The sequence below is a fragment of the Phocoena phocoena genome, chromosome 10 (assembly GCF_963924675.1).
Source record: "Phocoena phocoena chromosome 10, mPhoPho1.1, whole genome shotgun sequence".
NCBI lineage: Eukaryota > Metazoa > Chordata > Mammalia > Artiodactyla > Phocoenidae > Phocoena > Phocoena phocoena.
In genome coordinates, this window is record NC_089228.1 from 96,399,509 (window position 1) to 96,471,597 (window position 72,089).

At 40.1% G+C, this 72,089-nt stretch overlaps 1 protein-coding gene across 1 annotated transcript; it reads right to left on the bottom strand.

Annotated features, from left to right (window-relative positions):
* Positions 1 to 12,822: 12,822 nt before the first annotated feature.
* HIVEP1 (HIVEP zinc finger 1) lies at positions 12,823 to 57,492 on the bottom strand. Its single transcript, XM_065886010.1, has 9 exons — positions 57,427 to 57,492; positions 56,900 to 57,140; positions 55,404 to 55,454; positions 43,699 to 49,670; positions 40,334 to 40,467; positions 39,444 to 39,619; positions 34,791 to 34,892; positions 15,574 to 16,085; positions 12,823 to 13,983 (listed from the first exon to the last, which is right to left on the bottom strand). Exons 1-9 carry the CDS (start codon positions 57,490 to 57,492, stop codon positions 12,823 to 12,825), a joined length of 8,415 nt encoding a protein of 2,804 aa, XP_065742082.1.
* Positions 57,493 to 72,089: the final 14,597 nt, after the last annotated feature.

The following is a 72,089-nucleotide window of genomic DNA, read 5'->3' on the forward strand; positions in this document are numbered from 1 at the left end:
TGGATCAGGTTCATAAGCCAAGCTAAACATACATACAATCAGAGGTATAAATAGTCTCCACATTCGGAGTATCAGCTCTTACCTTGAATCTGACCCAGCTGCCAGCATTACTATACTATACTTACTATTACTAAGGAAATCATATGTTGTTTATACCTGTACTTGATATAACCTTTCAAGCCTATTCAATGTTAAACAGCATTTACAGTTTAAAAAAAAATCCTTTGCTGCAAATGAAAACAAAGATATGTTCATGTATTTAAATATAAATCTGTGTAAATTTCTGACATTGCAGAGAAGATCTGTAGTAATCTAGAAGGAAAAGAATCTGTGGCAGCTTCCAGGATAGATTGGGCCCCTGGCGCGGCCTAACACTATTGCATATCAAAAATGGAAATTGTGGTGAATGGAAATTATGTGGTGTTTATGACATACAGGAAACACTGAATATCTTTTCTCGTTTTTCATACCCAAACATCTATTTATAATTACTCTTTAAGAAATTTGGAAAACAATAGTAACTTGGGAGAAGCTGACAATTAGGGCAAATCTGTAGGTGCTTATTAAACACCTAGTATAAACAGATACATTTTTCCCTCTAAAAATATTGAATGCTTATAATTATAGTTTATAAGAATAAAGGGCTCTTTCTTCTCAGTAGATGAAGATTCAAGTTTGTGAATCATTGCAAAAGTATATAAGAAAACAATTGAACTTACTTGAATTTAATATGCATATATTCAGCTTACCCAGTGTTGGCCTGGCAGCTGGAAGAGTATATGGGTGAAGAAAAGGGAAGACAAATACACAGTTGAAATGGGCTTACCTTTTCTAGAACGTTCGGCCAATATTTATCCATCCCAAGTCTCAGTTTCCTTAACGGAAGAGGACTGCTCACCTCATAGTGCTACTAAAAGGATTAAACAAACAAACAAACAATGTAAAGTGAATAACAGAACAACTGGCATACAGTAACTGCTCATATATTTTAATAATTATTATTTTTATTATTTCACAAATGCTGCTCAATTCTTGAATGTATATTGATGTTGCTGTAAAGCTTATTGAAATTCTACACGTTAAATTTCATAGAAATAATTTCTAGTCTTTTCAAAGAAAATTCATGTCATAGCTCATTAGCCTCCCATTCTGTTTTCTATCTTAATTTTTATTTTATTACATGAATGTAACATGAATACATTTTCCATTTTGGAAGCCTTAAAACAACACCTATAAGTGACTACTGTTGGGAGAAAAGCCTAAAGTCCATTGTAGAATTCTACTCAAATTTTGGTTTTGTTCACTTGTGCTACAAGAACACATTCCTTTCTAAACACATTACTTTTTAGTAATACTGTTAGAACAAACACCCACCATCCTCATGGAACAATAGGAAAAGTAACAATAAAAGCAGCAATCACGGGCTTCCCTGGTGGCGCAGTGGTTGAGAGTCCGCCTGCCGATGCACGGGACACGGGTTCGTGCCCCGGTCCGGGAGGATCCCACATGCCGCGGAGCGGCTGGGCCCGTGAGCCATGGCCGCCGAGCCTGCGCGTCCGGAGCCTGTGCTCCACAACAGGAGAGGCCACAACAGTGAGAGGCCGGTGTACGGCAAAAAAAAAAAAAAAAAAAAAAGCAGCAATCACAAGAGGGATCTTGGTTTCACACCCTTCCTGCTTCCTCCCTTCCATCCTCACCTCTCCAGAGGATGACAAGAAGTAAGCTTGGTGGCGACAGTGTTGGTCTGTATTTTTTAAGTAAGGTGGGGCTCATCTATTAAAAGGCAATGAGACTGGGGAATCAGTCTCTTCACTTTCCCCTCTGGCTCTGACCAAGATGAAATTATGCAGAGCTAAAGTCCCCTTCTCGTGGACTGTCCCAAAGCCTGGCCTGGCGGGGGGACGGGACAGGCAGGGCAGGTGAAGGTGATGGGAGGTGAGGGAGCAAGACGCCTGCAAGCCCATTTGGTTGTGGACCTAAGCCACCTGCTCTACCCCAGCCTTTATAAGTCATAGAGTTGACACTTTTGTGTCCATCCACCTGAAAACCTTCCCCACAACCCTCAGCTCCTCTCCAGTGATGCCCAGTATCATTCCATGCCTTTTCCTGTGCTTTTACATAAAGAGCTATGACTCCAAAAATCTATACTTCGTTTGTTTATGTCTCTCTATACGTATTTTTAAAATAGATTTATTTATTTTATTTATTTATATTTGGCTGCGTTGGGTCTCCTTTGCCGCGCGGGCTTTCTCTAGTTGCTGCGAGCAGGGGCTACTCTTCGTTGCGGTGCACGGGCTTCTCACTGTGGTGGCTTCTCTTGTTGCGGAGCACGGGCTCTAGGCGCACGGACTTCAGTAGTTGTGGCACACGGGCTTAGTTGCTCCACGGCATGTGGGACCTTCCCGGACCAGGGATCAAACCCATATCCCCTGCATTGGCAGGCGGATTCTTAACCACCGCGTCACCAGAGAACTCCCACAAGCATAACTTTTATATCTCTTCTCTCAAGTACTTTGCTGACTTGGGAGACATACAAATTAAAAACAAAACCAAATACTCCTAAGCATAAAAATTCTCCTTATCATGTAGCCAGCTCATTAGAGGTTTAGAGTGAAGGGATGTTGGATTGTCCGTCATTGTCTACTGGTGTCTAACTTTCATTTCCCCCAAATAATACCAATAAGTATAATAGTAATAATAGTAAGAGGTAACTGTGATGGAATGCTTATTACAGGCTAGGTAGGCGCTTTCCCAAACACCCATATGAGATCTCATTTAATCCTCACGCTGACTTCTGAGGCTGGTGTTCTTGTACCCATTTTACAGATCAGGAAATTGAGATACAGGAGGGCTCAGTGACCTCACATTTAGAAAGCTCATAGGTGGAGGGGGACAACTATAATCTCAGGCACCGTCTCTCCAGATCCCATGCTGGCAGCCAGTGCGACTGTGGCCACTTTGTACTTTTCTTAAAGGATGTATTTTTCCTCTTTGGACATTATTCTCCGCATTTATTAAATGAGGAGATTGAAGGAGGTAGATTGAGTTTGCTTTTTACACCTAAAATTCTGTGATTCTTAAAAACACACCCAAGACTTAAAAAAAAAAAAAAATTACCTAGAATTGAACCATAGTGCTCTCTGACTATTCAGCTGTTTTCAATCCCCACTTAAGCATCTAATTGGAATCTTCTCCTATCCCACTCTGCAGTAAGCTGCCAGGTAATGAAAAACGACCCCAATTCCAGAATAACTAGAGATGCTGAGAGACACCAGCCAAGCCTCCGGGAGGTTTACTCTTTATCCTACGCTGGTCTCCGGGCAGGTCTGGGGACGCCTGGGCCCAGCTGTCATGTCTGCAAAGAAAACTCTTGGTGCCCACTTCCTGCTAGGCCCTACCAAGGATAAAGGCGACCACAGGACAGCCCGGGGAAATGGGTACCTTCCCTTTGGGAGTGTGCTCCATCATCTGCAAATGTCACACACACCTTTTTTGCCGGCTGACAGCCCCTCTTCTCCTTGAAAATGAACAGGGATAACTTCCCCTTTTTGAACGTTTAGACAGAAGAGTTCATGTAAGCTGCTAGAAATCACCTATTTGGTTTATTCATTTTACTTCGGCTTTGTCTGGTTTTCCTGCAAAGCAAAATGTTAGAAAACATTTTTAGCATAACGCAGCATTTTAAAAAGGGTATCAGTGGTTTTCAACATAGTCACAGATAAAGATCTGACCATGGTCTTGCATGTGGTAAGTGCTTCATAAGTATTTGTTGGATGACTATCAGTATCTGTCCTATTGCAAAGCATTCAAAATCATTGAAAAACTCTAATAATCAGAGCTAACATTTATTCAGATAATGTTATGCACCAGGAATTAACCGTTTTCCATACTGTCTGCTTTAATCTTCCCCCAGACCCTGTGTGGGGGCTACTCACTTTTGCCCTAAATGTCAGATGAAAACCTTGGGGCACAGAAAATAAATAATTTGACAATTAGCTGATAAGTCATTGACCTGGAATTTAAATTTAGGCAATTTGTTCTTAAGATTGTTTGTTTCCGTATGCAATGTTACTTGTTTCCATATGTAATATTTAAAAATAAGAACAGAAAATTAAGCTTATGTTTTGATTGACAAACAAACTATAGGACATCAGTACTATCTGTGCTATAACATTGTTGCAATGTGTAGATCATGAACCTGAGATATGTTTTGCAAATCCCTTCTCCCTTGTCCATACCCCATGTGATCATAAATTTGTAAGATGATTTACAACAATAAGGATACAATCTTATGGCCACTGAAATAAGCCTTGAGCAGAGACTGAACCAAAATTCAAACACACTTCAGCCAACAGATCTAAGTGTTCCCTAACTCTGGACTGAATTAATGAGATGTGGAGGTTTTACAAAATCATTTATTTACAAATCTTTCACATTACAAATCATTTACAAATACTTTCAGCATGTATTCTACATGCCGCAGAGAGAGTTATTTAAATAGCAACATAAAAACGACAGCAACGAAAGCTTTAAGTGCCTCTGAGAGACATTAATGAAAGTCTGTTATGAAATATTTAATCTATTTTAGCTGAAATTCTAAAGAATATATGTCCTTACCTACCTATAGCAGAAAGTTTAAATGTTTTGATGCCTGAATCTGTTTTGTCTTCCAAACCCCTCTTTTTTTGAAGGATTTAGAAAAATGACAACAAAGAGTTCGCAGGAATTTGTTTAGCTACAAAACAAAACAAACAAAACATTTTCCAGGATAGGCCCCTGGGGTCCCTGTGTCAGTTCTGATCTTTATCTCCATTTAAAGGACCTTCCGAGCATTGACCTGAAGGCATTCAGGGCTGCTTAAGCATCAAAGAGGACTAATGCACCATGTACTGAACGTTTTACAACTATTTCCAACAGAGGCTGAGACAAAAAAAAATATATTTTATTAAACATTTAACTTCATGGCCATTAACAAAAAAAAGTCATTAATAATTTGGATCTGAAATTCATCTTTAAAAAAGTAAGTTTAAAAAATTATTTTTCTCCTCATAGATTAATTTTTGGAATTCAGTTTCTTATCATCAAAATGATGAATTCAAAAGGTTGGAGCCCCTTTCTTACTATAAAGTGATGTCAGTTATTTTATTAGAATAGTTAATATATTCTTAATGAAGACTGGACCTTTCAATTAATAATGATTACGATTATACATGGCTGGTTATAAAAGCAGACTCTGCTTGAAATCTTAAACTACTTCTAAGGAACTACTTTTAAGGAATATAAGTGTCAAAGTAACAAAAAATGTCTCACTGTATAAGGTATAAAGATGTTCTGAAATAACTATATTCAAATGTATCAAAGGATACAACTGTTGAATCAAACCCAGTCTTAACATTTGACCCTTTGGGGGGAAAAATAAGCCTTGCTATTAGCAAAGAAAACTAGGCATGCCTGGCTAATTGACTGATCCCAAAGCTGGCTTTTCTTTCCATGACTGACCTTCAGGAATGTGAAGTCTTCTAGTCTTTCACCTACAAGGTTTCCTTAGATCCCATTTGGCAACATTCATAGGTAAATAACTAAACACGCTGGCTTTCAAGTAACTGAAAACAATGAATGCAAGATGTCTTGTCTCAAGCAAAACCAACTTCCAACAAGTGTCTATTGGTCTTTATATCTTTATAAAACCCACGAATATCTGAACATCATAAAAGGTATCTAATTATTCACTTCTATATTCCAGATACCAAACTTAAGAAAAAAAGTTAAATTTTATATAGTTAACCTCTATTGGTTTATCCTGAGATATGGAATCATTTGCTAAATAGATCAATTATTTTCCTCACGGCTTTTGTAAAAAGAATTTATAAATGTCTTCATTTCCTTTTAAATTCCTATCTTTGCTTTCTTTACATTATTTTTAAATCGGTACCTTGGAAAAATAGTACAATTTGATGTCCCCTCTCATAAGAGAAATATGTTTAAATAATTTTCCTTTCTATCAAAAGTAATGGAATATTGTTCTATTTCTTTCTGGAAATATTTCTGAAAGGATCAAGTTCAGAGACTTAATAACATTATGTTATGCTGTGCTCAGACCTTGTCTACACCCTAAACAATGTGAATCCACACTCAACTCTCCTCCTTTCAATTTAACTTTTATCATCACAATATGATATGTAACAGACTTTTTTCTCAATAATGAGTAATAATTGAAACCTAATACACTTTGGAGATTTACATATTTTATGCTTGATTAGAATTGTCACTTTAGATTGCCATTTTATCTCCTGCTATTTAAACTAAATATTTCCTCACTAAATATTTTTATGACTCCTATTATATCAATTATGAGAAAGGGTATATAGAAAAGGGTTATACAATCTATTAGCTATACAAATATGCCTGGCACTGGACATGTTCATTTCAGTAAGAAATTTAAATGGGATGATTTATGAATACTAAGTAGACTTTCACCTAGAAATGAATACAATACAACCCAATTACTATAAATCATTACTGAAAGCAGCATGGTAGAGTGGAAAAAACAGACCTAGTTTTAAATCACAGCATCACTACTTAACTAGCTTTGTAACCCTGAGACATTTTCTCAAACATAAAATGCTGATAACATAATATGGTATTCGTTGTAATTGTTAAAATTAGAAATACTGTGTTATATATAATGCGATTTACCCATAAAATACCATTATGGTGTCAATGGAGCATAACTGTGTATAATCTCAAAACTTAAATCTATACGAATACCTTTAAAGAAAATTTACCTAATTTTGAAAACTAATTTATCATATCCTGTTAAACCAGGAGATTTTCACATTTCATTTGAGGTTTCATCATAATTACCTGAATTCATTACGTCTTCTCAGAATTAGGTGTATCACCTGAGTGTGGGAGGGGGGAATAAAATTTTAAACTTCCTAGATCTTTAACTTCCATTCTTCCATCATTTCCCCAACATGCACTCCCCACCTCTGCCACAATCAAGTGCCTCAAGAGAATAATTCTTCAGTGCCCTGAAATAAATCCTTATTTTCTAATGTAACCCTCAAGCATTATGGAATAAGAGAGCCCTAACTTCTCAGACAACAAAAGCAAGTCAATAAGAAAACTTTTGTTATTTTTCAGGGGGACTTTTAATTTAGAAAAGACTCAAACTACAAACTAAGCCACACTCGATCCATGACTTTGACAGAAACATCGGCTTGGTCTTTCTCCCTGATGTTAAAATGCGGGCGGATCACTGACCGGTCAGACTCCTGGGCTCTTCTTAGCTGCCTCTGTGCTTTGCCAGAGTACATCTGGTACCCAGCACCCGAGCTCTTGGAAGTCATGCTCTTTCAGAACTGGCTTCAGAATAAACTGGAGGGAAGAACACTTACACGTTTCCTCCCTGGTCGATCCTGATATATCTTAAAGGATTGGTGTGAATAATACTAGAATTTTTAATCTTGCAGTCTCCCTTGAAGATAACTATATTCCTAATATTTATTCCTGGTTCTTATGCCAATGAGTTTTAGTTTGTGAGCCCTGAATGCCCACTAGCTGCTTGCTGTGAGGTTAATCCTGGTTTTACACAAAAATTAATGGAGACACAGGATTTCCCTAGTAGTCTGACTTCTTTTTTGATAATCCCCAAACTCTCTCCCTTACTGAAAGAAAAGGTAACTTTCTTATTATTATTTACTACAATTATTCCTTATATTTCTGCTGCTGGGACTCTCTTGATGTGACTTCTTAGCTGAACCATCAGGATGAACCATCTGGGCTGTTCTGCCTCCAGGGCTTGGTGGCCTGGAAATGCGCTCATTTGTCGCTATCTTGTTCAAGCTTGGAGTCCAGAAATCCCCGTCAGAAAGGATACTCCCATGATGATCTGTTCATGAGGGTATAGAGTGTGGATACTTTTTACCTGGGTCTAAATATTGTATTTCTAATATCTCCAAAATGATGCTTTGGGGAGGGGGTGAGGATGGCACATGCTGAACTTTGTATAAAGGAAACGGCAACATTTTAAGATACAGTTTAATTTTTCAACACAAGTGGCAGAGCATCTGCTCATGTCATCTCTCCAGTAAGTCCAGTCTTCTTGGATGCTGGTCCTTATTTATTTGGATCATCAACAAATGTCTCCTATAGTATACTGAGTTCACCAATTAAAGAGATACTGTGGCCAGCGTGGCAATGGATAACGTATTTGCTTTTCACGGTCGCTGCATTACTCCCCTTTCCTCTTCACTTTTGCTGTCCTATTTCCCCGCCCCCCATAAATTATCAGCACATTAATGATATGGCACTCCCTTCCCACCAACTCTGACCCGCTGAGTGTCCTTTTCACATGAAGAGCCCCTGCCGTTCTAATCATCTTTAAATTCAGCCCTTGTTCTCTATAGTGTTATCATGGCTTAGTTACGTGTTTTGCTAAGCCCCAATAATGTTGTCTATTCCCTTTGTCTCCATACTCCTTTAAGCTTCTTGCACCTTTACTTGTGTGTAATGCTGTTGTGTGTGCAATCCTGGATTCGAGTACCGGCTCCGGCACCTGCAAGACCAAGTTTCATAACATTGTGAGATGCAGCCTCCTTGTCTCTAAAATGGGAGAATAACACCTGCCTGGAGCATTGATGACATTACAAATGACACATTGGTCCCCTTCCACAACCTTTCTGTCTGGAATCCCCTTCCCTTCTATTTTTCACCTTAGCAAAGTCACTTCAAGGTCAAGAGTAATGTCCCCTGTTCCATAAGCATCCCCCGGATCTACTCAGCCCCGAGCTCTCCCCTCTGTGCTCACCTCCTGCTCTTGGTTGTAGCACTTTTATGCCCCTTATGATATGGTACTTTGTGCCTGGTTGTGCTCTTCCACTAGAACATAAGCTTCCTGAGGGTAAACACCATTTAACTTGCATTAAATTAGCATCTCCAAAGTGCTTTCTACCTCGTTGGTGCTAAATAAATATTTGTTGAAAGTCTGAATGGATCCTCTCTCTTCCACTTAGACCGGTTCCCTGGCATCATTTTAAATAACATATTCACCTCCACCTTCATTGCTCTACTGTTGTTCTGCTGCTTGGCCTCGTCTCTGTTCTAGAGTCCCAAATCCTACATCATCTCCTTCAAAAATACAGCCATCCCCAACATACACAGCTCATTCTTTAATTATTAAGGCAATAACTTTTCTACCTTTTGAAATGTTTATAGTCTGTGGTTTCTGAGATGTATGTGGTCTAGTATTATTCTCCAGTTTCTACGGCTTAAATCTTAAGAAGGCCTGCTCCTCTAGGGTAGAAAGTGTGCCTTCTAATTCCTTTTGTATCTTGCGTAGTAATGGAGTTGGTTTATACTTAAACTATTCCTGGGTTTTGGATGCCTGAGAGTCTTCTTCAAATCCACTCCTGATTCAGAGAAAAGGGAACACCTGAGGGCAGGTACCTCTGCTTTAACTCATGCCTACACTGCCTCGCACAGAATCTTATGTATGCACAGTTCTAGATGAAACCAATATACGTAAGAGTCTCATGATTTCAGATGATACAATCTGTAGAGAAAAATATTTTACTATTCTTGCTTAAATTTATTCCCTGCATATTTTTGGGGCGTTATGACAGCAAGGAGTTACTGTCATTAAAATACATATTCATATTATATATTAAATATATTATATATATATACACAATAACCTTTATTGAATATTAAATAGATAATTCTCCTAAGTCGTGGGAAGTCAGTTTGGGAGAAGATTCTTATTTTAGGGACATTTAATATCCCATGTTTCGAATGTATAGATGGTTTGGAAACAAAACTACTCCAACGAAAGTCACCTTTCTGGTGTTGCTTGATCTCAAAATGATCTCAAGTCGATCTCAAACTTCACCCTAAAACGTAACGCTAAAAACAGAGAAGTTAAGAAGAGCATGTACTTTGCCCTGAGCACGCATCATGAAAGAAATGTTACCTATCTTGACAGTCTTCCAAGGAAAATAATGATCCCTAATCTTTGTTAAGCCCCACCATTTAAAATTCAGGTCAGAGATCAACTAATAAGGAAAGTGTTGTTTATACCTTTTCCGTGAAAGGAAAATCATGCCTATATTATGAAAAAAGATGAGAAACAAAATCTCTATATAAATATTATCAGTTGATCATCTCATTCTGAAATAATTATTGCTGTAGCCTAAAACTTACAGAATAAAAATAAGCTACTTTAGTGCCATTGATTTATGTTAACTCATAGCAAACATTCATAAAACAGATGTACTAATCTTTAAAAACTAGACAAATGAACTTTTGTTCTTTTGCTATTTCCGACACTTCTGGTGGTTTCAGTGGATTCATACAAGAAGATATTGAAGTTGTTTCACATTATGGTTTTCACCTGTTTTGATAATAATTTAAAGAGATTTGCTGGGTCCTTGCATTTCTAGTTCTCTACTGACCTGGGTCTTTCATGAGAGTACAACAAAATAAGAGTCAAATGTAGTTTCCCAGCTCTCTGGATTACTTGCAAGTAATTTATTCAAGTCATTATTTGTAAGTCATTAATATCTGAGAATGATTTGCTCCTTGGGAAAAGAAGACTCTGGAGAAACAGTTCAAAATTATCCCCTTATATTTTGTTCACGGGACTATTTCAAAATATAATGGCACAAACTTTGATAATGTTTCTGAGTTAGCTGCATATTTCAAATGCTAGCAAAATATTTGAAAGCCACATGAAGGCATTATAGCCAGTGATACTAAAGATATGTGTACAATGTAATGAATCTTAAAAAGTCAAGAGTACAAAATAAGCCTATGGTATGTTACAGCATTATGAAATTTTCAAGGGAGGATCCAAGCATATCACAACATTTAGTATTTGGTTAAATACAGGAATTCTTCAAATTAAGAAAATTCTACTTATATAAACTAAAACACAAACAAAAAAACCCCTCAATGCCAAAATTCTTAGCATTACTTTTGAATTTAGATAAGTCATATGTACCTAAAATGTGATTGGGAAACAAAAATATGTTTATTATTCTGCTTTAGAATTTTAGGCAACAAAATTGTAATAAGAGGTGTGACACAAAGTTAAAACTTATTTTGAGAAATCTGGCAGATAATGGACCTCATTTTCAACAACTCTATTGTTAGAGCAATACAATTCCTATGACAGAGTGTCCAGAATTCTTTTCAAATACATCTTGGAATATAAAACGTAGTTTTATTGTTTTTGAGAATTTTGTTACTATCTGTGGAAAAGTATAAATGTAAATGGAAGCATGCATCAAAAGCATCACTGATCTATCACAGCCTACTGGGGCTGGGGCACATTTTAGAGATCATAATTTAGATTAGAGCCCGCAGGCCCAGATGACAGGCACTTTTTCCCAAAGTCCCAGATTTGAAGCAGGGGCTGGCTAAAAGGAGGACTCCAAATTCCTCAGAGTATTTCCCTCATGCACTGTTGTCTCACCAACTTCGTATTGCTGAAATCTTCACAGCGTAGGCCTTTAAAAACATGAACACATTGCCTTAATGATGTGCTAAGTATTCAAATTCCAACATTAAAATACTTTTTTCACAAATGAAGCATCTACAATGCTCAGGTAATAATGCAAACCACTGCAGTGGTAATTGTGGGTACCCTCCCCATTTTTCTGAATAAGTTAAGCCTCTCAGGACAGGGAGTAATCATTTCTAAAGAGTCAACTGAAGTAATTTTGAAGTCTGAATTTGGTTCTTCTGTAAATCCCGGACCCCCTGTAGTTTCGTACTGGACAGAGGTCTCCGGGTATAACGATCAGGGCTGAGGGAAAGAAGAGGCCAGGCTCAAGCCCAGACCTGGGGTGATACCTGAGGTACGGGGTTTCATGCACCTCACCCAAGCCGAGCTCTCCAGACGACTGTTTTGTAACTTAATTTACAATTCCCAGAAGCTGTCATATTCACCCTTAGGAACTTTGCCCATTTCTGTCCGTATGCTATGTATACTTACAGAAAGTGTTCTCAAGTACTGAATCTCCTCATAAGTTAATAGCTACAGAATTATTCCTCACAAGTTGGAAAAATCGGTCACTTGGCTAAATGGATTTCAGTGAGTTTCACACAGCAGTAACACCACTATAAAGCCCCCATTTCTCAAAAATACGGGCGGAGGGGGGCGAGTGTGGAAGGAATGTTAACCTAGGGCTATCTTCCGAATGTAGGTTGCTGGCCCCTACATGACATAAAGAAAGCACAACTAAAGCGATTGTAAAGTCAGTAAACGATATTTTACTGAAACAATAACACAGAAACTCTGTCTGAAGTGTAAAGTTACTGTCTTACGCAAGAAGGACAGACCCATTTTCAAAGACTAATATGAATACAATAAATATGGAGCTCACGTACTAATTTATACACAGAAACTCTGTCCCACAGCCATAAAAATTTATATTTAACAGTACAACATATAATTTAATCATTGGATTTATTTGACAGGTTTTTTTGCTAAACACAAATAACTACCTGGTTTTCATATACATATATAATATATATTTTATGTATATAGATATTCAACAATCTGTACAGTCTCTAAACATAAAACTCCTAAAAGGCACAATTGTCTATACAACATGTACAAAAATGGCTGGAGCTGACACAAAACAACGATTATTGGTCAAAAGTTCATGATTGCACAAAGATTAGTCATGAGTTTATATCAGAAAAATGTGCTTTAAGGAAAGGAGGGTTTTCAAAGAAACCTGTAAGTGTTCTATAAAAAAAAAAAAAAAAATTCCAGAAAACCAAAACCCAAACAAAACCCCAAATAAAACGTCCCTAGGTTGCGATCACGAGCCTGTCCTCGTCCTCGTCGCTGCTCACATCGCTGAACTGCGCGGCCTGCCTCCGGGCCGGGGTCGGGGGCGTGGCCGGAGGCCGGGCCGCGGGTCCCTCCCGGTCCAGGGGGCGAGGCTGCCGGCCGGACGGCGGGGGCCCGGATGCTGGTTTGCCCGGAGCGGCAGGGAGTTCGTGCCGGGGCTTCGGGTGATTCCCGGAGGCGGCCGTCCCCGCGTCCAGGCGACTGGAGCCGTCCCGCCCGGCGTGGTCTCTGGCCGGGGCAGGTGGGTCTAGCCCCTTCGGTGCGTTTTCCCGAGGAACTCGGGGCGAGCCCTGCGGCGACGCGCTCCCACCGCCCGGGTGCGCACCGGCGGCCGAGGGCTGCTTGGGCGGCGCCTCCCGGGCTCTGTTTGGGGGAGCGGGCCTCTCGGGGGCTCCCTGGGCGTCCACGGTGACCTGGCCGACGGAGGGGATCAGCGTGGGCAAGGCGATGTTCAGGATCTGGAGGCCCGGGATGGGGGTCGGGGGGGCGGAGCCGCTCTGGGAGGAAGGGTTGGCGGTCACCACCTGCAGCCCCACTGCGGCGTTCAGAGCGAGCCCGGGCGGGCGCACCTGCGGGCCGAGGTTCGCGCTGGCCAGGCCTAAAATGTTGACGGTCTCCATGCTCAGTGCCGGCAGGGGCTGCAGGGCCGGCGGACTCGGGTTCTGCAGGCCCGGCACGCGGATTTGGCCGATGGGAATACAGGGCACCACGCTGCTCAATTCAGCAACTCCGGAGGGGCTGGTAGCGCTGGACACTTCGGCGGTCAAGTCCCCGGGGGTGCCCACAGTTCTGTGAATGACGTTGACAGCGGGGATCGTGAGTTGCACTGGCCCAGCTTGGATGGGTACGAACGTGGAGTATGTGAGGCCGGCAGGGACCGCCTGGATCCCCCCGACCGGAAGCATATTATACGGTGTCCTTGACTGCAGCTGGGAATGCAGAGGAAGGTGGCTGAACAGATGCGTCTGGGGAGAAGGCAGGCCTGGAGGCGGATGGAGAGTGACTTGCTGCTTCGTCTCCTGAGCGCCGGGCCGAGGCGAGGTCGTGCAAGGAGGTGCCCCTCCCGGCTGAGGGCTGCGCTCAATGCCCCGAGGAGGAAGGCTCACGGATGATGGGCCCTAAAAGACAAGACGGAACGGTCCTTGATGGCAGAGCTTCCTTATTAGTCACTGAGCTAAAATGTTTAGCTCCTGTAAAGTCTATTCCTCCTGAGGTAAGAGTATGTACACTTGTATTTTATAAAAATGATAAGCTTGCTAAAAGTTGTATTTTGATTTAAACAATAAATTTCCAACTTAAAACCTATTACGCTCTTCATCTCTTTACAAAGGTCAGCAACAAGTTTTGCAGAGTACTTCACATTTTTCCAACAAATTTCCTGGATATCATCTCAGTTATACTGAAATTAACCCTGAGAGGGGGCCATAATTCTTCTTCCATTGTTGTTGTTTTTATTATTGCTGGCACCACCGGCTCCACCCTATTTTAGAGATTAGGAGTTACTGAGAAATTCTGAGATATTAGTTGGCTATGAGTATCGACTCGGGGGGGGGGGAAATTAACTGGAGGACTCTCCATTTATGAAAGAAAGAGCTGCCATTAACGGAAAGGTCTGCAGTTTTCATTTGTTCATTTATTCTAAGTGTATGAAATGTCTACTGAAAACCAGATTTCCAGCCATTGGCAGGTGTGTGAGAGATTCGGGGATAGAGAAGGTTAGAGCACAGGTGACTAATGTGAGAGTAATGAAATGTTAGTAGAAGGGATAAATCTCACCAATCCTCCCTTCCACCCAAGATTATCATATAAATATTAGCTTTTTCTTGATATATCCGTGTTATGGAACTACATTAATGTACATACTAATTTACTTAGTTACTTAAATAGGAACGTAACTTAAATTATATTAATGTAGGATAGGCTACAGAAATCCAATCTTTTCACAGTCTTTTTAGTTTTCTCCAGTGATACCCAGCAATCCAAAATCTGCCGCATTTAGAAATAAATCCTATTACAATTATCAATCCATACCAGAGGTAAGAGAACTGTCAATGAGAGAGAAGAACGGATTCCTCACAAGCCCACCAGGGTTTGTAAAAGCAGGAAATCATTCACAGCACACATGGAGGGTGACTTTCCCGAGGCCTGAGTCTGGCCCTGAGCTAGTTCTTGGGCAGGAAGCTTTCCTAAGCTGTCACAGCAATTTGATCATTCAAGCAAAGTGAACTTCTTAATACGTTTTTTGGGTCACATTAACTTTGCCATGGAAACTGGTGGCTGCCTGCTAACAGGGGCAAAATGCAAAATGTTCAGATAATTTAGTGCAAATCCATCACATCGATGCCAGTGGAAGATCATCTCAGAGGAAGCCGTGGAATACGTAGGTCCCAAGACTCACATTCTCTGTTGGCACACACATATTTTTTATTCCAAGATTTTTTTTTAAAAAAACCAAATAATAACAAATGAGTATACTGTAAATATACTGGCTCTTTCACAGACTTATAATACAATATACGAACTCTGACTAAAATACCTAACAAGAATCCAAAGGACATAAATGTCCTTTGGCCTTAAATCAAACAAAAAAATAAGGTTAAAGAAACTGACTTAGCTGTAAATGAGTAATTTAAGTGCACTGATTTCTTAAGTCATTAGGTTCCCCATATTCAGTAGGTTAAACGAAAAGAAAACCACCAAGTTATTACCTGTGTTAAAGCAACAGCCTTTCCTGCCACAGAACTTCCCAGGATCTCTTCGGATTCGGGGTAGTCCACAGACATCTGGTGACACGGGGACCTGGGCGCAGCCTCGGGTGAGCTGGCAGAGTGTCCAGGAGCGGCTGCCTCACCCTCGTCCCCCGCAGCCCGCTGCCTGGTCCTAACCGGAGACCCCGGCTTCCCGCCGTAGTCCGACTGCACTGTGCTAAGCACGGTCATCTTGGTGGGCAACGCTCTCGGGAGAACATCCATCGGGTCCGTGTGTCCCCCAGAGAAGCAATCAGGAATCCTGACGTCTTCGTCAGCACCCCGACAGTCCTGGAGGCCGCTTCTAGCCGGAAGGCGCTGCGGGCTGGCCGTGGCCGAGGGGGCTGCCGACAGGACCGACTCGGCCTGGCTGTCTTCATCCTCGTCTTCGTTCTCGTTCTCGTCCTCATCTGGGCCATCGGATTCTTCAAGATCATATCCAGACCGCTCGTAACTGCATCTTTGTTTTTCATCTGATAAAAACAACCGGGAGGGTATGTTACAGAATGTTTTGCAAGTGGTCGAATGCAACCTTTTCTTTTTTATAAGCTTGGCAATAGTGTGAGGAATGTTCAAGGCAAGGGCTCTACCCATAAAAAGGCTACAGTTTAGTCGAGGAGAATGACATGGGGAGGTCAGTCTGTGCAGCAGGAATCAGAGGAGTGAGGCGCCGACAGAGTGGGGCGTGGCCAGGGAGGCTTGTTAAGGATGCAGAACGTGAAATGAACCTCGCGGGAGCAGACAGGCAGAGGGTGATACACAACGAAAACCAGAAATAAAGGCCTCAAATATTATACTCGTAAAACCTGCAAAAGAAAACTGAACTATATAACGAAAATTAACAGAGTTCACTGCAGCTCTTTTTCTGAGCTCTTTTTCTCTATCTACTTGTTTGTATCTCCCTTTTATTGAACAAATGAAAACAAAACCAAAAAAATGATGGTATTTCATATTTGCAAACAGAATAATTTTCCTTTATATTTGAATAGTAGTTTAGGTATATTTCCACTGTCCTCTGAGTAGTAATATTCTGTAATATTTAATCCTTGTACATTTTTTTTTTTTAACTGAGAAAGGTACTAAATTTTCCCATCATTTTTTTCTATAATGACTCAACCCACTTCTCACAGGAAGGGGAACATTAATTAAAAGTCATTAATATCAGCCTTATAATGTCATGTGAGACTATGTTTAACAAGGAACATTCAAGATAATCTAGGGAATAGTTTCAGATATCTCATAAGCTCATGTGAAATTGGATTTAAAAACTTATCTATTCAAAATCTTGCAAAATTAGAGGTACTTTCCCTTAGAAAGCTATTAAAGTTTAAAAAGTTGAATGGAGGAGGAGTGCAAAATCTCTACCCCAATTCATTGTCACTGAGCTATAATAAAGAAGGCATCAGACCACGTTCAAATTAGCTGTGATACAGTCTGCATTTATATGTCCTTTTTGAAGAGAAAAAAACGTAAACAGAATTAATTGGTATATTTCCTGGGTTTTCCAAATGGTTTGCATATTAATTTACTACTCTTTCTATATTACAAAGATAAGTTCTTAGAGAAAAGTCTTGAAGCATCAACACCAACACATTTGAGGATGATTATTTCTAGGAGATAGAACAGACTAGAACTTTTATGTTTTTTTTAATCTCAAGCATATGTTACTTTTATAATTAAAACATTCAAACAGAAAACATATACATTTAGATTTCTTTAATATGTGATTTCATGTCTTTTGATTTATGGGTTCTACTATTTTGCTGTAAAATCATACATAAAATAACACCAATCTATTGGATCCCACCAGATGCCCATGCTGGACATGGAATGGGTGATTTCCGGGTAGATGCCCTGCCTCCTGCCTCACAGATCCCTCTCTGATACCTTGTCTGATGTTTGAAATGCTAAAATTAGAGAGTCATCCCCCATATATTTTGAATTTGCCACATGAATGCCGAATCAGATGTATTTTTAGAGATTTTAATATGAGAAAAAATTTTTCTTTCAAAGGAGAAAGTAAAAAAAATCAAAACAAAACAGAAGAACCCGGATGACTGACAAGAGGGAACAGGTTACTGGAGAGGGAGGCTGATTTCATCAGAGGCCAACCCTGCCACAAAGCCTGACTAGGGTGAGACTTGCTTTATCGTAAAAGCTATCACTTCTTTTCTTTTCTTTTTTAAATAACAGGCCTAACTTTAAATTTATGACTTTCCTTAAACCCATTATAAGGTTGAACTCCCAGGCAATCAAACAGCCCAAACTCTAGAGACAGTGTCTGTAGGAAGAGAGGAGACACATGCTTGTGTCATCTGGGGCAGATGCAGCAGGACACGGGTCGGGGGAGGTCAGCTAAATGGTTGACAGACTGGTTAGAGCCAAGCGTGGGCTGGAAGGGCTGTGTGACTCCTCTGGGGCTACATTCTCTTGCAGGCTCTATGTCATGAACACCATTCAAGCACTCACAGAAAAGAGCACTAAGTATCCATTGTGGTCCAGATCCGGGGGAGAGCAGCAGCATTTAGGAGGGGCAAGGAACTCCCCCTAGGTCCCTCTCCCCTCTCTCCACTAGGGAACAAACACTTTGTCCTGTGAAGAGGAGGGCAACAAGCATTGCTGCCCTTGGGAACTTTGGTGAAAACTTACTGCAGTAGGGAAAGGGAGTGAATAACAGAAAAAACACAACTCTACTCCTTAAGGAGGGACAAGGTTGCCAGCCGTGTCCACCACAACAGCTGAGCTAGGGAAGGAGAACAAGAGGGCCACAGTCCAGAAATCTGAGAACATGGTGCACGTAGAAGGCTGAGGCTGCATCAGAACAGAGGTGGCATCCCATCCTCCCCTTCACCCCCTAATGCCAAGTTAAGGAGCTTGAAATGAGAGGTAACAGCAAAATACTGCTGGAAGAGGACCAGGAGAAGAATAGAATGTGTAGAGCACCCTCTCTGAGGCATAGCACAAAGGAAACACCTAAAACTGGAAAGGAACAAGCATTTCTCTTATAACCCAACCCCCACCCCAAACAAGAAGTGGCTCTATAGGAATCTGAAGGCTTTGGTGCTCTGATGGTAGCCTTAACAACAACAAATCTCTCCAACCCAGTCCAACTCTTGACTAGAAAGGCTCTAACTCCCACACAAAGGGCCTTGCTAGGCATAAAAACCATTTACATTAGTCTCTACTGTCTTATGCAAGATGTCTAGCTTTCAACAAAAATTACAAGGCATACAAAAAGGCAAGAAAAAACATACGCAGAAGAGGAAAAGCAATCAGAGCCAGTCAGATATGATATAGATGTTAGAACTTTCAGAGAATTTAAAATAATTGACCAATATGTTAAAGGCTCTAACGAGAAAGGTGAACAATATATATTACCAAGTGGGAATTTCATCTGTGAGATGAAACTATGGAAAAAAAAAAAAAAAAAGAAATGCTAGCAATGAAAAACACAGTAACAATGATAAGAAAAGAAAAGGGGAAAAAAAAAAGCAAAACCAAAACCAAAAAACCCCAGAATTCTATGTTCTATGCTCATTGAAAATAATTTTCAAAGATAAAAGAGAAGTACAGACTTTCTTAGAAAACAAAAACTGAGGAGATCCACTGCCAGCAGACCTACTTGACAATAAATGTTAAAGGGAGCTCTTTAGGCACAGAGAATATGGTATCAGATGGGAACTCATATTTACCCCCAAAAAAGAAAAGCAATGGAAATACAATAAATGAAGATAAAATTAAAAAAAATTTTTAAATGCTTGTTCTAAAAGATAATTTAATGTCTACAGTAGTAAAAATGTGCTATATGTTTAGAGCATGTGTAAATGTAAATGGTATGACAATAATAGCACAAAGGATGAAAAGGAGGAATTGTGAATACACTGCTATATAAAGTCTTTACACTACATGTAAAGTAATGGAATATTATTTGAAGGCAGATGACTAAATTTTCTTAAAAGACACAAATAAGTCAACAGAGGAGAAAAACAGAACCATAAAAATGCTTAATTAAGGCATAAAAAGAAGGAAAAAATGAAGCAAATAGGAAACAGCTGGCATGATGATAGATTTTATTCCAACTACATGAAAAATAAAAATAAAAGGAAGGGTCTAACACATGAATTTAAAGAGAGAGACTGGGTAAAAAAGCAAGTCCCAAGTATATATTATGGATGAGAAATCCATTTTAAATATGAAGACATAATAGATTGAAAGTAAAGTTTGTAGAAAGATCTACCTTTAAAAATTAACTAAAATACAGCTGAAAAAACTATATGCTAATATCAGACAAAGCAGACATCAAAACAAGGAATATTATCAAGGATGAACAGGAACATTACATAATGATAAAAGGGTTACCTTTCCACAAACATACAACAATCCTAAATGTGTAGCAATGAAACCAGAGCTTCAAAATAAATGAGGCTAAAACAAAAAAGTAATAAACAAATCCACAATTGCAGCTGAAGACTTCAACCCTCTACTCTCAGTAACTGATGAAACAAGTATACAGAAAATCAGTAGGAACACAGAAGACTTGAAAAATACTGTCAACCATCTAGACCTAGTTAACAGTTATGTTCCACCCAAAGAGCAGAATATGCTTTCCTTCTAAGTGTACGTGGAACATTCACCAATGTGTATATTCTGAGCTACAAAGCCAACCTCGACAAATTTCAATGAATAGAAATCATACTTACGTTTTTTGCTTGAATACAGAATAACCTAGAAATCAGTTACTGGAAGATATATCAACAATCCCCCAATATTTCAGAATTAAATAACACATTTCTAAACAATCCATGAGTCAGAAGTGAAAGTCTCAAAGAAAAGTTAGAAATATTTTGAACTGGATCAAAACCAAAATATAACATTCAAAATTCGTGGGATGCAGCTAAAGCAGTGGTTAGTGGGAAATTTATTGTATCCAACACTTCTATTAGAAAAGAAGAAAGGTCTCAGATAAATAATCTAAGTTCTCAGCCTTAGAAATTAGAAAAAGACAATCAAACTAAACGGAAAGCAAGGAGCAGGAAGGAAATAATAGAGGTATCTTTCAAGTGGCCAGTGGCTACGAAGCTATGGCACATCAATACGACGGAATACTACTCAGAAATAGAGAGGAATGAACTACTGACGCCCACAAAAACATGGGCAAATTCACATGTATCCTGCTAAGTGAAAGAAGCCAGACCCCCAAAGCTCCTTATTCTGATTCCTTTCATATGACACTCTGGAAAACGTACGAATACAGGGAGGAAAAGAGATCAGTGGCTGCTAGGGGCTGTTGGATGCAGGGGGGAGGTGTCTATACAGAAGTGGCGCAGAGGAATTTTGGGGCGATGGAACTGTTCTCTGTGGAACTGTGGGGCTGGACACACGATTGTACACATTTGTCGAAAACCACAGAACTGTGCACCCTAAGGTGAACTGTAGGGTGTGTAAATACAAACACAACTAACCAGGATGTGGTGGAAATCTGAGATGAAATGCAAGCTGAGACAGATGGCTGAGTACAAATGAACTCCACAACCATGACCTAGGTAACCCTGGCAAAGGGGGTTCTGACCAGACAATGTGAAGGCTAAAGACAAAAAGAGCTGCATACAAACACTATGCTGTGATTGTAAACCTGTTTTTCACAGGTGGGTCAGCATTTCTGGAACTAGTTTATTGGTATGCTAGAGTTGAACAAATAAGTGAACATACTGTAGATGAGAAGGTTTCTCACTGTTGGTGAAAGGAAATGGAGCAGGCTAAAATAAACTCTGTGGGACTGGACTGGAACTGGAATGATCAGTATGGACTCATGTTCTCGTTTGTGTGTGTGTGTGTGTGTGTGTGTGTGTGTGTGTGCGCGTGTGTGCATGCGTACACATACACAGATACAGAAATAAACACAGATGTACGTATATGTACGAGTTAGCATAAATATGCATATTTCCCAGCTCTATCCAGCAAGAGGGGCTAGAAGCAGTGACAGGTTAGTAGCCAGAAACACATCACCTAGCGGCTAGATCTTGGTTCCTAAATACCATTCTCCAGTAAAGTGAACCAGGGGTCCCTGAGGAAATGGTGAACTCCATGGCTGGAACATCTTGGGTGTCAAAAAGTAAGGAACTGGGATTCCCTGGTGGCACAGTGGTTAAGAATCTGCCTGCCAATGCAGGGGACATGGGTTCGAGCCCTGGTCCAGGAAGATCCCACATGCCTAGGAGCAACTAAGCCCATACGCCACAACTACTGAGCCTGTGCTCTAGAGCATACAAGCCACAACTACTGAGCCCACATGCTACAACTACTGGAGCCCACACGCCTAGAGCCCGTGCTCCACAACAAGAGAAGCCACTGCAATGAGAAGCCTGCGCACTGCAACGAAGAGTAGCCCCCGCTCACCACAACTAGAGCAAGCCCGGGCGCAGCAACAAAGACCCAACACAGCCAAAAATAAATGAATAAATAAAATAAAAATTAAAAAAAAAAGTAAGGAACCACTTAAAGAAAAAAAAGAAGCAGCATGTTGAAAGGGCATAGGAACAGACCTCAAAGAGCTCTCAATGGTCAATGAGAACTTGAGCCAAACAATAAATAACTGGATTATAACCCAAAGAATAAAATATATAACCTTGAGTCCATACTGATGTAAATGAATGAATGGATGAATGAACTAATGGAGAAATGGTAACTTTTCCTTGCAGAAAAATTCTAATTGATAAATTAGAACACCACAGCAATACTTACCACAGGCAAGATCCATCAATGCATAAATAGGATATCTGCATAGTTTTAAAGTATCTCCGCAAATATTTATAAAGGGAACAACAGTAAGTTTACAGTAGCTAGTCCTGGCAGACATCACCGTAGCCAAGTAAAGAAGGTTAACATGACCAATAATACATACTGACATACTGTACCCCCGATATGATGCACTAAGAAAAGCATAACCACCCTATGGCGCCTCCCCAATAATGTATAACCTCAATCCAGCTGTGAGCATATATCAGAAAACCCCAAATTGAGAACATTCTACAGAATAACTGATCAGGACTCTCTATAAATGTCAAGGTCATGAAAGACAGGAAAGACTGAGGGACATGCTGGAGGAGCCACGACGACTAAGTGTGATGTGGGATCCTGAAGGGGAGCCTGGGACAGGAAAAGGACATCAGGGGAAAAACTGGTAAGTCCTATGCTTTAGTTAGCAATCCTGAGCTGACAAATGTTCTTGGTTATGTAAGATGCTAGCACAGGGGAGGCTGGGTAAAGAATATACAAGAACTCTCTCTACTAGTTTTTCGACTTTCTACAAAGACCAAAATAATCTTTTAAGAAATGACATTAAGGAAAAACCCATTTGCCAATGCTCCAGGACCTTTATTTTACTTTACTGACACCAATATTCTGTCTCATTCGGATAAGCCTGCACAATCTCCATCGCCCTGCTGTTCTTATTATACCCATCAAGACTTCTCTTTCTGACAAGCAATTTTTTTCTTTCCATTTAATAGGAAACTATTAATTGAAACAAATTCCAACACTTCTCTTGTTTAATTTAAAGGCACAGGTAATTTCTCCAAAATACATCCTAACACACACACACACACACACACACACGCACACACACACACGCACACTCTTTAAATATCTGGCACCTAACACTATTCTTACCTCGTATCTTGTACCTATTTTTGCAGTTCTTATTCGGTTGTACGTATGATGCCTGAATGCCTCTACTCTGGTTCTAGCCATCGAGACTGCGAGAGAACCCAGCTTAGAACTACAGACAGACCAGTGCTATCTGATCATAACTAAAACAAGGACTAATTAAGGACCTGACTTTTTATCAGACAATGATTTAAAAAAATTTAAAAAGCAGTTAATTATTTTAAAGTGTGAAGCCCACAGCTCAGAAGTGTCAGAGCCAAGATTTAAACCCAGGTCTCCACATTCAGATGTCATATTATAAAAACCTAACCACAGAATGATCTGAAAGAAGGTCAACGATGAACTACAGTCAATAACCTAGCTTATAAATATGCATGAGTGAGTTGAATATTTACAGGTACAGACATTAAAAGCTTCGAGTAATTATTTCATTATGAAGAGTAGAACATATAAAATACAATCCCCAAGGAAAATGTAAACTAATAACCTTTTTCATTTCACAACAAATACACTGTATTTTACAGTAAGTATGGAAGTTTAAGAATAATTAGTTATACTATAAATCTTTAAAGTTTTTAGTTTTACATGTAGATATAAAATTCCAGTGTGTGCAATGTATGAGGAGGATTTATAAAGAATACCATAAGCTTTTTAATGGGGAAGGGGGTAAAACTACTTGGCTCCATTTTAATGTTCTTTGGCCTTGATCGTCCTATACTTCAGATCAAGGTTTGAAGTATTATGGGTGGGAAGACGTACAGGCTGGTGTCCCTGGACCTTTCTTTCTCCCTGGACAGAGCCACATGCCTACAGCTCACAGAGGACTTGAGAAGAGCTGGGATTTCTTTCTGTAGTTTTCCTTCCCCAAGATAAGGATTGAATAATATTTATCTCTCTACATGCACTGGGTCGTAAAACTCCTGAAGGGGAAGACCCCTGTCAAGGTTTGGGAACCTAAAAATGAATTTGGGGTCATTACATATTTGTTAAACAGGGTGGATATTCTAGAGTGACCGGAACAAGATACAATGGATAACGTAAATGAACCTAAGACAATGGCATCCTTTTAAATATCCACAGCACCAAAACAAAGCCCAGACACCTCTGCTCTCTGGAGGCATGCTAAGAAAAGTCCTTTCGTATTACTGCCCTGTCCCCTTAACCCCTACCCCCAACGAAGACTGTTGCTATCCGGTCAGAAGTTGTGCAGAGTAGAAGACCCAGAAAGGAAAAGTGACCTGCCCATGACAAGTCAGCAAGGTCAAGAACACAGACGTCTTAACTCCTCCAGAACTTGCCATTTTGCACTTTGTGATACTGCTCGTTTTGCTACAGCCTGTTACTGAGCATAGCAACTACGACGGCATACTACACTGAGCTCCTATCGTACGTATCAGGGGCTGCCAAACCATAGTTGCTGGCCTCACGCGGCTCCCGCCTGTTCTTTTAAATAAAGTTTTACTGGAACACAGCCAGGCCCATCATTTACATACTGTCTATGGCAGCTTTCCTGCCACACTCACAAAGTTTAGTTGTCATGCCAGAGACTGTGCGGCCCACAAAGCCTAAAATACTGATTATCAGGCCCTTTACAGAAAAGGTTTGCCAACATTTTACTCGTTATGTTTAAACCTAACAGCCACTCGTGACAGAGCTGATACCAAACTCATTTTACACAGGAAGTTAAGAGACTTAAATACAGCTGGAAAGCATCAAAGTCAGAATTTGGAAACAGGTTTTTTTTTTTTGTATTTAGGAGTCTCGTCATTACTCCAGTAAGATATACTCTATGACAACTGTTCCTTCTTTGGTTTGTACAATGTAGACTGTACCATTCCAGCAGGGTGAAGGCTGTAGCTCACCCCTCTGCATCCCCCAAGGACCCTAGAACAGGTATAAGGAACCCATACTTACAGAACAAATTCATAGATAAATGGCCTATAAAATTTCTATTTAATTTCTGCCCTCCTAGATACATTCCCAACTCATTATAAATAAAAATTTCTACTACTCAGTACAATTTTACGTATGTGTAAAATTAATTCTTCTATTTTCTGTGAATTTAAATTCATGAGGGAAAAAGAAGGTAAACAATGCAGCAATATTGTTTTTCAAAAGTAATTTATGTCAAACCACTTCCCTAAAGATGTGTTTCAAAATCTGATTTCAGTCGGATGAACCCCAGGCTGCCCTCCCATCGCTGCCCGACAGTGACCCCTGCTGGCTGAGCCAGGCGGGGCCTCCCTCAGACAGGCTCCCCTGGGAGGTCCGCAGCACCTCCCTCTTCAACATTCTGCTACTGCTGTAATTGGTCTGCTTTTGTTTTCCTCATGTTTAGAAAAATCACTCTGAAATCCAGACAAACAAGGGAAACCTGGGGGAAAAGTCTTTTAAAGCATGCAACTACTGCAGTAATGGGTTTTTGTTTGGGTTTTTTAAATTAAACTATGTTTTCATCTTAACAACATAATGAGCCAGGGTTTAACGTTTGTTAACTTTAGGCAGTAAACCAAAAGGCAGTGCATCTGCACGGTTCATTAACGACATACACACTTCTTTAACTGTAAGTCCCAAGACCTATCATGGTTTCTTATTGTGCATGAAAGTTTCTCTTAAAAGAACTAATAATGTTTTCTGTAAACATCCCAGTGACAAAGACATATTCTACAGGTGTCATTTTGAAAGCACTTCATTTAGAAAAATTCATTAAATTTATTTTAAGGGTAAACGTGATACAGGTTTTAAATCCTGTGATCTAATGCCATCCTCTTACACGCATCACCCTAAGTACTTGACCTTCAGCGGGAACAGTGTTTCCAGTTGCACCTTGCCACACTGAATGGTTCTCCCAGTCTGGCAGTGGAGGGCACATGTTAACATTCCAAGCAGTCTGTTGACAAAAACATTCTTCGGATCAAGGACATGAAAAACAAACAGCCAGCAGCATGGTTTTTGACACAAAAGGTGAAAACGAAAAAGTACTTACTAATACCCCAAGAACACAGGGACGCAATTCCTGAGACTATCGTTTTGCACGGCAAGAATACAGGGACACGTGCAGCTGGCTGGAGGGATTAGACTTTTCAGGAACACCTACTATAACTACAGCTTGAGTTCCTAGTTTTAAACTACACGGAAACTCCTGTGAGATGTCAAATGTCCAAATTTTAATGGCTGCCTTAGATAAATTTATAGTCCCCTCTGCTTAATTCAAAATAAATGTTTCCCAACATCTCTAAATTTACTCCATTTGAAAATTGGAACAAGAATTCATCTGCTGAAGGATAAAATGGGCAGGGCTTCCCTGGTGGCGCAGTGGTTGAGAGTCCACCTGCCGATGCAGGGGGACGCGGGTTCGTGCCCCGGTCCGGGAAGATCCCACATGCCGTGGAGCGGCTGGGCCCGTGAGCCATGGGCGCTGAGCCTGCGCGTCCGGAGCCTGTGCTCCGCAACGGGAGAGGCCACAACAGTGAGAGGCCGGTGTACCGCAAAAAAAAAAAAAAAAAAAAAGGGCAGCCATACACCCCACTGTTTTAAGGGCAGTAAAGAATAAAACAAATCAGGGGTCTTTGCTCCTGCATCCCAGCTTCTTCACGCTGACCTTTAATAAGCACTCTGTCAACCAGGGAACATGCACATTCTGCTGGTGAATGACATTCAGACTATCAAGTTGGGAGAGAGCAGAAAACAGGTTTAGGACATTCAAAAGAAGAAAAAGATTGACGATAATACCAGGAAAAGAAATACCGTAGATAAGTAGAAATAAATCTACAGTAAACCTTTGATGAAAATAAACAAAACAAGGTAGATATTAAGGAAAAATTAAATATGAACATAGAACAAAAAGACTTGGACTTTTCCCAGAAAACCAGAAGCTGACCAAGACATTACCGAATGGTAATGAGTTTTCAAAAATAAATATGGTGGGATACTCTGTAGTAACACTGGCCTTTGGAGAGCCTTTAACAAATTTTGTTGAATAAGTGAAAGCTCAGAGGTGATATTTCTTGATGATTATGTATGTGCTACAGACAAGATCAAACGACCAAGCCCCCTAATCTTTCCTATAAACCTTAGAAACACTATCCTTAGGTTTCTGGTTGCTATTCTGGAAAGCCTGGCATTTAGAATCAGGGCGCCCAAATAATATCCTTGTGGGGTTCTTTTCTTTAAAATGTTTACCCCATTTCCCAGATGTCTGAGATAATCAAGGTGTAAATATCTGGAACAAGTTCTTGCATATCCTGTTAGCACTGGCTGTTCAGGTATATGTGACCTTCATACAAGTGTGCTGAATTGTATAGTCCTTCCTAAGGTGCTGTAGGACTCCACTTCTGACAGAAATGCCCTGCTGTCAACGTGAAATATGAAGGTGGCTATCAAAACTACTTAAGAATTTTATTCAGTATCCAGAGAAGACTTAATGTCACAAATTTTCGTATTGATCAAGACGATGTGTCAGTGTACTGGTTTCCCAAGAGACACGTGGCTCCTGAACTTGGCTACTTATTTTTCTTTAATCACCGTTATTTGGTAGCCATCTGTAATCTAGTTGCATAATTAAGTGAGAAACTTCGACTGTGTTTAGGAAAGCCTAGGTGACAAAGGAGATTCCGCTGATAGGAGTTTACTCAGTAATTTCATACTTGCGTATTTCATATAGTAGATCAGTCACGTCCCTGGATAAATGCAGCCGTGAGGGCAAAATGAAAGGCATCGGAAGAGCCACTGGAATCACTACCTTTTGGGACACAGGTAAGAAACTGCTGTGACACCTAACTGCTGGCCAAACCTTAGCATTTTCCTGAAATTTTACGTAGACACGCAGCAAATGGAATCTCAGTGCGGTTTCCAGCAGTGCACTGGCAGTGGGCTTCACACCAGAGTTACATTAGATTAAGAGTATGAGAAATGATGGTACGGCCCCAGGATGCCACAAAAGCACTTGATAAAACTGTTCATCATTAAAGGGAAAAGACAGCAAGTTATGTGTGGAAAGACCCTACATTACACGATGCAATTTCGTCACTTGTTTTCATTTGTTGGGCCAGGAAAATGGGGGACACACTGTCAGGCAGCCATCTCGAGCCGGCGGCTGAAGCCTCAGAAGGAACCGCTGTCATGAGCCTGATCCCTGAGAAGGGGGAGGCTTCCAGGTGTGATCAGGGAGGTGGGAAACTCCTACGGGCAGGGAGGAAGCAGGGGGAGAGAGAACCCAGCATGTCAGATCACTCGGCACCGACCAGCTTCTGGACCCCAAGCTTCCTTCTACGAGCAGATGTACACCTCAAAGATTAAAACTAATGATAGTTGAAAATATTCTCCCTCCTATTTTTTTTTGAAGTTAGTCACTACTTCTACTACTACTATATGGCTAATAATTTGTAATTTTCCTTGGAAAATTAAATTGATAGTAAAATGAAACACTTCATAACACACGCCACTACTTCGTGCAACACCCTTATGGAGTTGATAAGGGCACGGTTTTAAAACATACACGGAAACACTAAGGTAGGAAAAAATCAAGTCCTTATGTTTTATGATAGTCTAGTCTGTGGGGAAAGTTCTACACCTTGGTGCTGCTCAGTAGAAATGAATTCCAGGAGGAATAATGCTCCCTAATTTAATAAATGAAGAGCAAGATTTCTAAATGAGTCATTATACATATATACATACAAAATTGGGTGTCACAAGGGAAAAAATTGTACCAGACTTTCCACCCAAACCTGTAAACTCCATCTGGTAGAGAATGAGGGATGCTGAAACCTTGAGGTACTTTGTTTATAAAAACACCCTTTCAGAAAAAGATTTTTAAAAATTCTTTATTTAGCTGAACTGGGTCTTAGTTGCAGCACACGGGATCTTTAGTTGCGGCATGCGAACTCTTAGCTGTGGCATGTGGGATCTAGTTCCCCGACCAGGGATCAAACCCGGGCCCCCTGCACTGGGAGCGTGGAGTCTTAGCCGCTGGACCACCAGGGAAGTCCCCCCCCCAAAAGATTTTTGCTCTATGGTATTATTTATTATTGTTGCTGTTGCATGGGACTAACCACTTAAAGAAATCATGCTTCTTTTAGTCATTATTGTCTAAATTCCCACTACAAAATAAGACAGCAGCGGCAGAAAGAAAAAACAAACAAAAGCGCAATGAAGATTCCTGGGGCGCAAATTAAAAGCCTACTATTTGTTGTTTGCTTGTTTAAAAAACATTTGAGAAAATAATCCAGATTAAAAGTCAGATGTATATGGGACTAAAGAGGTAGTGGCTTTAAATTACTTTAGATGATACAAGAAAAAAAAAAAAAAATCCCTCAGACTTTCTTAAAGGAAGGTGCTAAAACTCCCCTGCCTAGTAGGACCTGTCCCCAGCGCCCTGCCCAACTCTCTCATCCTGCCCCATTTATACTCCTGATGCCCTATTCCCCTCTCCCAACCTCTGGGCTTTTGCTCAACAACTCCCTCGGTCCAGAATGCTTGCCCTCCTCTACCCCACCCCCTCATCAATACTTTTTCAAACAAAGCAATATATGGATAATTATATTTTGATATATTTCCTTTCTTTTCGTTCTCCTAGGATACCCTTAGTCATCCTTCTGTTCCAGACGAGGCCGTCACTGTCCTTCCCAGATCCCAGCCTTGAGGAGTGGACCCTGCCAAGTCTGAGCTCACTCCAACGTCCCAACATCACAGCCACAGGCGAGGAGCTCCTGAGGGCAGTGACTGTGGACATACTAGACAGTTGCTGCAGTGCTAAATAGATAATAAATCACAAAGAGAATAAACTCTTCTTCTCTGGAACCGCTGAAAAATGGAACAGATATTTAGCAGTCTGCACAGATCATTACTGAGGAAGAAGAAATGGAATCGTCAGGATAACTTAAAATATCTTCTAGTCTTCTGATCTAATAACCAATAAATTAACAAATGAATGGCCATCGTCACCTTGAAAATTCCTATATCGACCACGGCCAAATCATGTAAACACTATTCATAGGTAAAGGCATTAAATACTGTATTACAGCTACCACCAAATTGTAGTGTAGGAATTTAATGGAAAACTAGCATGTCGTATTCTAAAAACAACAATATTGAACGATTTCCTGACAGATTGTAGGTCATTTTTCTCCACTCATCCATTCAATCTACAACTAGTTACTACCGATGATTTGCGGCTAGCCACAACCCCAGCAAGTGCTGGCGATACAGCAGTGACCACAGGGAGATCGCCGTCCTTATGTTCCATTTCCTAGTTGAAAGGAACAGATAATAAATACACACACTCTCACGTGTAAGTTGTTGTAAGTGCTATACGGAAAAAGAAAGCAGGTCGGGGGCGTGAGTAATGCTGGCAGTAAGAGGGTGAGGTGCTCTTTTCTCTAGGGAGCTTCAAGAAGGCCTCACTGATAAGGTGACATCTGAGCAGAAGAGCACTGAGAGATGATGGCGTGTCTTGCAGCACCTGGTGGAGGGCAGTCCAAAGGGAAGAAAACAGAAAAGGCCCTGGAAAGGGGCCAGCTGGGTGTGCTTGCCACCGAGGCAGGCGATCAGGGTGGCTGCGGCTGAGGGGCAGGGGAGGCGGGAGTGGAGCTGAGTTTCAGAGGCGTGGTGCTCGCAGGGGACACAGACCACGGCTCCGAACGAGACAGGAAACTGATGGAGGGTTTTAAGCAAAGCAATGACGTAACTTGTAGAAACCACTTTGGCTGCTGTGTTGAAAGCAGGCTGTAAAGAGGCAGGGGCTGGACCACGGAGACCAGTGAGGGGCTACTGCAAGCAACTTAGAAGACGTGATGATAGCTCTGACCAGGGCTGGGAGGAACAGGTGGTTCAAAGCGGTACGTTGCCGAATACGTTTTGAAGGAAGAGCCAAAGGTTTTACTGGTGGATTGGAGCCAAAGGACACCAAGTACGACTTCAAGGTTTTTGGTCCAGCAGCTGGAAGGATGGGAGAAGGACTTCAGGGAAGCGTGCTTCTTAGAGTCACATAAGGGGGAAACCAGGAGTTTGGGGCACGTCACACTCTAGATGCCTATCAGACATCCAAGTGGATGGAGATGGTGAGTGGAAAGATGGACATGCAAGTCTGGAGCGGATACTGGAATCATCAGCATATAGATGGTATTTAAAGTCGGAAGACTGCACGAGGCTACCTGGGGAGGGAGCACAGACAGAAGAGATGAGAGATTAGAAACCGCAGCCCTGGGCACTGCATTCAGAGGCTGGGGAGATGAGGAGGATCCAGTAGAGGAGAGTGAAAAAAGAATGCCTAGAATATTCTAGGCTGGTGTTGGACTAGAAAACAGTACACCCTGCGGACACGCAGCATCACACTGTGGGCTTCTGCGCTTTCCTCTCTAAAAACATAGACATCTAAAGAATTGCTAAGCAAGATCCCATCTCTTAACTACCATCAGTTTAATAGAGTGAAACTTCTTCCCAAAGAATAATAAGATCCAAACTTAGGACAGCAGTCAAGAAAATATAAGCAAAGACAGCAGACTAGCATCCATCAAGGTGGCCCCAAACTAAAAGGCACGTAGCATCAGGTATAGTTAAGGATGTGCAGAAATAGAAATTATCCTAGACAACAATTTAAAATTATAGAGCAAAATTAATTTTCCAGGTATCTACGTACAAGGTGGTACTGTTCATGCAAATTTGGAATACAAACTTAAACAAAACCACACGCTATGTGTGGATATACACACGTATGTTAAATGAATTGAAAGAAAACCCCTAAGTGCAGTTAGTGTTTGCCTCTGGGAGGGAGTGTGACGGGCAAGGGCGAGTTAGGGATACTGCACCTAACGTGTAGTGCCTTACTTAGCTTGTTTTTTTCCAAAAATACAAATTTATGAAAATACAATTTTCAAAAACACAATTTATGAAAAAGACTTGAAGCAAATGTGAGAAAATATTTATAATCCCCAACTCTGGTGTGCATACATGAGTGCATGTAGTAAAACTCTCTGTAGTCTTTCTGTATTTTTAAAAAACATCTCAAAATATTTTTAAAAGCACAAAAGACAACAATAAAGGGAAAACCAGACCATTTGTTTGAAACAGCGTTTGCCACATTTATACCTACATTCCAAGCCTATAATAAAGCAAAAGTGGAGGAATATATTTTGTTGGCATATTATAAAGAACTACGAGGTATGACATAGCACTTGGCAAAATCCACCTATGTGCTATAATTTACTATTCAATTAAAACCGTGAAAAAACTTTGAGTATACTACTGATAAGTACAGTAATTAAAAAAAAAAAAACAGGTTAAAACTACCTAGAGTTTTATCAGAGGATCTCATCTGAATTGGGAATTAGGCTATCAAGTTTGAGTTATAGTCTAAGACCTGCTTCAAGTGTTTCTGGAATCAGGTGAGAAATAATAAAAATGAACGGATAGATATGTAAGTCCATCAGTCAGCTGGCCAATCTAAACGACGCATGATAATTAATGGAAACTACACTTAATTCTCCTATGTAAATTTGGGATATAAATACTACCTTCCCTTGGCAGTTTAGAAGATTCTACATTTTACTTAATTTTTATAAGACTCATCTTCTTAAAGAAGTAAAACACCTAAGAGTATATATTATAATAATAATGCCTTTAACGTTTATGCATTTTTCAGAAATTAGCATTTCATATTGTAACCTCTACTTTGTGCCTCTTCTAGTCTCCGGGTAACAGACATACCCGCTGAAAGCGTCACTCATTTCCCTAGCTTTTAAATTCTGAATCGCTCAGCGTAATAGCAATAAAGCAAATAGATAATAAAGAGGGATTTTTTTTTTCACTTAAATAGTTATGGTAGTTAATTTACTGCATGACTACTAAGAGAAGAAAATAAATCAAACAGACTATTTACATTAGAAGTAAATTAATTAATTTTATTAAATGTGTGTCTTTATACAAAGACATCAACACAGAATTCAATTCCTAGCCATTCAAAAATCAGTTTTTAATACGTATGTTCCTAGGACAAAAAGTTACACATGTTAATTTGATATATACTTTTAAATCCTGATACTGCCATCCCCAATATATATCAGAGCATCAAAGTGTCTATAAAGCACTAAAAACCTCCTTACTGTCCTAAGTTTGTTATGATTATATTTTCCTTCTACTGATAATACATCCACTTATTTCCCAAAATTCAAGTTAAAGGCAATCCTCTCCTTGTGCTTAAAATACGAAATCATATCAACTGTAGCACTTAAGATGTGAGTCACTTCTCTTGCATATTTAGAAACAAATTCAGGCTGATTCATTCAGTGTGTTACTGGTTGTCCGGTGGAATGAAAAGCATTTGCTTTTTTTTAACCTGCATTTTCAAAGATGTCCTCACCATTTTCTCTTTGGAAATTTTTTCTACATCAAACTAGTACATACTAACTGAAACATAGCAAGCAGGTAAATCTTTAATTTAGGGTGTTTTTCAAAACAGCAATGGGACAACTTTTTTTTTTAAAACTTATCTCTTGTTGATAAATCCTTGGGTTAAAACAAAAAGTCTTACCAAAAAATAATTCTATTGTCTGACTAGTCAGAACAGATGGACAGCTTAATTTCCCCTCAAAACTGGTTAGAGATAAATACTTCTACTTGTTGGCTTAACATCGTTAGGGAAACAACCAGTTAACCTTTTTCAAATTAATAAACAATTTGGGGAAGCAAACAAATGTTTTATTCCCCAAATATTTCCAGAGCAGCTGCCATGAGCAGGGCACTGCGCTGGGCTGCGGGCGCAGCGATTATCACTCAGGCATCAGTTCTACTCATGACACGCTTGAGAATCAGCGAAGAGGTAAGGGAGGAAGCATGTAAATAATAAAAAAAAGTTATGGCAGAAAGGGATTCAATACTCTCAGAGAGTGAACTCTAAAATATTACAGGCGTTGAGAAAAGGGAAAAATTGCTTCCCGCAAGTGGTGTGGGAAGGGAAAATCAGAGAAGGCTTCATGACGGCAGTGGATTTGAGCTAGATCTTGAAGGAAAATAAGATTTTGACCAATGCAGACGGGGAGCCACGTTTGTGTGGGGATTGAGGGTGAGGGCTTTATAGGCAGAGAGCCGGATCAGTGTCATGTAAGCAGGAAATTCAAGCATTAGGGCAGGTGAAAGAGAGAGAGAGATGAGGGATAAAGGTGAAGAAGTAGGCAGGCATCAGATTATAAAGGATTCTGAGGAATTACTTGAGGTCAAGTAGCTCATATTCTATTTGGTAGGCAAATGGAAACCAATGGAAGACCTGGAGCAGGGGAACAGTATGGTCAGACACATGCTTCAGGAAGATTAACTTAACGTCAGTGGGGATAGATGCAAAGGAAGGAAGACAAAGGGAAGGTGAAAAAACTGATTAGGAGGCTATCACATAGTATAAATAAGAGGTAATGAAAGTAGGAACTGAGCAGTATCAGTGGGAATGGAAAGAAGAGTATGGATGCAAAGAAAAAAAAGAGTACATTGTAAATAGCATTTATGAAAAATATGGAATAAAGCCTTACCTGATTCTTCTGTATCTTGTTCATCTATTAAACCTACTGAGACGCCTAAATCCACACATTTCTTGCTATGTGTCTTGGACTTCATGTGTTTTGTCAGATTTCCTTAAGGGAAAAGAATGTTTACTAAGCTTACATAGTATTATTTTGCTATTGCATTTGTCAACACTGGCAAATTCCATTCCTATTTCAAGTGAAAGTACAGATTGTGGTTATACAATTCCAGTGACTAAAATTCGCTCAAAAAAGTAATACTGGTATCTATAGGCTGTAATAACCTTGTTATTAGTAATAATCTCTCTCTCTTTCAAATCTGCCTCCTCAACTTTGATTATGTCTACTTTTGCCTATGGTTACTATTCTCTAGTCCCTATTTATTCCTTAGAACATCTTAAAGTCCCTTTCAGATTGCACTATGATCTGTGGTTTCTGAATTCTCCACCAGTTGTGTGCGCTGGCTTTCCCTCATAGTACTTTATTTCCTTGCACATTTTAAAATTTTTATTGTAAACTTATCTTCAGCAAGATTGGTTTCCATGGAGTCTTAAGTACCCTGGGTTGTAGACACATCTCTATGGGTCAGCCTTCCAATTGCTTCTGCCTGGGACCTTAACAGTTTCATTACACTAATCCTGGATCCGTCTGTGAGGTTCTTTTGGCATGGCACAGGTATAGGGTTTTGCTTTTTAGCAGGTAGCTTTTCCCCCACATGGTCCAAAGTCACTGGACAGGAGAGCCATGCTTATTTCAGAGGTCGCAGATGCCATTCCAGGACCAGCATTAAACCCCAGGCCCGTGGGCATATATCTGGCAGCATTAAATCCCAGGCCTGTGGGCGTATATCTGGCTTGATGTCCCTATGGACTTCTTTTTTTTTAATATCTGTTCACCATGCTAGTTTGGAGTTTCCTTATTTTTGGTGGCTGGGAGTCTTTCTTTCTAAATTTCAAGCTTGGCCATCTATTTAAAACTACAGTTGGTTGTTGTACTATAAATAGTATTTCTGTGTGTTTGGAACAAGAGAAAGAATTTCCTACATTAATTTTACTTCACCATACTGACTACAAGTCTCATAATAGTATCCCTAGAGGTGTGTTTCCTCTGGCAGCTGGTGTACACCTCTGGAAGTATCGCCAGATTAACTGGGAACCACTGGGTGTGCTGGCCCCAAGTGATCATTAACGCAGGGGGAGAGCTCAAATTCTCTTGAGGATACCAAGCAGCTTGAGTAGATAAGGCCACACACACAAAATTGCCAAGAACGGAAAATTGTCTCTTTCGAAAATAAAATCTAAACTCTGAGTTTGGCGAGCAGGGCAAGCTAGTATTTCAGAATAAACCTTCAGCAGAGCTAACAATGTTTGAATCATTGGTCCAGATTTGAGTCTGCAGTAGCTGAAAGACCTGCAAAATCGCACTATTTATAGAGCCTCACCTTCACTAAAATTGCACTAAGCCCGTGGGACTGGTCACGCCCGTTTAGGCCAATTCTTGCACTAGTTAATATGCACAGCATCCCAGAGCTTAGCGCTTAAGGGGTTCAAGTGTAAGAGAGGGCCCGGACCAGATAACGTCTAAGATCCAGCAAACCTTGACCTCTGTGATTCTACAGATAACGCCCGGCTTAAATGACTTGGCCATGTCTGACATTTACCTTAAATGCACTTTAAAAATAAAATATGAAGCAAATATGGCAAATTATTAACAATTATTAAAACGTGATGGGCATACTGGTGTTCATTATGCAAATATCTACTTTTCTGTATGCTCCAAAATTTTCACATTAGAAGTTGTGAAAAATAGTTTTCCCATCTTATTGTAGCTGAAATTTCCACTTATTAGTCAAAACACTTTCTAGTATGATGACAATATTATAAACCAAATCACAAGGTCCACTAATAGTGCTTTCAAAATGCTTTTGTTCCCTAAACAGACAGCCATGGAGGTCACTTGCTTTCTGAGAAGTTAATGTATAATTGTAACTAGGCAGATTTGGGAATATGAGTTTTTAATAAGCATATTTTCTCATAACTTGAGCTATTACTTATTATTAACCAACTTCTTAAATAATTTAAAATAAAACAATTTGCATTTCAATGTGCAAAATATGTACATTCAAATGCAGATATCCCCTAGCAAGGCTGTGCATTAACTTAACAGATAAATTTTCCAACAGACTTAATAAACATTAATATAAATCTTCTGGAAAGCATGAAAGATTTTGTTTCTGGGTTCCTATAGCTATATATAAAGTCCAGCTTTCTGTGATATAAATGGAACTAAATCCTGCAGAGATGCAAGCTCGCTGACGGAGCTGACTGACCTTTAAAGCAGAATAGTGAAAACAAATCAATTAAAATTATTTTGAAAATGCATTCATAAAATAAACCGAGAGGACAAATGATGAAGTACAGATTTACGAGCATTACCATCAGAAGCATCAATTTCTAGGAGGGCAGATCATTCCTTTGATAGTACCATGCTATCTTTGCATACTCCTATTTATATAGCATGCCATTACATCACTATTACCTTCTGTTAATAACCAGACACATTCAAGAATGGGACAACAAAGTAAATCAGAGTAGGGCAAAATTTACAGCCTAATCTAAAAACAAGTCTTTTATTATTTAGCTACCTTTACAAGGTACTATGGAATCTGTTTGACATATATTCCTAAAAGGTAGACTTCTACAAGGAAGCGACCATAAAAAAGAGAACTGCCATGCCGAGAATAGGGAAATACTGAATTTCTAATATTTTCTTCACCAGTCTGCTTAGCTAGGGTAGCTTTCTTCAAATAAGTATTTATCACATAATTCCAATGAATTATCTGACAAAACAAAAAAGTTAATGTAAATTCAGGTATCCAGCACATTTGAGAAATGAAAGACATGAAAACTGCTAACATATACTGCTCACTCTTCAAAGATCATTACGCCCTGTCCACCATTTAACAAACATTTATCTAATATTTTACATGATGTTGGCTTGAGTTATTTCATTAGGATTAATACTTGATGATTCATAATATTTTTCTTTGCCAAGAAATCTCTGTAGTTTCATTTGTTTTCCACATCAAAGTTTTCCTTCCTTTCTTTGCCCTTACTTTATAAATTTTCCTGATTCCTTTTCCTCCTTCTTTTGAGAAACACCCATTTCACATTATACCTGGATCCTCTTTTATTTGGTTTGGTAACATCATTCTGTAACTGGTAATGTTTTATTTGTAATATTGGCTTATTACTGGTCTCCTGGTCTCACACTGGAACTTATTCAACAGACGGACGTTTCTTAATCATAGGATCAACACCAGTGTAAAAGCAGTAAGTTGGGTTAAAAGATCAAAGCACTTAATCCTATCAAAGCCTTCACACAAGATCAGGAAAGTCATCCTGAAATGCACCCTCCGTTTCCAGAAGAAGGTTCTATACCACAACCTAAGAATGACAGAATTAGGGTCCCTTCTGACTTACGATTTCTTGAAACTTTAGAAATATTCAAGGCTACCTGAAGAACAGTTTTGTTTTTTCCCCCATCATTCTTGTTTCAGATTTTACTGGCATTTAAGGAGAGCTAATTTGAAGCTATTTAGTTGCTACATACTCTTTAAATGCCAATAAATACTGGCCAAAATATAGACTAAATTTTGCTAAAGAGTTGATCAATGTTTAAAACAAAACCTGCAAAGACAACCAATATAATCAGAAAAAAAAGCAAATGTTAACTGAAAAGGTATAAAAATAATGTAGTTCTATAAAAAAATATTGATTAAATATTTTTCACAGATTTTGTCCTTTCAGACAAATAATTTTATGATTATATTGCTTTGTATTTGCGAGATTCTTACTTTCTAAAGGGTGGTATATGAAATTAAAGCCTCAAGCAAGAAATGTTTGTATAATGATTCATCAACAAGGAACCTAATGGAGAAAGCAAACATTTTATGATAGTGTATTTATTCATCATATGTCACAGGAAATTTGTAGAGAGTAAAAATACCTTAACTATAATAAAGGCTTACAATTTAAATAAAAACATATAAAGAATACAGAAATGGTACTAAATATAATTTTAATTACTAGTTCTGAGTTCCACAAACATTAAATAGTACAAAATTTAGAAAGCTTTTGAAGCTGATATTCAACCGTACTTCAGTAAAAGAGCTTCATGGGAAAGAAAAAGCAATGGCTATGCACGAGTAATATTAGATGATAAAACATGACTGTAATCAGTATAACTTTACTGCAGTTATTATTTTAATTTTTTCTTTAATCTTTTAGCACTGAAATGCGTCTACAATGTGATCGTGAAAATTTCTTTTTTTCTTCTTTAGCTCCAAAGTAAGTATTTTTGAAAACGTGTTAGTCACCACGTTATACAACTCTAATTTGGGAAGTAAAAGAAAAAAGGGCAGCTGCTCCTTTTCAAATGTCATATTTATTACGTACATGCTAAAAGTGTGTAATTAAAAACTTTTTCTCAAGAGGTCTAGAGATATATAAAGAGATATAAGACTACGATGTTGACAAGATGTAATTTATATTATTCTATTTAAGCTACTGCATCCTTGGTCAAGGAATACGTAAAGTTGGGTCTTGGCTCTACTAACTCAATGCATATAATAAAGGACCATGAAGCGATGTCATCTCATACCTTTAGTCTTAAAGGAGAAGTTACAGTAAGTGCAGTGGTAGGGGCGGACATCTGTATGGGTTCGTATGTGTTTCTTTAACATGCTAGGTTTCTTACAACGGATTCCGCATTCTTCACAAATGTACTTTCCTCTTCCCCTGCCTCGGACATATACATACTCTTCATTTGATTTGTATCTAATTTAAAGAAAAGGAAAATGAATAGGGCAACTGGATACTATGTCTTTGAGAAAATACTGATGATTGAAATTCAACCTAAAAAATAAAACAAGGCACAATTTTTACACTCAATAAATATAAAAGTTATGCACATGTAAGTAACAGAGTATTCCAGCTTTTCACATCAACACAATATTCTAATAGCTACTTCTTATCAAACAACTTTATTCAATACCGAGTTTAATTTTAAAATAGCTCCTCTAAGTGACTGCTCTAAAAGTTTTCTTTATTGTTAAATTCAATCACAGCTACAAGTACTGAAATATTTCTGAGTTTCCTTTTAACTACAGTTGGCTTTTACAATTTTTCTCACAACCGAATTCACAGAAGACATCAAACAGGCAATGACTCGTCTCTTTTAGAGCAGATTTTTTCAGTTCACTCCTTATTACGAATCAACGTGAAACGCAGGGTTCACTCTGCAAACTCAGCGCTCAGCTGCCTCCTAGAACCTACAGTGTTTTCTAAATAGTCGTCATTTTCTTGATCAAAATGGCATTAGTTAACATAATACCTAACATGTATTTTGCCATGAAGATTCTGTTAGCAAGCTGAGAAACCTTGCAACGTTTATATAAAATCGGCACCGGTAAGTCTTCATTCACATGAAAGCAAATGTACATTTTAAAAGTAAGTTTAAATGTACATTTAAGAAGGAAAAGTTGTACTTGCCCTCCATCAAATATTTTAATTCTTCTTGGTTCACTTTTGATTAAGGAATTTTCTTTATCTTGCTCACTGTTAATTTCAGAGGCATCTTTATTGCTGAATTCAACTACTGTGGACTTTTGATTACCTAATGCTCTCTGAAAGGGAAAAAAAAAAAAGAGAGAGAGACACTAATTTAATAAAACTGAAAACACAAACATGCTAGTGTTTCACTTGGCAATTAAAACATGGCAGAGCACAATGCATGCGGTTAGCTTAATGGAAGGCATTTCAAGGACGTAACAGCTTTAAAGGTCATTGCTTTATCTCCTCCTTTATCTGTCTGAATCACAGCAAACTGACACATCTCATGCTACTTTAAAATCCCACCACATTCCACTGACACCCCCAAATAAAGACTCTACAACCCTCCACCCTGGTATTCCACGAGTTTAATTTGAGGAACTCCTTTTAATAAACTAAATAGTCTTTCTTATAGCTAACGAACCACTCAGACTACAGTTTAAGTATACTTGTTAAAGAGTTTATTATTTAAAGATGGAAAAGAGCTAGTTACCCCATTATGGTACAATGTCTCATACTCCTGAAAAACATGACTAACTTCCCTTCAACATCAATGCAGTGTAAAGCTAGAGCCGAAGCTCCATTTCCCAATATTTTATTTTCCCCTGTCTCCCATCATTTTAAACCATAATTACGTTTCCTCGCTATATCCTGAATATATCAAAAGTTATCAAAAGTTCCTGAATACTGATAACTGTGAATTATAGGTCAGGTCAAAAGTTAGGTCTTGGCCTGATACTACTAAAATCTCTAGAAAAAAAGTACTGAACATCAGAATAACAAACAGTGTGTGCTTTTCCTACGGAAACTCTGTAGTGACGCAACCTTGTGATTTTATACAACCGCACTATTTACAACCTCTTTTCTCACTCCCCAGCCTACTCTGCTCTCACATATCCTTGTGAGGCAGCCAGCACTGGTGGATCACATCCCAGTGAGGAAGGACATGCGTAGGGTTAAGTCACTTGTCCAACGTCAAGTGTTAACAGCAAGAGCTCAAACTCCAGTCCTCTGGCCAAGCCCAACACAAGGCACAACTTTTCTGATCAAGGTCCTCTTTGTTACAAACTTCCTTTAAAAATTACACCACCAAGTAGAAAGCTATCATACTGCGATGACATAACAACAGTAAGTGACAAGAGAGTATGTGCATCATGGACCCAGGGGCCTATGTGGCCTCGGGAAGAATCCCCTGGGAAGGCCCTGTCCTTACAAACCCAGGCGTAAAGAAAAGCTGCTGGCCTGAGTGTCTCAAAAAGGTGGTGTGAAGAGGTAATGACACTGACCCTGACATGTACAAGTGCAACTGTCTCCTCTTTTTCTGGCAAACACATCAGGTTTGGAATACACACATACCTTTCCTTGACATTATACCTCTAACAGTAATCCTATTTCTTACCTTCTTCTCAGTACCAAATTCCCACTTATCTTTTGCTCACTTTCTTGCTATCAAATCTGACTTCTATTCACCAACAAGCTAAATGTCAAAATATTTACTACTTCCTTAGTTTATATGTTTGACCGCTCTATATACACTGTATGTTGTTGACACCTTGCTTCTCTTAGAAATGCTTTCACTTTACCATCGACCTGTTCTCTTCCATTTTGAATTATAAATACATGCACATTTGCGTTGTGAGTTAACAGTCAACCCAGTACCGAGTCCTCCACGGCCACTTGCCCATATAACTCCCGTCTCTGGGACATTAGAACCCTTCAGTCCAGAAACCATGTCAGTCTTCATCTTTGTTTGGCCTCTTGGCTTGAACAACTCTCTTTAAAATATCTTCTTCCTTGATCTGTGTGATACCACTTTCTCGTAGTCCCCCTCCTTCCTTTATGAACAATCTCTCTCATCTCCTATGTGGACTTTCTTCATCCACTCAAGCCTTTGAGTAGTAGGGATCTCGGGATCCATTCCAGGCCCTTCTCTCTAAAGGCCTCATTAATTGCACCTATGCACTGAACGATCTCTACACCTTCCGCCCGGAGCTCTCTCCCAGCTCCAAATCCAGACGTGCATTCCCCAAGGCATTTCTACCAAGGCACTTGGTACTGAAGGAGAGCCCCTTTTCATAGGCACTTCAGGGACATACATACATGAAGCGCTGTTTAAATTCTCACGCTCAAGTCTCATTTTCCATCTGACTTAGTAGATGTAGAGTCTGAGCGTTTAAAAATTAAATTCTGAACGGTTCGGATGCACCCTCCTCCACTGGGAAAGCATCAAAGGCTCTCTACCACCATGCGCACTCTTTGGTCTTTATCTACATTTCCAACTTCAAATTACGTCAGTGTTTCAAACTTCCAACACCTTCTAGCCATGTTGGACTCCTCGGGGCTCTTTAAATGAACTAAGTTCATTCTCACTTCCACAGCACTTGGCAGACTATTAAAATTTCTCACTCTTGTTTGCCTGAAAAAAAAAAAAATCCCTATTTTTTTTTTTTTTCTTTTTTGAAGACTCAGCTGAAGTATCACTGCTCTTGGAATATCTTCCTTGTAACCGCACTTCCTGCTCAAGCTACTGGCAGTGTTAGAGACTTCCTTCTTTGATTAAAGTTGTAGGCACTTCTACTACAATACTGATACTGTGGTATTTTCTTATTGATAAATAAATATTTATGAGCCTGTATTATGTGCTCGTGAGCCTACAGAGATCAAGAACTTAATCTATAATTCTGAATGTCCGGAGTCCAACCTAATACCCTCATCTATTTATTCTCAATCATTTAAGTGATTTTTCCCCATTTCATAAAGCCAACAACTCTAATTATAGTTTTATTCCGCAAATAACCCCAAATCATCGTTTTACGACCTTACTGTACAAATCCTGACCAAACCAACTTGATCATCAAGTGTACAGTCACTTTGTGAATCTTCTCTCTAGTACTAAGACGATTCTCAGAGCTACACAGGAAGAGGGCTGGGATCAGCACAGTGAGGGGAGAGTGGTCAGATTTGCATAAAACAAGGATGAATGGGTCTCTGCTTCTATTTTTAAATGAAATAGAACAATCTCTAATATTCACACCTCTGTTCCCCTTCGTTAGCAGGGATAAAGCATAAACATAATCTTCTCTCACCTAACAAGAAAATCAAACCTTAGAGGACTCTGGGTAATCTTTATCAGTATAACTCCCCGGGTAAACTTATCATTCCTTTCAAATAACTGTACACTTCGAAAGCACAATTTGTCATTCAAAATTAAAATACAACCTCCGATCGAAATCTCTAAAGGCATCCAGACATGTTGGAACTAACTTGCACAAACTAGTTTTCAAGATAAATGATATTTCAAGTACCTTGCTTAAGCTGCTTTTCCATTTGCTTGAATAGACCAATAAATCTGACTTGAAATGGGTCGTTATTGCTTGACAATATAGAGATTTTCCGGTCTTCTGTTTTGAGTTCAGGAGAGAAAGAGCCACTTTGGTAGGCAAGCTGAGTGGATTTGGATCACTGGCGTTCACGGTCCAATCGGTGTAGGCCGAAGTTTTTTGGTCGTTCTGGGGCAGGTGCAGGGCCTTCTGCCTCAACAGGTAACACCACGTGAAGCTGGTTGCAGTCTTCAGGCTGGGGAAGGACGGCTGCTGTGTGTCACTGGCTTTACATGCGGAAGGAGTGGTGGCTGCTGACGGACTCCGTTCTTGGATGTTCGCTTCGTCGCCTGGATTTTTAACCCCTGGTGACTTCCTTTCTTGGTTACTGTCTACATGTTCCGAAGAAGAAATGTGAGTTTTCTCTGCAGGGACAGCTAAATTTCTAACTGTCAGAGTCAGCGATGTGGCCGACGGGATGCTTTCAAATTCCTGCAATTCTTTTACAGGTTCTATAACCACAGGCTTGGAGTGTCCTGATGACAAATTATCAGCTGGTGAAACATCCGTCAAACGCAGAGCCTCGCTACTAACTTCAGGGTGAGAAAAAATGTCCTGTTCCAATATCACAGCTTCAAGGGGCTCCGTAGTACAAACCTGCCTCACCAGAACTGGCTTCTTCTGTTTACTAACTTCATGAGCTCTTGAACTCAATGCTTCCAACTGTCTAGTATCTGTTGCACAAACAGCTCCATTTTCATCCTTGGCTCGCTTCTGGTGCTTTTCCATGGCAATGTCTAAACTATTTGCTGGGGACAGCATTCTTTTACTTGAAGCTGAAGATTCTTGCTGGGGGGAGAGTCTACCAACAGACATTTTCTGAGTTACAGGCAAGGATTCTGATGGAGACGAATTTTGGCCCGTCTCTGAAATAACGTTCTCGCAGACAAGTTCTCCCTCTGGGTTTGGCAAAGCATTCCGGCGATCGCATTGCGACTTTGGCACGGGATTTTGTTCTTCGCTGATTGGCACCATACTATGATCAGCCTGGCCAATCGGCTGACTGGATAGATCCTGGGTCACTAGGATCTGCGGCAGAGCTGTGGCTGTGGCGAAACAGTACGCCGGGACCCGACTCTGCAGATGCAAGGGCAGCGCAAAGGATGCTGGCACCTTTGGCACCTGACTGCCGAGAGGCCCGACCTGCAGTGGTGGCAGAGGACACGAATTAGACGTGGCTTCTACTAACTTGGCTGGTAATGTCAACGAGGTCGCACGATGGCTGGCCCCAGCTGGGTCTGAAAGAACTTGCTTTGGCAGAGGATGTACAGCGTTAGAAGTGCAAGGCTGGGTCGAAGGGACCACCTGACACTGAAGTTGGTACTTGGGAGCAAAGCAATCCTCACTTTTAGAAGATACATGTCCACCGGGGCCTGCATCTGCTTTGACACTCTGTGTAGACACCTGCAGAGACATCTGTGTGTCTGGGAGGCTAAGGGGCACGTGGATTTGATTTAACAAATGGATACCAAGAAGCTGTTGAACAGGAAAGATGCTTGGAGAGTTGGAACTTGAAGTTTCTGCTCGCAGATCCTTAATCTGAGTCTGGGAGTCCAAAGTATTTGCAGGAAACTCAGGTGAAGGTGCATGAGTGAGCTGAGGCCCCTGAAATGGCACTGTGTTCACACCAGGGCGAGCGATAGTTTGCAAAGAGGATGGGTTCCCAGGAGATAGGTGACCCTCCGGAGTGATGTTTAAAGAGATCTGCCGTATCAGTGGGCCTCTCCGTCTTTCCAAGAGAGGCACGTGCCCGGCGACCCCCATGCCAGAAGGGGATGTCGGAGGCTGCAATTCAGCAAGCGGTGCTGGCTGAGGCGGAGTGATGCTTCCACAGTCGAATGATTTACTTCTGAAATCGGAGACCTCCATCGACATCTGCAGGCAGTGAATCTGTTCCGATGCAGCGCGCCTCATTTCCCGGTGACTCCCAGGAACGTTCAGGGTGTTAGAGCCAGGCGGAATCATGAGAAACTCCGCTTTATTCGGAAAATCGATTTTGGGGGAGGCCTCAGTCTTAGAAACGTCCTCTACGTCTAAGGAAGCAGAGAAGCTCGAAGTGTGAGATAAACTGCTCTCCCTGCTTAGACTCCTGGAGAGAGTGGAGTCCAGGCTTGACTCGGCTGAGGAGTGCTCGATCTCGGCAAGACGGAGCCTCTTCTTTTTGGGCGGCAGTTTCTCTGTTGGCAGTTTGGACAAGGTTTCGCTCCGCTGAGGCCAACTGAACTTCTCAGACTTCTCCTGATCGTGGCCTTGGCCTTCCGGGTCCCGATCTGGCTCTTCTGTGACCAGGATTTCTGGGACTTGGATGTTCTGCTGCCGAACGAGTCTTGAGGGCTGTCCTAACACGTGTCGCTCGCCTGAGATCTTTCTGGAACCTTCCTGAAGTTCCGCTCTCAGAGCATCATCGGACAGTGCAGGCTCGGCGGGCTGAGACGTGTTCCGGGGCAGGCGGCCTTCCTCTTGGGAAATCCCTCTTATGTGCAGAGACCCGGGCTTCCCTGTTCTCAGCTCCTGGAAAGAAATGGGGGAAGCGCCTTCACAAGACTCCAGCTTGTCAAGCGCACCGGGTCTGCCCAGCGAGTTTGTGTGCTGGATGACGGAGATGCCGGCCCCGTGTCTCTTGGGCTCTGTCCTGTCCTGGGCAGCCGAGCTCACCTGCTCTTCCACGACGGAGGACGGCTTCGGGTCCGGGGGCTGTTCGGGGCCTCTGGCCACGAGCTGAATCGGGGAGCTTTGCAGCTGGATATTTCTAGGCGGCTGGTCACCAGTTATGGCAATGTTCTGCTGAGACAAACTGGGAACCAAGCCCCTCGCGCTCTGAAACCGGAGGCCCTCGGAGCTCTGGGGAGATGCTCCACTTTCGTTTTGCTGAAGTTCGTCGTCATCTCCGACGCTTTTCATTTTCCTCCTTTTTCGTATCTGGGGCGTCTGCTCCCAGACCCCGGTGGCACTGGCGACCCTGTAGTGCAGAATGGGAGGCTGTGCGCCGCTGGGCGCCAGGCTGTGCTCGGGGTCCCTCAGAGCTACCTTGGTTTTGGGTCCGTGCAACTCTGAACAGTAAAATTTCTTATGGTTTTCAAAATTTTCCAGTTTCCTATACCTGTTTCTACAGGTCTCACACTCAAACATGGTCCCTCGCCCCTGATGAGACTTCTTCTTCTCCAAGTGTGAACCCGGGGCCGGGGGCTTGCTTCTTGCTGCTGTGGTCTCACCAGCGGGGCTGCCTCCGTGATGGCTCTCGTCCAAGGACTGCCCGGCACCGAGAATATGATTTTCATTTGCCGAAGAGTCTTCTACTGCTGCTTGTCTGACAAGAGTGCGGGGATGTCCATTTTGGGGCACAGAAGTGTTAGGTCCTGGTACAAAGACATCGTCGTAGAAAGCACCAATTTTGTCGTCAAAGGACTGACTTCCTCTCAGTGGGTGTGGGGGAGGGATGATGCTCGCAGGTACTGCTGAGTACCCTGTGGTAGGCATAGAATTACTTCTGGTGATGGGCAGACAGTCGAGGGAAGGTACAGACAGAAGAAACACTTGCTTTGATTTCTCTGTGGGAGTGAAAGGGGACTTTGGTATATCAGAGCTTGAACTTGTTCTCCGTCCCATTGGTTTTAAATCAAACTGGAAAGAATCCTTAAATATGTACGATTTGGGGGAATCGATGCTTCCCCGTCGGGAGAGAGAGGTTCTCCGTGGCTTTACACTATCCAGTTGCTTGTCATCTACCAAGGCTTCGTTGTCTGAGATGAGCTTTGATATCCGTTCCTCAAGCGTTTTTGTCGCCAAAGGTGGGCGCATCTGACCTGGGAGGAGTGACGCTTTTTCACCTGCTGGAAGGGCCGAAGCTGCTGGTGTGTTGACACGAGGTGCAGAAGACCCATTATTCTTGTTAGAGTCCTGCTCTGGGGTGGGTAACGTTCTGGCAAAGGGGGTGGGTGGACTCACTGTTTGGTCGGCACTTTCAGAACGTGAAAAGTAACCCGAATCCGTACTTCCTAAACTGCGAGGACTCAGGAGAAGTTTTCCTTGCTGCTCTCGGGAGTAATCGGTGGCCTGCTGCCTTTGTAGCTGGGCATGTACCGTTCCCACGTGAGATTCCTGTTTTCCCTCGGGCTGACTCACATCGCCCTTCTCGTGGGACCTGTCATCCATCTCCAGGGAGCACGCCCAGGCTGAGTGGGACAGTATACCGGTTACCTGAAGGTCTTTCTGTTTCTGTGCACTAGGAGGTTCAGGCTTGGAATCCGTAACCTTCGGGCCGTCAGCTCTTAAAGGGGACACACTGATGGGGTGGACCACAACCTTTGGTAACTCTGTCACAGCCTGCGGTTCTGAAGATCTGTCCTGTAGTGAAAAGTCACCTGCCACAGGATCTGGATTGCTTGGAATGGAACCCAATTTAGGTAAAGCTTCCGAGCTGGATGCCATTTTCATTATCTGCATGGGCTGCAGGTCCACGGAGCCCGGGTCGTTCTGCCTGTCATCAGCTGCACCCTCCTCTTCGCTCTCCCCACTATCTTCCACATCCGAATGGAGACTAAGTGCTTTGGGGGACTCGTGAGGCATGAACAAGCCGCCAGCATCTGGCTGCAAGACGAGCCCCAGTTTGATAGTGTGTGCATGGGATTTTTTGTGCTTGTAGAGGTTACTTTTAGTCTTAAATGAAAACCCGCAGGTCACGCAGGGGTAGGGTCGCTCTCCAGTGTGGGAGCGGATGTGCTTTAAAAGCACACTGGGCTTTGCACAGGCTCGATTGCAATACTCACAGATGTATTTTCCTTGTTTTTTTGGCTTCTGATCTTTCAGAAGAAGATTGCACATTTGTTCCATGCTGTGGTTAACAACAGAGGCGACAGGAGTTGAGTTGTAAATTGGCGTGGGGGGTGACCGCGTGGAAAGGGCGGGGCTCACTGACAGCGGCGAGGCAGCATCCACTTGCTGGTTTGGAGGAGAAACCTGAGTTCTACTGGAGGGTGAAGTCACGCCTACGGATGACATCACTGCTGCGTTACAGACGTGCTCAAGTTGGGCGTTCTCCTGATTCTGCAGACTCGTGAGTGATCTGGCGAAACCCGAACACGCTGGAAGCTGCTGATCTTGTTGGCCAGGTTTAGAAACAGAGAGTCCGCTTGGATTATACGAAGGAGAAACGGCCTGAAGTGCCGCTTGGTCGTTCTTCTGAGCGGCAGACACGCGCCCGGCGTATGAGGTCCGAGGAGGCGGCTGTGATTGGGCAGCCGGTTCTTGCGGGGTCGGCTCGGGGGCATCCATGGGGCTGTTGTTCAGGTGAGAAGGGGGTCGTACAGTTTTATTTGGTCTCAGTTTTTCGCTCTTAACCGCACAAGAGGAGCCCTTTTGTGACAAGGTGCTCAGTTCTGGCTCCATGGCCTTCAGTAAGACATCGAACGCGGTGTTTGCATACGAGGAGGGTGGGGGGCTGCAGTGAGAGGAGATACATTCACGGTGGTCAGTCCTGCTTTTACCGGACAGAGAACTGGAGTCACATTTTCCCTCGGGGACACCGGGCTTGGCAGGGTCAGAGCCTTCCGACCTCCACCGGCGTGGCTCGGATGGGTGCTGCAGAAACGAGGGCTTCTTCGGGGAGACAGACTCTTGCAATTTAGAGGCCTCGGCAATTATCCCAGGGGTTTCTCCATTGTGTTTGGTAAACTGCTTCCCATTTTTTACAGGACTGTGATTCTGCTTCTTGTGGGACTCCGCCACGCTCTGAAGAATGGCAAAAGATGACTCTTCTGTATTTTGTTTGTGTTTTGCCTGAAGAGGATTTCTCAGTGGGGATTTTGGTATTTTTTTCAGGTGATTCTCGGCTACAATCTTTTTTCGTTTCACGCCTTTAAGTGATTCTGAAGTTCCCTTAATACCAGCCCCTAAGATTTCTGTTCAAAGAAGAAAAAAGAAAACCAGTTGGTAAAATGGTATGTACACCAACTATGATGCTTTTAGATTAACGTTATGATCACAATGGTGTTATGACAACTGAAGAAGGCAATTTAAAGGAAAGCCGGTTTGGATAAAACTGCATTCCTACATTCTGGCAATATTAAGAAGGCTGGCCATCAACATCTGTTGAAACAATCATGCGAAGACCTTAGTGCACATTTCTAGAATGCCGTGTTCCATTCTTGACCCCCTATCTCACCACAGTCCTGGAACCTGCTGTTTCAAAACTAAATTATCCTCCCCCTTCACCCTTGCAGCTGAGGACCCTACACAATAGTCTTAAGAGAGCTGGCCCACAAAGAAGAAAATTCAAGCTTTAATGCTGGGTATTTGTCTTATCACATTTAGTATCTTTTTTTTTTTTTTTTTTTTTTGCGGTATGCAGGCCTCTCACTGTTGTGGCCTCTCCCGTTGCGGAGCACAGGCTCCAGACGCACAGGACCAGCAGTCATGGCTCACGGGCCCAGCCGCTCTGTGGCATGTGGGATCTTCCCGGACCGGGGCACGAACCCGTGTCCCCTGCCTGCATCGGCAGGCGTCCGGACTCTCAACCACTGCGCCACCAGGGAAGCCCTAGTATCTTTTAAAGCAAACTTCTCAGCAAGTTTCTACATAACAGTATTGCTCCAAAACAGGCAATACTGATATTCTTAGGAGAACAAAGGTTACTATACAATAATTTTTAGACACAGACACCTCCGATGATCATGGGATTTTCACTGATAGAACCGTGAAGAACTGCTAATATAGCAGTTATATCAATCCACAGAAAAATATGAAAGTAAAATAATACACTTACTTGTGGTTCTTCACCAACAAAAATTTTAAAGTCCTAATGTTGTAATGGCCCTTAGTTTTAAAATAAAAATCACCATTTTAATTGAACAAAATATTCAATGGCTATGTTTCTTTGCCACTAATGATAGGTGAGTAGGTAGACAGACAGAACTTATAACAGGAGAGAAGAGATGAAACTGCCTCCATTTCTTGCTGTGTTGAAATAAATCACCACTTAAATGGCATCAACCACCACCATCTCTGTCAAGTATTGTAGTTTTGAGCAATAACTGCTTGCCATAATTTCGTTTGTTTCGATTTGTTGGATCCTCGGGCACGTAAACAAAAATTATTCAAGCTTACATTACTTACTTGTAGAAAAGCCAAATACTCTAATTCCTCATTATTTTCAAATAGCTGTTACAATGTACCTATTAAAATTTCATATTAGACCAAAATGTCTATACCAAAATAACCGCTTTGCATTAACAGAAGAATTTACATAAAATAAAATATTCTGGTCATCTTGTGACATCAGTTTATGTGATTTCATGTATTAATTTAATTAAAAAATTGCATACTAATCCACTAAAGATACATTTACCCACCATAATCAGAAGGGCAAATAAAAGGGTGTGGGGGGGTGTCTCATGATGAAACTATTTGAGCTAAAGAAAAATAGAAAAAAAAGTATCATATTGTTGATACCTCTACAAAATGATGCTGAGCAAACCTTTTGTATTCTTCAACCCACTCATTTATAAAATGATGCTTCCCCAGTGGTTTTCCCTCTTCAGGATGAATGCGATAAAGTCAGTGATGTACTTTATGCCTCTCCTTAACTATACAAGAAAGCAGGCAAAACGAAAAATGATGATCAGCGTCTCGGGTGCGTCGTTTCCCTACTCACTTCCCGGGAGCTCGGAGGTGGGTTGAAACAAAAGTGAGAGCCACTAGGCTGTTAAAATAAATACAAAAGCAGAGCCCAGCAGCCACCTGGAGGAACGGCAGTTCCCAACTCAGGCAACTGTCAGAGCAGAAACACAAGAGATTCTTTAAAAATGTGCCCATGCCAAGCCCAACCACAACCCTATGCAACCAGAGCCTTGGGTGGGGTAGATAGGTTTATTTTGTTATGTTTTACATACTTTCTGTAATAAGATTTTATTTTTAGGTAAAGTTATGTGTAAAAAAAAAAAAAAAATTAAGCAATGGCTTACACTCCAAAGAAAAAAATGCAAAAATTCAACCCACAGCTAAAACCAGAAATACCACATTAAGTTTTTTTTTTTTTAAGAAGATGTTGTGGGTAGGAGTTAATTAATTAACGTATTTATTTTTGGCTGTGTTGGGTCTTCGTTTCTGTGCGAGGGCTTTCTCTAGTGGTAGCAAGCCGAAGCCACTCTTCATCGCGGTGCGCGGGCCTCTCACTATCGCGGCCTCTCTTATTGCGGAGCACAGGCTCCAGACGCGCAGGCTCAGTAGTTGTGGCTCACGGGCCTAGTTGCTCTGCGGCATGTGGGATCTTCCCGGACCAGGGCTCGAACCCGTGTCCCCTGCATTAGCAGGCGGATTCTCAACCACTGCGCCACCAGGGAAGCCCCACATTAAGTTTTAAAGGGAACATTTTATGTATTTTTTTTGTTTTAAGAAGTACAATTCAACTTTGTACTTAAAGAAAATGAAGCTGAAGTGAAAAGGAAGGAATGATTTAAGATCCCTATTTCTTTATAGACATAATTCCTCTAAAGTTAAGAATTTGAAAAAACACATTTTAAACAGATTTTACGAACCATGTTTCAATTTTAGACGAAGACGGACTCATCTCTCTTTGATGAATGTTTATAACATTTACATTCTATTTGCATAGTTGTTTACTCTTCCTTCTCTATTTGAATTTTAAGACCTGGTGCTAATATACCATTTCTTTCCTTCAAAACTTTGCACACTCCTTTGCTTTCTGGCAATGAAGCTTGTAGAGAGAAGCCTGCTGCCAGCCTGACTGGTAGTTTCTCCTCCTTGAGGTGACTTGCCTTTTTTCTGCCAGCATATCTGCAAAAAACCTTTATTTTCAAAGTCTAATAACATAACTAGAAGTCAGCTCAGAGTTAACCACTGTACAACGTTTCATTTTTTTCCTGGAACACAATGACCTCTAAAAGGAAATTCATTTAGCTTATTTCAGAAAATTTTTCTTTTATTATTTCTTCAAATACATTTTCTGGCCAATTGTTTTCTTTGGGGTTGGCTCTTTTACTTTACTGACATCAGTTGTCTTTATGGGGCTTCCCTGGTGGCGCAGTGGTTAAGAATCCACCTGCCAATGCAGGGGACACGGGTTCGAGCTCTGGTGTGGGAAGATGCCACATGCCGTGGAGCAATTAAGCCCGCACACCTAGAGCCCAGCAGCCCCCACTCGCCGAAACTAGAGAAAGACCGTGTGCAGCAACGGAGACCCAACGTAGCCCAAAAAAAATGACCTTTGTGCAGGACCACCCTTATGATGATCTAAATCTCTTCAATCTTTTTGTTTTTCTCCTTCGCTCTTTCTAGAATTATCTAAGGCTTCTTCCCTTACATCAGTAATTTGATTTTCAGGCCATTAAAGTCCTTGCTGTTTCAAATTCATTTAATAGTTTTGGACTGACGTTGCTCTGTTCTCATTTTGTTCCCTAAGTTCCACATTGCCTATATCATCTCCTTTTACTGTCTCATATTATATTTGAACTGTTGCTTTAATAAATTTATGTTCTTATTAAGTTCAATGCTTAAAAAAAAGCTTCTGTTTCTGAGGTAGTATTTCCTTTAAGGCTGAGTTTTTGGTCTGTCTTTTCACATTCTCTCTGCTTTTCTATTGCCTGAGATCATGGGGAATCACAGGGAGTGGCATTCAATGGAGAATATGTTCCCAACAGTGTTTTTCTGAGTTGTGTTCACTCTTCTAAGATTTGTTGGATCTCCTTTACCAGGGTTCACTCCCCTCGTTCAAGGGATAACGTCCATTCCATCATGGGTGGTTGGAAGGGGATGACCTTCGATGCTGGATTAGTCTCTACAGGCAAGGAACAGGAGGGGAGAGGGTGGTGGAGCAAATGAGACAGATGTAAAGAGGGAAGGTACCAGGCACATCTGAGGTGAATCCCACGTTATCGTTCTAGAGGTGGAATTAAGGCGAGTTGCATGTGATCGTTACTCTCCATCCCTTGGGTGGAGTGCACAGAGTGAATGGCTAAGCCTTCTGGCTAGGAATCAGAGATACAAGTCTCCTCTTGGGAACCAATGCCCTGAAGTGTGAGGTAGCAGACCCTCGGGTCTTGGAGAATCATACGCTCAGGATAGTTTTTTCAACTCAACTTAATCTTGATTAATTTCAAGCATATCAAAGCGTGACTTGAGTTATTTTCTCCCGCCCCCTCATGTACAGGAAAGAATGTAATAATCAAACATTGTGGCTACGTCGACAACATACGGTATACAGTTACCATAGGCCATGGAGCTAAGAGAGGGTATAGACCAGAATGCCTCAAAGCAGAAATACAGCCTGGGGTGGAAGATGGGAGGGGAGCAGCTCTTTACCACCGATGCTTAGGTTTTTCATTACTTTTAAGGGCAATTTGTTACTTTGGTAGACTAACATGAAAATAAATTAAAGGAAGCAGAAAGAAAGACCGTGAGACAGTGGTGGAAGGTGTACAAGGATGATGCCTTTTTAATATGCTCACTCTCCCACCTCCCAGTGCACGGGCCTTCCCTCTGCCTCACGGTACAAACGCTGCTTTATAGTTATCACCATATGATTCCAGAGCTGCTGCTTTTTACCAACACTAGGGCTGGACATCCTTGGGGGCACATAACCCTCTTTGTGTGAATGATGAAGCACAACCCTCTTTCCTTACACAGTGAGAATGCACACTCAGATCAGGAAGTGGGTGGGAAAGGTTCAAAGTCAAGGTCGACCAGCTGCTGTAAATTATATTCTGGTCAGCACGCTACTGGAAATGGCTGACAATCAGGCAGAAATTCTGAGGCATCAACAGGTCAGAAATCCAAATAGGAATTCATTTAAAAGACACAAATCGCACTTAGAAGAGGGACCAAAATTGGCAGCATAGCCACTGTCAGAATCCCTGACTTGTTGGGCTTTATAAACAAGCCAGCTCTCCATCAAGTAGGAGGTTGAGAACAGCTTGGAGAGATTGCAGAGGCCACTTGACTGGAAAAAGGTGAATGGTTAGGGAAATAGGAGCTAAAGTATGACAAAGGATATTCTCACATTTGGATATTCTCAAGTATGGTGAACTACAATCTAACAGTGTGTTTAAAACCCTGCCTTGACTGAGGGTGAATATCTTTTTCCAACTGACTCCAAGACACATCAGCGTGAAAAACTTCAGATCTCTCTTAGGACTTGGGGACACAAGCACCACCTGTTTTCTAACAATTGACGGCATACTGTGTCAGAGAGTCAAGAGATCAGAGGTAGGGGGACCATTTAGAAGGCCTTTCAGTCGTTCATGCAAGAGTTAAAGTGCTACCTTGAACTCACGTAGTGACAATGGGCCTCTTAGCTGATTCTCAAAGCAAGAAAGCCTGAGAAAGGTTTGCCAAAGATTCTGCTGAGGTTTCCTGTTCTCTGGGAGGACTGAGCTAGTTTGGGAAGGGGAAAAAACTCAACTCACTTTCCATTCCACCAAACCTCAAACTCAATATCCATGTGTAAAATTATAAATTGTAGCTGCAGACCCTGGATTAGAAATTTTCAACAGGAAATGGATAGGCTAATTATGGCACAGCCACTTAACATTATACATCCATTTAAAATAATTACAAAGATTACACAGCAATGTGAAAATTATGATATATTAAGTATATATGCATATTCTTTCCTTTACCTACAGAGAAGTCTGGGCTAGAGGCGTAGATCTGGGAGTACGTAGTGAGTGCTGTTTTTATAAAAGTACAGAAATGATAAGCCACAGAGAATAGACAGTAGAGAGAAGTCTGGCATCAGAGGCTTGGGTAATCCCTATATTTAAGAGTGAGCTAGAAACGACAAGAAACAGGGAGTAATAAGAAACGTAAGACAAAATATGTGACAGTGAAGTGCTCAGGAAGCCAGGGTTTAGAGACTTACAAGGAGGAAGATGTGGGCAACAGTGTTTAGTATCACATTCAGATAAACAGGACGAGACACGAGGCTGCTGGGCGTGGGGGGCTGTTATCTCAGAGCAGTCGTCACTTGGGTCCAGGCGGTAAAAACCGTATCACAAAAGGGCAAGGAGTGAGGGAGGGCCTGGGGTAGAGCAGGCCAAGCAAATACAGACCACGCGCTGGGAATCTGGCTGTGAAGGGAGGGAGAGAGAAAGGCAGGATGCCAGTACCAGAGGAGAGGAGGTCATAGCAAGGTTTCTGTAGGATAAGGGGTGTTGAGTGTGCTTATAAACAGGAAGTAAAAGTCAGCAGAGAGAAAGAGACTGAAAATGCAAGACAGATAACAAATAAATTAATGTGAAATGAAGAACCACACTGGAAGTATAGCATCCAGGGACCGACCACGTAAGATATGGGAACAACTAATTTCACTTAGCAAGCGACAGAAAGCCACATCCATCTCCAAGTTCTCCCCATTCCTCACGGAATGGAATTCAAACATCTAAGACACCAAAAGACAGCGTGGTCCTCTACCCAGCTTCCCAAGCCTCCTCCACACCGTTCCCCTCTCCTCACTATGCTTCAGCCGTGGTGGGTGAACTCTGATGCCTCAACAGGCCTGTCTCCTTCCTGCCCCTGGGAACTTGGACTCACCATCTCTTGAAAAGCCTTCCCTACTCTCAACTCTAAATGCCGGGATCACTTTCAACCTTTAAATCCTAACATCAGTGTTACCTCCTGTCTACCTGCCTACGTTAGTTGCCCCATATCGCCCAAACCCTGTTTATTTTTCATAATTATGATCACAATCTGAAATGCCCTATTTATCTACTTATATGTTTTGTCTACCTTCTGATTAGAATATAAGATTTATAAGATCTTATGTTTACTATTCATCCCTATACATCCAGCCCTTAATAGGTGTTAAAAAATATTTGCTAATGAAAGAATTCTCTGAGTAAGAGAAAATAAGGGATGAATTTAATATCAGGCAACCTATTGATATACTTCACCACATCAGGAAGAATAAATGAGAAACTCACATGACCATTCTGAATAAGGGTGAATGATATTTAATAAAATTCAACATCCATTCTTGCCTGAGGATATAGAAACTCGAAAAGCATTGCCCTGACCCAAACAGTAAGAAAAAGCCAGAAATATCACAAAAATCAGAACTTCTCTTGAGTTCACCATAAAGCAGAATCACAAGGCAACCAAACAGCCTGAACCCCACAGAGGGATGTGTGGACCAGCTCCGCTGGGGCAAGCAGGGAGGAGAACGTGGAGGAAGACGTGCCAGCCTTGCGAACGAGTGAGAAAGCATCACCCCAAATTGCAACAAACTGCTGGAGGTTGAGCGTGGGGTGGATAGGCCTGGCCTTGGACACAGGGGGCTTCACACCCACACCCAGGCTCTGTTCTGTAGGCCTCCCCCAGGTGCTCATGGCGGGCAGGCGGGAGGGGCTCAGCTGCCACTGCAGAAAAGGCGCCAAGCCCCAGGCCCTGCCTGAACACCTCTCTGATGTGGAGCAAAAGCCTGAAGGCTTAAGCTGCTGGGAAAAGAGCAGCAGCCTTGGGTAAAACCCACTGTGACTTGAGGGAGAGCAGACCAGGAAATCTCTATCCCAGGGGAGGTAGGAGACTGTCCTGGGACCAAAATCCCATTCCAGTACAATGAGAGGTCTGCTACCCTGGGAGAGCAGCAGGGAACACGGAACTGCCTCCGACTAAGGCTGCACCAGGATAAAGAGCAGTCCTCACCTGCCCGACGACAGCCTTGCACGGCGTTCTACTACGAGCAGAGGGGCAAGGAGGGGGAGACCCCATATCCCAGCATTGCTATAAGCACAGGGAAAGGGCAGGCCACTGATAGAAGAACTGGAGGCCAGCACGGTGCACTGAAGATAAACACAGTGGACCAAAATCCTAATGCAGCCCCACTCCTGAGCAGGTTGCCTCAACTCCCTACCTGATGACCTGACAGAAGAGCAGTGCCCATTGCCAGCTATTAAAAACTACTGAACTCAGTATCTACTGTGAGGCACGCACTTTCCAAAATTCAATAAAAAATTAAGATACGTGCACTATCAACCCACTGTCAAGAGACAGAGCAACCAAAAGAACCAGACTCAGAGATGATCCAGATGTCAGAACTCTCAGACGGGGAAGTTTAAATAACTATCATTAATATGTTAAAATATCCATGGAAAACGTTGACAACATACATTCACAAATGGGAATTTAAACAGAGTGGGAGGGTCAAACAAAAACGCTAGAAATAAGACAAAGTAATAGAGATAAAGAAAGCCTTTGATTGGCTCATTAACAGACTCAACAAAACTAAGGAATAAGTAAACTTACAGATAGGCCAATAAAAATAAACCAAACAGAACACAAAGAAGAAAAGTAACATGGGGGGGAAAAAACAAGAACAAAACATCTAAGAGCCACAGGACAATATCAAATGGTCTCATGCATAATTGGAATCACAGGAGAAGAAAGAACAAACAGGGAGGCAGAAATATGTGAGAAATAATGGCCGAGAATTTTCCAAAAATAAACAACAAACCGTAGATCCAAAGAGCTTAGAGAACCCCCATGGAATGAATAAGAATAAGAAAGATTAAGAATGAGGAAAGAAGGTGGAAAAAAAACCAAAAAAGCAATAAAAGTTAAAAAAAAAAAAGAAAAGGAGAAAAACCACCTAGACAAATCATATTCGAACTGCTGAAAACTAAAGGTAAAGAGAAAAGCTGGGTAAAGGCACCCAGAGGGTAGAAAAATTATACAGAGAATCAAAGATAAAAATTAAAGCCAAATTCTCAACAGAAACTGTGGAGTGACATTTTAACACTACTGAAAGAAAAAATAAATTGCCAACCCAGAATTCTACATCAAAAAATAACAGCTTTCAAAAAATGAAGGCAAAGCAGACACTTCTTTTTTTTTTTTTGCGGTACGCGGGCCTCTCACTGCCGTGGCCTCTCCCGTCGCGGAGCACAGGCTCCGGACGCGCAGGCTCAGCGGCCATGGCTCATGGGCCCAGCCGCTCTGCAGCATGTGGGATCTTCCCGGACCGGGGCACGAACGCGTGTCCCCTGCATCGGCAGGTGGACTCTCCACCACTGCGCCACCAGGGAAGCCCAAAGCAGACACTTTTTTTGGGAAAAACAAAAGCTGAGAGCATTCACTGCCAGCAGACCTGTACTGAAAGGTTAAAACTTTAATGTGGAGCTATACATAGAAATAAAGAGCTCTGAAAATGATAAAAGCGAAAGGAAATTTTAAAAAGAATTTTAAAAATGTCATCGCTTTAAAATATAATACGACGTAAAGCTGTAGTGCACAATACAGTAGTTTGGTAGGCGAAATAATGGCTCTGTAAAAGTCCACCCTAATCCAAGGGACCTGAGAATAAGCCCCTTTACGTGGCAAAGGGGACTTTGCAGGTGTGATAAGGTTAAGGTACTAAAGTGGGGAGACTATCCTGGATTATCACAGGACCACTTCAAACTTAGTCAATTGACAGAAGGGGCAGGAAAGAGATTTGAAGTATGAGAGACTTGACCTGCCATTTCTAGCTTTGAAGAGGAGGGGAACCGGGCTTCAAGGAACACAGGTGAACTCAAGAGGCTGGGAATGGCTTTGAACTGAGAGGAGGAACTCAGGCGCACACAAGGATTTAATTCTGCCTAAGAGCAAGGAAACAGATTCTCCCCTAGAGCCTCCAGAAAGCAACACGGGCCTGCTGACACCTCGACTGCAGCCCAGTGAGACCATGTCAGGCTTCTGACCTACAGAACTATAAGATAAGAAGTGTTTCTTGAACTGCTAAGCTTATGGTAATTAGTTAGGCAGCAACAGAAAACTATCATAGGGGGCCACTGGCCACATATGACTATTTAAACTTAAAAACAAAGTCTGTTGCCCAAAAAAATAACTTTCTATGTTCTCTGACCACAACAAATTAAATGAGAAATAAACAGCCGAAAGACATCAGGAAAATCCCCAAATATTTGGAAATTGAGAAACATATTTCCAAATAGCCTAGGGGTTAAAGAGGAAGTCATAGGGGAATTAGAAAAATCAAAACAAACCTTCCGAGCACTAGGAAAACATGATAAAGAATATTTACCACACCAATGATAGGCAATACTCAAAATCAAACACGAGAGAAATCCCTAAAGTCTGGGACAACTAAAAGATTCCTGTAATAATCTCTATAATTTTTAATCATGTCTCCAAAGTGTCTAGCTAATACAATAACAGAATAAAAAGAAGTAAGATACAAATGATGGTAAGGAAGAAAACAGCATTATTTGCTGATAACATAATGGTCTCCTGGAGAACCTAGGAGAAGTAATTGAAACTCTACTACATCTAACAAGAGTTCAGTAAGTCAGCTGCCCACCCAAAACATACATATATCAACCTTTTTGCTTATACCAAAAACAGTTAGAAAATACAATGAAAAAATATTCTATTTATAACAGCAATAAAAATAGAAAAATGCCTAGAAATAAATTTAGCACAAAATATTCAAAACATACAGAAAATTTAAAAGTCTTCTGATATGATTTCAAAAGGTACTTACAAAATGAAGAAACACATCAGGCTCCTGGAGAGAATCAATATTTTGAGCATATCAATTCTTTCCAAATGTCTAAATTTTATACAATTTCAAACAATTTTTAAGATTTGCTCTTTAAAAAATAGGACATGACTCTAATCTTCACCTGGGAGAATAGACATTCTAAATTAGACAATAAAATTCTGAAAAAGAATTATATAAAGAAAGAGATTAAATAGTAAAGTATTTTCTCAAAATTAATGGTTAAGGGCTTCACTTGTGGCACAGTGGTTGAGAGCCCGCCTGCCGATGCTGGGGACACGGGTTCGTGCCCCGGTCCGGGAAGATCCCACATGCCGCGGAGCGGCTGGGCCCGTGAGCCATGGCCACTGAGCCTGCGCGTCCGGAGCCTGTGCTCCGCAATGGGAGAGGCCACAACAGTGAGAGGCCCACATACCACCAAAAAAAAAAAAAAAAAAAAAAAAAAAATTAATGGTTAAACTGAAAATCCATAGGAAGACTATATATACGTTTAGTATATGAAAAAGTGGCATATTTCAAAATCTTGGTAAAAGGATAATGTAGTTCTAAAATATGCAATGCAGGTTTCACAATGAGACAATAAAGTAAAGCAGATGTTAAGCAAACACCACGTTCCAAAATAAGTTAAATGAATTCAGTTAAGAAATAAAACCACAGAAAGAACTGGAAAAATATGGATAACTATTTAGCTAATTTTGAGAGTGGAAACACATTTACTAAGCAAAACAAACAAACAAACAAAAAACCCAAAAAACAAGCAAAAGAAAAACCACTTTAATATATAAAAGTCAAACAATCTCAGTGTATGTCAAAAACACTTCAACATAGAAAAGCAAATGACAGAGAAAAGTATTGCAACATATAGGCTGACAACATTAATATTCTAACTATAATAACATTTATAAGGGACTCCTAATAATGACAAATTAAGTAAATCAAATGATCCTCCCTGAGAACATCAGAATAGTTAAACAAAATATGAACATTCCCAGTTTAACGGCACCAAACCATTACGAAGGCAATGAAAAGGTACTCGGCCAAGATCTAGGGGAGGATAAAATCCAAAAAGTGAAATCAGCATCTGGGGCTCCTTTTGCTCAGAGAGGTTTTGCTTCACCAGAAGGAGCAATGAAAAGCTGAGCAGCTCTTTGGACAATCTAAAGAAGTGAAGGGTATAAATGACAGAACCCAGGGCAGACCATGCATGGAGTCCCTATGAAAACCTACAGTTCCAGTCGAGATCTGGAAGGGCTTCATTCTAGGAACGAGAGAACTGATGTAGACCAACCTTTGCATGAACTGTAACTCACTTTCAGGGACCCAGAAAATCCACAAACCCCAAACTTGATTAAGTTGATACTGTATTGGCTAGTCCTCCTAGGAACCTGGTAGGAGCAAACTAAAAGCTTCTTTGGAGGAAGATATCATCAACTTAGGCATCAAACTATTTCATTAGTTTTTCAAATAGAATGTCTAACTCATATTCAATGATAACCAGGCACCTGAGAAGAGAATTCAACATGAAACAACCAACATTACAAACAAATTGACAGGGGTTCAATATATTGGAATTAATATAGAGACTTAAAAATAGACGTGCTTATTTTGTTCAAGGACAAGCATACTGAAAATTCCAGAGGAGAACTGAGAAGTATGAAAAGAGAGACAACATATTTAAAAAGCCAAATATAAATTACAGAACTGAAAAAATACAATCAAATTTAGACCTCACTGGAGGGATTTAAGTTCAGAACATAACAGCTGAAAACAATAGGAAACTGAGACGTAAGTCAAAAGTAACAACACGGAATAAAGTATTGGGTTGGCCAAAAAGTTCGTTTGGGTTTTTCCATAACATATTATGGAAAAACCTAAATGAACTTTTGGGCCAACTCAATACTAGGAGACAAAGGAATGCAAAATTCAGGAGCTAGATCTAAAACAAAGAGAATAAATTGCAAAGGCTGGAAATGAAATCTCAGAAGGTGAAGAGATAAATAATTGGGCAGAAGTAATATTTGAGGAGATAAGGTCTAAAAATTTTCAAAAACTAATGAAACACATGAATCTACAGATTTGAGAGTACTATAAACCACAAGCAAGATAAACACAGAGAAATCACACCTATGTAGCACGTCACTATGAAGCTGCAAAAGTCAGAGACGAGGCCAAAAGTCTTACCAGTAACAGAAAATTTAATTATAAAGACAGATTACCTTCAAACAAGCAATAATTAGGCTCACACGTGACAACTCAACAGCAACAATGTACTCAGGGAAATAAACTGCCAAGCTAGAATCCTATGCTTCTGTACTCAGAAAAAGTATTTTTCAAGAATGAAAAAGAAATAGACATTTTCTAATAAATGATACTTGAAATAATTTGTCACCTGAAATGTCACAACAGACCTGCACTAATGGAAAACTAAAGACAATTCTTCATGTAAAATAAAATTATCCCACATGGGAAACTAGAGACGTAAGACGAAATGAGTCCCAAAGTGATTAATGAGTGTGAAAAATGAAGATGAATAGCAACTGCATAAAAGTAATAAAAGATATATGTGGAATTCAAATACATGATAATAATAGCATGGAAGTCAAAAGCAGAGTAAATGGACACACCCATAAGAGAGGAAGGAACAAATGCTATGGATGCAGAGCCCCAAAAGCTTGGAGCCAGTATCTGACACAACAGCAGCCTCTCGGAGCACCACCATGCTTCACTAAAGGCACATGGAGAGGAAGGTCAGTGTTCTTGCAGCATTTAGTGAAGAATAAGTTTAGTTTTACTAACCAAAATAGATTCAAAGCTTTGACAATATTCCTAATGGGGGAAATACGCTACAAAACAATCAGAACATAGCAGCAACTCTGAACAAGAACCTCAGCCCTGAAAAGAAAAGCAGGAATGGGATATAAGTGGAATCTGAGATCAGCTCCTCCCAAGTAACAACAAGAATCATTTAGTCAAGGGTTTACACAATGCAAGATAAAACATTAAACTTTTATAGCATAACAAATAGGCAACAGAATACATTTTAAAGAACTGTTCATAAGAAATAGAAAAATAATTATGGGGTGAGGGAGGGAATCTGAATTCACCATTAACAGGCTATGATGTAGCAAAAAAAAAAAATCAGGAAACAGAAAAAGAATATAGGTTTTAACAGAAAAGGAAAATGTAGTAGAATAAAGACATACTAAATTTTATACATTATAAAATCTTTGTTAAAATAAAAATTTCGTTAAGTTTCAAAAAAATTAAAACACTATGGGATTGGAGTAGAGAGATGGCACATCTCTGTCACCTGGCGTTCTGTATTTTTAAATGCATCATGCACGGGTATTATTCACATACAAATAAATGTGTAATGAAATACTCAAACCCAAAGCAGGTAGTTAGCAAATTAAGAACCCAACAAATAACTGCTTATTTAACAATAATTTAAAATATAGACCAAAACCTAGCAGATAGAGACAAAATAGGTACTCAAATATTTGTGTTAGTAACCATTCAAAGGCAAATAAATCTGCAGAACTTTTTTATATATAAAAGAAAATTTCTTAAGCAGTCAATATAATTTCAGAGAAAGAATTTTGACTGTAGGAATAAAAAATAAAAACAAAAATAAAATCAGAGATAAATCAAATTGAAAAATTTTTAAATAGAATAAGTAACAACTATGTTTGAAATTTTTAATTAAATAAAAAATCAGGGCTTCCCTGGTGGTGCAGTGGTTAAGAATCCCCTGCCAATGTAGGGGGACATGGGTTGGAGCCCTGGTCCAGGAAGATCCCACATGCCGCAGAGCAACTAAGCCCATGCGCCACAACTACTGAGCCTGCGCTCTAGAGCCTGCGATCCACAACTACTGAGGCCACGTGCCACAACTACTGAAGCCTGCACACCTAGAGGCCGTGCTCCACAACAAGAGAAGCCACCGCAATGAGGAGCCTGTGCACCGCAATGAAGAGTAGCCCCTGCTCACCACAACTAGAGAAAGCCCGTGCGCAGAAATGAAGACCCAACGTGGCCAAAAATAAATAAAATAAAATAAATATATTTATTTAAAAAATCAATCTAATCAATAATAAATGTTCTCAGAAAGGAAAAAGGGGGACTTCCCTGGTGGTCCAGTGGTTAAGACTCTGTGCTTCCACTGCAGGGGGTGTGGGTTTGATCCCTGGTCAGGGAACTAAGATCCCGTATGCCGTGCAGTGCGGCCATAAAAAAATAATAATAATAAAATAAACTAAATACATTTTTAAAAAATAAATGAAAAAGGGTAGGACATAACAGAAAAAAACTATTTAAAATTATAAGAGTAGGTTATACCCCATCTTAAAATATTTGGATACTTGTATAACATATAGAATATAAGAAGTTATAAATGCAATTGACCCAAGAAGGCATCAGCTTGAACAAGCCTCTAATTAAGGAAGAAAATAACAATACACCTACTGAAGACATATACATGCTCTTCTTCCTTTGCAAACATTCAACTTTCAAGTAACTTACAGTAAACTTTCATATTAAACATAAGGAAAACCACCCAACACAATCAATTAAGTCCTGACACATCAAAACAGATTTAACATTACAGGCCAATCTCAGTGCATGGCACAGCCATTCCAAAGCCAGAAATTATCCTAGATCCATCCTTCTCTTGTACCCAGCGATCACTGCTGCTTGTTCTTTCACCAAACCATCATTACGCAAATATGTCCCCGGTGGACTTAGGATAGAAGAAAGCCTGGTTTTAAGTCCTGGCTTGAGCACTTACTAGCTATGTGACCTTAGGGAAGCTCTGTTACTGTGTCTCTTTATTTGTAAAACGCACACAATGGCACCTCATAGGGCTGTGAGGCTTTTTTGAGATAACACATGTAGAAAGCATGGTGTGGTGTCCAGAACTTCACTTTTAGCTCATTAATATTGCTACTGTTGATGATATTATTATTACCATTATTATTATTATATCATCATCATCAGTTGAATTGTGATACTAGAACAAAATACATAAACCAGTATTTTAGCATTCATTTTCTGTAATACCAAACTGAATACTGAATAATACTGATTAACACTTGTATTTTAGCTTCAGTGAAACTAAATTTTAATACTCTTCTAATAAAAAATCATAAACATATATTTTGTTTGATGTCTTAGTTTATAAAAGAGCTTACATTATTCTAATATGTTCCATGTATTAGAATATAAAATAAGAATTATTATTTGAAATAAACTGAACACCATTAAAATAAAGAATATTAAATCAACATAGAAAAACAAAATTATATCTCTTTCAGTAGTATATCCTTAAGAAATTATATCTCTTCAGTAGTATATCCTTAAGACCCAAGGTAACCAAACTGGGTCACAAGTTTATTTTTCTGCTAAAAGTTTCAGCAGCTAAGATGTTCTGACTCTATCTTACTCAAAAGAAAAGAGATGAGAGAGTTCCAAATATATTTCTCTGGAGTGTAGAACCAAATAATCCCCTTCTTGCTACATTACTTAAGGAAATGCTTTAGGACAACTCTATGTTCTTCTGGAAAAATTGTAGTCTTCAAAAAAATTGTTAAAGCAAGCTGTATTTTTGTTTCAAAGAAAGTATTTCCAGTGGGCTTTATCTGTGTTAGCTTCCTCATGTGTAGATAGAGAATCTAATGTAGAATCCCTTTTATCAATTTCATAGCAATGTTCAGTCTACTTGTTTTGAGAATCTTTGAATCATCTGCACATAAAAGTTTTACTCTTCTGACCACCATAGCATCAGAAGGACATTTTCAGATAAGTACAATTTTTGTTATTGATTTCTAATTTCATTCCATTGTGGTCAGAAAACAAACTTTGTATTATGTCATTCCTCTTAAACTTACTGATAAAAAGTTTTATGGCCTAGGTTATGGTCTATCCCAGAGAATGTGCCATGTACACTGGGGAAGAATGTGTACTCTGCTGATGTTGGATGGAATGCTCTACGGATGTCTGTTAGGTCTGCTGGTTTATTGTGTTGTTCAAGTCTTTTATTTCCTTGTTGACCTTCTGCCTAGTTGTTCCATCCATTATTGAAAGTAGAGTATTGAAGTCTCCAACTATCCTATTGAATTGTCTATTTCTCCCTTCGTTTCTGTCAGTTTTATCTCATATATTTTGGGGCTCTGTTATGTTTATAACTGTTGTATCTTCCTGATGGATTGACACTTTTATCATTACAAAATGCCCCTGTTTATCTCTAGTAACATTTTAAAATTTAAAGTCTCTTTTGTCTGATATTAGTATAGCTATTTCAGCTTTCTTAAGCTTACCATTTACATGACATATCTTTTTCCATCCTTTTACTTTCAATCTACTGGTTTTTCCATCCTTTTACTTTCAATCTATTGGTCTTTTTCAATCTATTGATAGTTGTGTCTTTGAATCTAAAGTTTGTCTCAGCATAGACAGTATATAGTTGGATCTTGTTTTTTTATCCAGTCTGACAATCTCTGCCTTTCGACTGGACTGTTTAATCCATTCACATGTAATGTTATTATAGACATAGCTGTATTTATCTCTGCCACTTTACTTTTTGTTTTTAATACATGTTGTGTCTCTTTTGTTCCTACATTTCTGCTTTACTGCTTTATGTTACATTAGGTGATATTTTCTAATATAACATTTTAATTTCTTCAATGATTTTTTCTCACTATATTTTTGAGTTATTTCCTTTGTAATGCTTCAGGGCTTACCTTACATTTTAACTTATCTAACTTAATTCCAGTGAGACATGGAAACATTACAACTATATAGCTCCTGTCTCTTTCCCCCTATTTCTGTGGAATTATTGTTATACATATCATATCCATAAACATTACACTCCAACAATACTATGATATAATTTTTACTTAACATAACTCTGTCTTTTAAAGATACCACTAAGAGAAGGAGAGCAAGTGCATACTTAATAGCATTTGTTATTTAAACCTTATTTGCCATTTTGATAAGCACTTTCAACCTGACTTTTAAGGAGCACCTCAGAGAAAGTGGTAAGAACAACCTTGTACTTCAAAACAGGTCCTCTTTGGCTATGTTCTAGCCAAGTTAGCAAAGAAGGTAATAGAAAATTGACAACAATCGAGATGAGGTGTTACAAAATAAGTATATTTTTTCTATTTTTATAACTTGTTCTAATGTCTTATAATATGGTTTGTATGAAAATAGTGAGTTGAAGAAACAAAAGATAAAAATGTGAATATTGCCAACAAGATAGCTGAAACTAATAAAAACCAAATATTCTGATATATTTCTGCAGGTTTAAAAAGATTACCTGGTAGAAAGCTAACTCAGACTTTGATTCAAACAATAAGTTTACAAAATAACAATCATACTCCCCTGACCAAAGAGTAATACAAATTCATATCCTTCTGCTTTGTTTTCATTGAGAAAGATTCCAAAAACCTTGGTGATTTTTCTAAGAAAGTTCCTCAATTCTTCAGAACATCACAACTTCCCACCAGGTTAACTAAAATGTTATATCAACATTATAAACTACACCAAGAGTAGTCTTATTAATCTTAGTGTTCAGAAAAATCAAAAGAAAGGATTCATTTGTACTAGATGTCCACAGTCTCCACTAAAGACTAAAGAATGAAGCTTTTATTTTTGTTAGAGAGACATACAGAAATGATTTTTATATATCACTGCAGATATATACAATTAAATTATATAGATTAAATTATGGAGATAATTTGATATAATCATCAAACAATTTACTTCAGATATGCAGTCTAGATTACAGCAGGAGAAATAAAATATATCGATTTAAACACACTTCAAAAACAGAAGAAAGTAAGAGTATATATTGTTTAAAAGCCATGCCTGCTGTGTAAAGGAATCCATCCTTACCACACCTCCATCCACCCACCCAGCCATCCATCTTCATTTATTAATAAATATTTGCCAAATGCCTACTGTATGCACTAGGAACCATAGAAGGTGCCAGTATATGACGTTGGGCAAACTGAACTACAGCATTCATGAGGACACTTGTGTGGCAGCGGTGAGTGGAAGAGCTTAAGGGATGAGATCTCATAGGCTGTGTTAGGGAGCTTTGTCTTGTCTTCACACTGAAGAGACACAGGAAGCCATTAAAGAGGTTTGTCAACAGTTACTAAGTGGCTAACTTCATGCTAGGTGGTGGGGCTTCAAGAAATAAACACCCATAGCAACATCCCCATTCTTGGTTCCCTTGCAGAGCTGTACTTCCAATACAATCTGTCAAATCCTTTCCACATTAGCTAAACATCCAACTATGCACGCGTTACTGTATACATTTGCTCTCATTTAAATTTTCTTCAGTCCTCTTCCTGCCTTTTCTCACTCATCAAGAGAGTCTCATTTTCTTCTTCCAAATCTTTTCTTGAATGAAATAGCTACTATTGTATCCCATGCATGGTGGTTAGTGCAAAATTCTAAATTATCATCCTTAAAATCTGATATTCTTCTTATATATAGCATAGCCCAACAAAACACACTCTGAATACTGAAACAGTAGCAAAAGAATGCCCTCTTTGGGTGAAATGGTACTTTGTTGTTTCCACAGCTGTTTGCTTTCAATTTTTTTAAGATTTATTTTCTAGAATTTCACACAATCGTTTACCTATCTTCAACTGATTCTGCCTTCCCATTGCTTCTATTTTCTATTCTTTCTTCCCCAGAATTATATCCCTGACTTCCACGCAACATGTGTACTGCTTTCTCTGATCTGACTAAACATGAGAAAAAAGAACAAGTCTCCATGTAGGCAATAAACATCTGAGCCCGCCTCTCTTTTTTTTTCTTTCTTTTGCCCCATACATAGGATACAGAAGCAAAGCTGGAGAAAAGCTTAAATAAATCAACAGCAATACACACATTATCCTTTTAAGTCAGCCTGCAACACGATTCATATAAAAAATAATAGAGGCATATGCATGAGGTCAATTATCTAAGAAAGTGAAGATGGTAAATTAAACATAATCTGGGCTTTTTTCCTTATCATTCTTCCATGAATCCCCAAGTGAACCAACAGAATGAGACCCATTTCTTTGGTTTCCACAGTCCTGAGAGATGCTGTCCTCAAAGCAGCTCAAATCCATACATCATAATCTGAACTATTTCATATCTCTCTTGTGAAAAAATGAAGTAGTGGACATAAACACACACTTTATAGAATCTTAAACAAATGTGTTTTGAACATTTTAATCTCCCTGAAACCCTGGGGTGCCTTCCAATCAATTATAAAGGCACTGTGTCCTGACTTAACTGGCAGTGACTTTTCCCATTCCTAAATGGTGCATGAAACCCCTTTGCATCTTATAATCAATAGCATTTTGAAGTCAACAGAATAGGCTATAAAACTGCAAAAGAATGCAAGCCTTTCAATGAATTCTATAAAAGTTAAATCTTGCTAACTATTTTAGCCTCTAATTTAATAAATGATTACACCATAGAGTGTAACCAGTAACATTCTTAGGAAATATACTGAGGGTTTTTGCCTCTCATAATTGGTAGGAAGCAAAGTTTTACTTTTTGCATTTAAAAACCGTGAACAGAATACTTAAAGACATTTATTTTACATAAATGTACTAAAAGGTGCTTTATCATTATGCAGATCATCTTCTATAAAGCTGGCACCAGTCTAGTTGCAAAGCAATGATCTCTTGGGATTTAGTATTTTTAAATCTCGAAATATTGACAGGATTGACATATGATACCTTTAACTCATATACATGCCACACATAATTAAAATAATACTAATTTTCCTGTTACGTGAGCCATTAGCACTGCCTATTACACTAAAAAAGAACACTTCAGGAGACCTGAATATTTAAATTTAAAATTCCAAGTAATATAGCATGAGAAGAAAAAAGTGATGACTTTTTCTTCTAAAAAACAGAAAATCTGTTCCTGTTTTCCCAAGGGAAATTAGTTAGGCACTGCTGCCAGACTACAGAAAACCTCATGAATTTTGATTCTACCAATTCAGATTTTATGATAATTTGGGCAAGAGCTGAGTTAAACAGGTTCCGTTAAGGTACAGACTTTTTCTTTCCTATCTATTTCCTAGGGCTAAAAAGAATGAATGATGCATAATAAAAAATTACTGAATAAAAGAATGAACTAATAACAACTTTACAAGGAAAACATGATGATTTTTTTGATCATTTAATATTAAAAAGTAGAATTTATAAATATATTTATTTAAAATAAACAGCCATTGAGCTCTACCAACCACCAGTCCCTCCCATCAGGAAGCTTGCACAAGCCTCTTAGATAGCCTCATCCAGAAGAGAGCAGCCAACAGAAGCAAGAAGAACTAGAATTCTGTAGACTGTGGAACGAAAACCACATTCACAGAAAGATAGACAAAATGAAAAGGCAGAGGACTATGTACCAGATGAAGGAACAAGATAAAAACCGAGAAAAACAACTAAATTTAGTGCAGATAGGCAACCTTCCAGAAAAAGAATTCAGAATAACAATAGTGAAGATGATCCAGGACCTCGGAAAAAGAATGGAGGCAAAGATCAAGAAGATGCAAGAAATGTTTAACAAAGACCTGAAAGAATTAAAGAACAAAGACCTAGAAGAATTAAAGAACAAACAAACAGAGATGAACAATACAAAAACTGAAATGAAAAATATACTAGAAGGAATCAATAGCAGAATAACTGACACAGAAGAACGGATAAGTGACCTTGAAGACAGAATGGTGAAATTCACTGTGGCAAAACAGAATAAAGAAAAAAGAATAAAAAGATATGAAGACAGACTAAGAGACCTATGGGACAACATTAAACGCAACAACATTTGCATTATAGGAGTCCTAGAAGGAGAAGACAGAGAGAGAGGACCTGAGAAAATATTCGAAGAGATTATAGTCAAAAACTTCCCTAACATGGGAAAGGAAATAGCCACCCAAGTCCAGGAAGCGCAGAGTCCCAGGCAGGATACACCCAAGGAGAAACACTCTGAGACACACAGTAATCAAACTGACAAAAATTAAAGACAAAGAAAAAATATAAAAAGCAACAAGGGAAAAATGACAAATAACATACAAGGGAACTCCCATAAGGTTAACAGCTGATTTCTCAGCAGAAACTCTACAAGCCAGAAGGGAGTGGCACGATATATTTAAAGTGATGAAAGGGAAGAACCTACAACCAAGATTACTCCACCCGCAAAGGATCTCATTCAGATTTGATGGAGAAATCAAAAGCTTTACAGACAAGCAAAAGCTAAGAGAATTCAGCACCACCAAACCAGCTATACAACAAATGCTAAAGGAGCTTCTCTAAGTGGGAAACCTAAGAGAAGAAAGGGACCAAAAAAAAAACCCACCCAAAACAATTAAGAAAATGGTAACAGGAACATATATATTGATAATTACCTTGAATGTGAATGGATTAATTGCTCCAACCAAAAGGCACAGGCTTGCTGAATGGATACAGAAACAAGACCCATATATATGCTGTCTACAAGAGACCCACTTCAGACTTAGGGACACATACAGACTGAAAGTGAGGGGATGGAAAAAGATACTCCATGCAAATGGAAATCTAAAGAAAGCTGGAGTAGCAATATTCATATCAGATAAAATAGACTTTAAAATAAAGAATGTTACAAGAGACAAGGAAGGACACTACATAATGATCAAGGGATCAATCCAAGAAGAAGATATAACAATTATAAATCTATACGCATAGACTGTATCCAACATAGGAGCACCTCAATACATAAGGCAACTGCTAACAGCTATAAAAGAGGAAATCAACAGTAACAC

Coding starts and splice junctions, on each gene's coding strand:
- HIVEP1 (XM_065886010.1), bottom strand. CDS start 57,492: ATGGGGTCTCCCCCTCCTTGCCCCTCTGCTCGTAGTAGAACGCCGTGC. Junction 49,671..55,403: donor TAGCCCAGACTTCTCTGTAG/GTAAAGGAAAGA, acceptor TTCTTTGAACAG/AAATCTTAGGGGCTGGTATT. Junction 34,893..39,443: donor CTTCTCCTTTAAGACTAAAG/GTATGAGATGAC, acceptor TTTTCCCTTAAG/GAAATCTGACAAAACACATG.